At 54.0% G+C, this 70,000-nt stretch overlaps 1 protein-coding gene across 1 annotated transcript; it reads left to right on the top strand.

Annotated features, from left to right (window-relative positions):
* Window positions 1-23,315: 23,315 nt before the first annotated feature.
* On the top strand, window positions 23,316-58,283 carry LOC134342248 (solute carrier family 2, facilitated glucose transporter member 3-like). The gene is made up of 10 exons (XM_063040211.1): window positions 23,316-23,847; window positions 25,772-25,873; window positions 37,301-37,461; window positions 40,429-40,669; window positions 44,111-44,273; window positions 50,492-50,679; window positions 50,852-50,956; window positions 52,871-52,972; window positions 54,975-55,178; window positions 55,484-58,283. Exons 1-10 carry the CDS (start codon window positions 23,833-23,835, stop codon window positions 55,727-55,729), a joined length of 1,527 nt encoding a protein of 508 aa, XP_062896281.1. The 5' UTR covers window positions 23,316-23,832; the 3' UTR covers window positions 55,730-58,283.
* The last annotated feature ends 11,717 nt before the right edge of the window (window positions 58,284-70,000 follow it).

The raw sequence follows: 70,000 nt of genomic DNA, 5'->3' as shown, positions 1-70,000 counted from the left end.
GTGGATATGTGGAATGCTCTGCCCCAGAAGGCAGTGGAGGCCAAGTCTCTGGATGCTTTCAAGAAAGAGATGGATAGAGCTCTTAAAGATAGCGGAATCAGAGGTTATGGGGATAAGGCAGGAACTGGATACTGATTGTGGGTGATCAGTCGTGATCACAGTGAATGGCGATGCTGGCTCGAAGGGCCGAATGGTCTACTCCTGCACCTCTTGTCTATTGTCTATAATTCTGGCAGACATCTTGGGCCAAAGGGTCTGCTCCTGTTTTCTGTTGGCAACAATTTCGCGACCGTTTCTCCCCACCTCAGCTTTGCTCTGTCTTTGCTGTATCCTGTTTGACTTCTCAAAATATTCTCGTTGCAACTCAGGGTAACTTTCAATCTCGTGCCGCAGAACAACAGATTCCGCAAAGGCCAGTGAGGCAGAGATAAGGGATCTCCTCCCGATTCGAACGGATCCGCACAGTGATCCATTCTGGAGACTGGCCCTCCTCCCGTCCCTGCGGGGTTTGGGCCAGGGTGGGGTCTTTCACCTGCTTCTCATTATTACCTGTTCTGCTGCCGCGTCTGTCTCACGGTCCGCCATCCCTTTCTTTTCAAATCTTTCTATTGTTATACTAGTCAAACAAAATGACACGAGGACACCGAAGGGACAAACAAACAAACAGGGTGGACATGGTGGAGGATTACAAATACCTGGGGATACGAATTGACAATAAACTGGACTGGTCTAAGAACACTGAGGCTGTCTACAAGAAGGGTCAGATCCGTCTCTATTTCCTGAGGAGACTGAGGTCCTTTAACATCTGCCAGACGATGCTGAGGATGTTCTACGAGTCTGTGGTGCCCAGTGCGATCATGTTTGCTGTTGTGTGCTGGGGCAGCAGGCTGAGGGTAGCAGACACCAACAGAATCAACAAACTCATTCGTAAGGCCAGTGATGTTGTGGGGATGGAACTGGACTCTCTCACGGTGGTATCTGAAAAGAGGATGCTGTCCAAGTTGCATGCCATCTTGGTCAATGTCTCCCATCCACTACATAATGTACTGGGTGGGCACAGGAGTACATTCAGCCAGAGACTCATTCCACCGAGATACAACACAGAGCGTCATAGGAAGTCATTCCTGCCTGTGGCCATCAAACTTTACAACTCCTCCCTTGGAGGGTCAGACACCCTGAGCCAATAGGCTGGTCTTGGACTTATTTCCTGACATAATTTACATATTACTATTTAACTATTTAAGGTTTTATTACTATTTAATTATTTATGGTGCAACTGTAACGAAAACCAATCTCCCCCGGGATCAATAAAGTGTGATTATGACTCTGAGCATGACTATACAATGTCTCAAAGAAAAGAAACATCTTAAAGATTGAAAAAATTTTGTGATAACAAAAAAAACCCCACTAAGCAGAAAAATTGTGGGGGGGGGGAAGCCCCGTTAGTTCACAACCCCGGAGCCGTGCATCACCCAAAAAGCTTCACGCGTGCGGCCTCTCCGGTGAAATGATATCGTAATGTGTTAAGTAGGGGGCCGTGCACAATCCTGATTTGATGGAGATGGACGTGAGAGCACGGAGGAACGCTGGAGAAACTTCTGAAATGCCCGGTTCGCTGCTGCTGCTACTGTGCGGTCGAGAATCTCCGGAGGGGAAGACCCCGAGTCCTCGGCTTTGCCTGTTGCTGGCGGCCGGGGCTGGGTCGAAGGCGCTCGGTGCTCGGTGTCGGAGGCTCAAAGTTTTCGGACGGACTGCGGTCGGGTGCTTCCGGGGTGCTGCATCGGGAAGTTTGCGGTGCTGGAAGCTCACGGCAGGGAGAGTTTTTCTCCCTTCTACCGTCTGCGTGAGATGATGGGACTTTCGGGAGACTTTGAGACTTTTTTTTTAACCGTGCCCATGGTCTGCTCTTCATCAAATTACGGTATTGCTTTGCGCTGTCGTAACTATATAATTATGTGGTTTTTGTCATTTTTTTTTCAGACTTGGCTTGTCTTGTGTTTCTGTGACATCATTCTGGAGGGACAAATTGTTTAATTTCTTAATGTAGGCATTACTAAATGACAGTAAAAGAGGACTGCGTGTTCTCATAATCTAATCTAAAAAAAAACAGACTGTCAGCAAGAAAAAAACCCCAAAAAATTTACAATTAGATCGTGGAGAAAACCTATCAATTAGCTCAAACGATAATAACGAGGGCTTTACTCTTTGGAGAGAAGGAGGATGAGAGGAGACATGATAGAGGTGTACAAGATAATAAGAGGAATAGATAGAGTGGACAGCCAGCGCCTCTTCCCCAGGGCACCACTGCTCAATACAAGAGGACATGGCTTTAAGGTAAGGGGTGGGAAGTTGAAGGGGGATATTAGAGGAGGGTTTTTTACTCAGAGAGTGGTTGGTGCGTGGAATGCACTGCCTGAGTCAGTGGTGGAGGCAGATACACTAGTGAAGTTTAAGAGACTACCAGACAGGTATATGGAGGAATTTAAGGTGGGGGGTTATATAGGAGGCAGGGTTTGAGGGTCGGCACAACATTGTGGGCCGAAGGGCCTGTACTGAGCTGTACTATTCTATGATCTGTTGTGCTCTACCTATCACCTGCCCCTCTGTTCATTGCTCAGTCCTGTGTTTTCACCTGTTGGCTGCCAGATTGTGCCAGTGAATTTTCCGGAACCTTTCCAGCATCCGTATCTGTACTCCCTCCGTCCGAATGTCCACTCTGCCTGCTTCCCGACTCTGGTCTTTGAAATCCTCTGGATGTTTCGATCTCTGCCTGGACTTTGACGCCGATTTTGTGTGGACCTCGGGACTGGTTACTCAAATATACGTTATACTTTATACTCGCCAGACAATTGATACCTGAACGTACAATCATCACAGCGATATTTGATTCTGCGCTTCCCGCTCCCTGGAGTACAAATCGATAGTAAATATTAAAAATTTTAATTATAAATCATAAGTAGAAAATGGGAAGTCAGGTAGTGCAAAAAAACCGAGAGGCAGGTCCGGATATTTGGAGGGTACGGCCCAGATCCGGGTCAGGATCCGTTCAGCAGTCTTATCACAGTTGGAGAGAAGCTGTTCCCAAATCTGGCCGTACGAGTCTTCAAGCTCCTGAGCCTTCTCCCGGAGGGAAGAGGGACGGAAAGAGTGTTGGCTGGGTGGGTCGTGTCCTCGATTATCCTGGCAGCACTGCTCCGACAGCGTGCGGTGTAAAGTGAGTCCACGGACGGAAGATTGGTTTGTGTGATGCGCTGGGCCGTGTTCACGATCTTCTGCAGCTTCTTCCGGTCTTGGACAATTAATATCGCTGTGCGCACGGTACTGGGCCTGCGATTGGATTCCTGCTCCAGCGCCCTGACAGAGGGCTTTTTTACCCCCCCCCGCCCCACGCGCCGTGGGACGGATGGTAAGATCTTAAAAAATGAATGACTAAATACATTCCTCGGAACACAGAAGATTGAGAGGAGATTTGACAAGAGGTGTGAAAACTTAGGCGGGGTTCAGTCCGGGTGAATGCAAGCAGGCTTTTGCCACTGAGGTTGGGTGGGACGACAGCTAAACTTCAAGGGTGAAAGGTGAGAGGTTTAAGGAGAGCATTGGGGGAGGGGGGGAGGGGCCGGTCACGGTGAGGGTGAGCCCGCACGACTTCAGCGTCCGAGGGAAGTTTGGACCGGTACGGTGGTTGGGTGGGCTATGGTCCCGGGGGCAGGGGAAGACCCACGCGCTCTCCGGTCTGCCTCGAACCGCGCCCAGGGAGAGGGCATTGGCGGCTTCCATTTCCCCCCGCCGCCCCCCGGACCGAACCCAACCATCAGCCCCTCCTGCTACCTCCTCGGGAGGCGACGTTCACAGCTCAGAGCAAAGTTCATCGTCGGAGGACGTGAGCGTCGCCACGCACAATCCTGCGGTTCTTTTCTTTTCCCCGTGGACAGGTTCAGCGAATCTACCGAACAGTGACTCTGAACAGCGTCAGTGAAAGATCACCCAGAGGACAACACACTGTGCCTATAAATAGCAGCAAATAACGAGAACGGGAGATAATGAGATAAAAGAGTTCTTCAAAGTGAGATCACTGGTTGTGGGAGTGTCTCAGTGACGGGGCAAGTGAAGTTGAGTGTTGTTACCCAGTTTTGTTCAGGATTCTGATGGTGGAGGGGGTGATAACTGTCCCTGAACCCGGTGGTGTGGGTCCTGAGGCTCCTGTACCTCCTTCCTGATGGTTGAGGGGTGATAACTGTCCCTGAACCTGGTGGTGTGAGTCCTGAGGCTCCCGTACCTCCTTCCTGATGGTTGAGGGGTGATAACTGTCCCTGAACCTGGTGGTGTGGGTCCTGAGGCTCCTGTACCTCCTTCCTGATGGTTGAGGGGTGATAACTGTCCCTGAACCTGGTGGTGTGGGTCCTGAGGCTCCTGTACTTCCTTCCTGATGGTTGAGGGGTGATAACTGTTCCTGAACCTGGTGGTGTGGGTCCTGAGGCTCCTGTACCTTCTTCCTGACGGCAGCAGGGGGAAAAGAGTGGTGGAGATTTTTTACAACAGCGTTTCATGTAGATGTGCTCAATGGCGGGGAGGGTTTACCCGTGGTGGACTGGGCCGTATCCACTACCCTCTGTAGGATTTTCCATTCGAGGGCGTTGGTGTTTCCGTACCAGGCTGTGATGCAGCCAGTCGATATTCTCTCCACCACAGATCTGTAGAAGTTCGTCAAAGTTTTAGAAGTCACACCAAATCTCCACAGACTGCTCAGGAAGTAGAGGCTCTGCGTGCTTTCTTTGTAATTGCACTTACGTCCTGAGACCATAACAGTTCCTCCGAGATAGGGAGACCCAGGACTCTTTCCATCGCTGATCCTGCGACGAGAACTGGCTCGCGGGCCTCTGGTTTCCCTCTCCTGAAGTCTCAACAATCATCTCCTTGGTCTTGCTGACATTCAGTTCACTTCAGTTCAGTTCAGTCCTCGTTTACTGTCATTTAGAAATGCATGCATTAAGAAATGATACAACGTTCCTCCAGAATGATATCACAAGAAAAACACATGACAAACCAAGACTAAAACTGACAAAACCACGTAATTATAACATGTAGTTACAACGGTGCAAAGCAATACCGTAATTTGATAAAGAGCAGACCATGGGCACGGTTAAAAAAAGTCTCGAAGTCCCGATAGACTCATCATCTCACGGAGACGGTAGAAGGGAGGAACTCTCCCTGCCATGAACCTCCAGCCCTGCCAACTTGCCGATGCGTTGGAAGCTCCCGACTGCAGCCGACTCTGAATCCGTCCGAAAACTGTGAGCCTCCGACCAGCCTCTCCGAGTGCCATCCTCTGCCGAGCGCCTTCGACCCCGCCCCGGCCACCGAGCAACAAACAAAGCCAAGGACTCACGTCCGTCTCCATCAAATCAGGATTGTGCGCGGCACCCTACTTGACAGATAACAGATATCGTTCACCGGAGTGGCCGCCGCGAGCTGCGTCGGGTCGCCATCTTCTTCTCCCTCATTGAGTGAGAGGTTGTCGTCATGACACCACTCGGTACGACTGTCAGTCTCCCTCCCGTGTGGCGATTCCGCGCCCCCCCCGCCTTGGATTCGGCCCCCGACAGCGTCGTCGTTCACCGACTCAGAATCCGGCATCGGGAGCCGTGCTCGGCCACACAGTCGCCGGCGTAAAGCGAGCCGAGCAGGCGGGGGAGGCTATACACGCGGCCCGGAGCCGATGGAGATCGTGGAGGAGGTGGTGATGCCCAATCCGAACCGGCTGGGGTCTGCAAGTGAGGAAAATCCAGGATCCAATTGCACAGGGGGGTATTGGGGCCAAGGTCTTGGAGTTTATTGGTTGGACTGCAGAAGCGAGGGGTTGAAGGGAGGGAGGGGAAGATGGCCGCGCGACACAGCTCACAGTGGCCACTCCAGTGAATAATATCTGTTATCTGTCAAGTCGGGGGCAGTGCACAACCCTGATTTGATGGAGACGGACGTGAGAGCACGGAGGAACATCTGGAGAAACTTCTGAAATGCCTGTTTCGCTGCCTCTGCTACTGTGCGATCCGGAATCTCCGGAGGGGAAGGCCCCGAGTCCTCGGCTTTGCTTGTTGCTGGCGGCCGGGGCCGGGGTTGAAGAGCTCGGCAGAGATGGTGCTCGGAGAGGCTGTGTCGGAGGGGCCGGTCGGAGGCTCGAAGTTTTCGGACAGACTCAGAGTCGGCTGCGGTCGGGTGCTTCCAGGATGCTGCATCGGCAGTTGTCGGCGCTTGAAGGTTCATGGCAGGGAGAGTTTCTTCCTTCTACCGTCTCCGTGAGATGATGAGTCTATCGGGACTTTGAGACTTTTTTTTTTACCGTGCCCATGGTCTGCTCTTTATCAAATTACGATATTGCTTTGCACTGTTGTAACTAAGTGTTATAGTTATGTGGTTTTCTCAGTTTTAGTCTTGGTTTGTCATGTGTTTCTGTGATATCACTCTGGAGGAATGTTGTATCATTTTTTAATGCTTGCATTACTAAATGACAATAAACGAGGTCTGAGTGTCCTCGTAATCTAATCTAATCTAATCCTGAAATCCGGAGGAAAACACACAGAGGATGCAGAGGGGGATCACAAAGTCGAGGAAAGAGGACCGGGTCGAGACAACAGAGGCTTTTGGAGAAGAGGATAATACCATTCCAACTGACCGGAAGTGCACTGAGAGCGGTAAGTGTAAAGGAGTTGGGTGCTTACTGTTCTGGCTAACAACGGAGGGTGCAATCCGGGGCATATTACGATCGAGGAACGTGTTTGCAGACTGGATATTGAAATTTTACTGTTGGACTTCAGCCACATTCCACCGAGATACAACACTGGGCGGCACGGGAGGTCGTTCCTGCCTGTGGCCATCGAACGTGCAGCTCCTCTCGTGGAGGGTCAGACACCCTGAGCCAATAGACTGGTACTGGACTTATCTTCCATCTGGCATAGTTTGCATTTTGGTGTTTGATTATTGGGGTTTTTTGTATTGCTATATTTACGCTCTATCCTTGGTTGGTGCGGCTGTAACGAAACCAGATTTCCCTCAGGATTAATAAAGTATATCTATCTATCTATCTAACAGTCTTTGGAACCCCTTCACTCCCGTCTCTCCTTCTGGTAAATGAACAGCCTCTGAAAAATAAAAACTGAAGACCACACAGCACGTTGCTGTCCTGGAGGGACATCAGGAACTGCTATGTGCTTTGCATCATGGAGATGTGGTTCACTCCCCTGCAGGTTGACGGTTTGATCATTCTCCACGAGGACAGGATAGCTCGGTGTTCTAAAGGCAGAGGAGGTGGAGTTTGCCTTACCGTCAAATTGTTGTGAGCGTGCAGACCTCGCCATCAAATGGCGTCCTTTTTGTCAGTCAAGGTATTTTTTAATCCATTATCCTGGGGATCTTGTGGGTAGTGTGGAGGGTTGTCAGACGTTACAGTGGGACATCGGTAGGATGCAGAACTGGGCTGAGAAGTGGCAGATGGAGTTCAAGCCAGATAAGTGTGAGGTGGTTCATTTTGGTAGGTCAAATCTGATGGCAGAATATAGTATTAATGGTAAGACTCTTGGCAGTGTGGAGGATCAGAGGGATCTTGGGGTCCGAGTCCATAGGACACTCAAAGCAGCTGCGCAGGTTGACTCTGTGGTTAAGAAGGCATACGGTGTATTGGCCCTCATCAACCGTGGGATTGAATTTAGGAGCCGGGAAGTAATGTTGCAGCTATATAGGACCCTGGTCAGACCCCACTTGGAGTACTGTGCTCAGTTCTGGTCGCCTCACTACAGGAAGGATGTGGAAACTATAGAAAGGGTGCAGAGGAGATTTACAAGGATGTTGCCTGGACTGGGGAGCATGCATTATGAGAATAGGTTGAGTGAACTCGGCCTTTTCTCCCTGGAGCGACGGAGGATGAGAGGTGACCTGATAGAGGTGTATAAGATGATGAGAGGCATTGATCGTGTGGATAGTCAGAGGCTTTTTCCCCAGGGCTGGAATGGCTAACACGAGGGGGCATAATTTTAAGGTGCTTGGAAATGGCCAACGGCATGTCAGGGGTAAGTTTTTCACACAGAGAGTGGTGGGTGCGTGGAATGGGCTGCCAACGAAAGTGGGAGAGGTGGATACAACATCCCAGTCCCACAATTTGGAAAGTCCAATCACCTGTCTGTCCTAGGCAGAGAACGGGGACCACCGCACCAGTGGTGAGGGCCAAGAAAGCAAGGTCAAGGGAAGGCAGGGTCACCCTCGCCCATACCTAAATACCAGGCATGACCTCCGGAAGACTGCTTCAAGAGCGAGAAAACGATTCCCATGGAGGTTGGAGATGGAATCGGACGTCCGCCAGGCCCGGCTGGGTGCGCGGGCCATTACCTCCCGCAAAGCGTGACCAGGCCTCACGAGCGGCTGCGACCCTCCCCCCTCCCAGGTGAGCTCGGCACCTCCGATGCACGGCTTGAAAGGGAGAATATAACTGCAGCTATGCAAATTCCTGCTGCAGCTGGCGGCTCTGTGGTCTCTGACTCGGAGGCCGACTTCAGACTGTCTCTCAATGGTTCACTGATTCAATTTAATATCAGAGAATGTGTACGGTTTAGAAACCAGAAATTCGTACTCCCCACAGACACCCACAGAACTATACACCCTGATATTCGTACTCTTCACAGACACCCACAGAACTATACACCCTGATATTCGTACTCTTCACAGACACCCACAGAACTATACACCCTGATATTCGTACTCTTCACAGACACCCACAGAACTATAAACCCTGATATTCGTACTCTCCACAGACACCCACAGAACTATACACCCTGATATTCGTACTCTCCACAGACACCCACAGAACTATACACCCTGATATTCGTACTCTTCACAGACACCCACAGAACAATACACCCTGATATTCGTACTCTCCACAGACACCCACAGAAATATACACCCTGATATTCGTACTCTCCACAGACACCCACAGAACTATATACCCTGATATTCGTACTCTTCATACACCCTGATATTCGTACTCTCCACAGACACCCACAGAACTATACACCCTGATATTCGTACTCTCCACAGACACCCACAGAACTATACACCCTGATATTCGTACTCTCCACAGACACCCACAGAACTATACACCCTGATATTCGTACTCTCCACAGACACCCACAGAACAATACACCGTGATATTTGTACTCTCCACAGACACCCACAGAACTATACACCCTGAAATTTGTACTCTCCACAGACACCCACAAAACAATACACCCTGAAATTTGTACTCTTCACAGACACCCACAGAACTATACACCCTGATATTTGTACTCTCCACAGACACCCACAGAACAATACACCCTGATATTCGTACTCTCCACAGACACCCACAGAACTATACACCCTGATATTCGTACTCTCCACAGACACCCACAGAACTATACACCCTGATATTCTAGTGTAAGGGGTTTCTTCTTTTATGTTACTGCGTAGGCTAATTAAAATGGCTTCTCAGTTATGTTATAATTAAAATGGCTTCTTTGTTATGTTAACTGCTGAGAAAGTCCTCCCGCTAGCAGTTTGTTTGGATTATGTTATTGATAAGAGGGCCAACCAACCAATTGGGATAGATGTTATTCTTTCTAGTGTGTCTGTAAGTTATTGTGATGCGCGGGTTTTGGGGCAGAAGGCGCAAGAGAGAGAGAGAGAGAGAGGATGGACAAGGTGCTGTGAGTCGGCTAACGGGGTCGAATCCTGAGCAGGAGTCTGAGGTCCAGGGCGTTCGGCGAGGAGAGGAGTCGGAGACAGACTCGTGCGGAGCGTCTGGTCGACCACTGTTGTTGGTCCCAGGTGGCAGGTCGAGGTGGTCCGAGGGGATCGCAGGGTGAAGAAGGAAGGTCCTGTGCTCCCACTGTTTGTGCACGAAGAGATTGAACTTTGATAAATGTGGCGCCTTTTATTTTCCTTTTATATTTCATTCTCTATTAATTATATAGTTCCAGTAATAGTTATAAACTGAAATTCATTTACAAACGTTTGTAATTGTCTCTGGCGTATTTGTTATTTCATAGTTATAGTCAGAGCCTGGGGGAAATTGGTTTTCGTCACAGTTGCCCCATAAATAATAAACAGTAATAGAACCATAAATAGTTAAAAAGTAATATGTAAATTATGCCAGTAAATTATGAAATAAGTCCAGGACCAGCATATTGGCTCAGGGTGTCGTGGGGTATATCACACAGCATCCACACTAACTATTACCCAGTTTGGCGGGGCCGAGGGCTGTTTCCCTAGACAACAGCGAGTTGAACGACCCTGAGGCTGGCCGGGGGGGCTACATTTACTCTTCACAGACGCCCACAGAACAATACGCCCTGAAATTCGTACTCTTCACAGACGCCCACAAAACAATGCAATCTGAAATCCTTACTCTCCACAAAACAGAAGCAAAACCCCAAAGAATTAATGAATGCTAGAACCCCAATGTCCCCCCATGCAAAAGCATCAACCCTCCCTCCTCTCCCCTCTCCCCCCCCCCAGTCATTCCAGCACCACCCAGCAAGCAAGAGCAGAGCCCCCGGAGGGAGACCACAACGTGCCGTCTGACAGAAACCATCATTCACCCAACGAGTCGACATCCTACAGGCTCACCATCAAGGGACGGCGAGGAGCCCCCCCCCCCCCACGGCGAGAGGGGAGACCAACTCACTGTTTCGACGTCACGTTCCACAGCTTCATTTTTCATTCAGAATCTCTCGGACTCGAATTATCAGAAAACTTCCCCACCGCCCCCCCCAACACCATTGAGAGAGAGAGAGATTGGGGGGAGAGGGTGAGGGGAGAGAGTGGGAGGAGAGAGAGGGGGGAGAGAGAGAGGAAGGGGAGAGGGTGAGGGGAAGAGAGAGAAGGGGAGAGAATGGGGAGGGTGAAGAAGACTTTGAGACTTTTATCGTGCCCATGGTCCGTTCTTCATCAAATTACGGTATTGCTTTGCACTGTTGTAACTATATGTTATAATTATGTGGTTTTTTTGTCAGTTTATCATTCCCTCCCCCTCCCTACCTCTATCCCTATTTCACTCTGCCCCCTCCCCCAGCTCCCCCACGGTTCCACCTCCTTCTTCTACCACCCGTTGTTTTCAGGGCTATGACGGCAATGCTTCCCCTCCCCCCACCCCTTTGTCTTTCAAGTTATGGGTCTTTCAACTGACGCTACAAGCATTCTTCAAATCCTTCCCCGTCTTTCACTCTTCCGACCTGACGAGGGGTTCCGGCCCGAAACGTCGACTCATCGTTTCTGACTGATGCTGCCCGTCCTGATGAGTTCATCCAGCGTGCTGAAAGTGTTGCTCTGGTCTATAACTTCCTTTCTGTGGCCTCCCTCCTTTCTTAAAGGGTGGAGTGATATTTGCAATCTTCCAGTCCTCTGGCACCACGCCAGAGTCCAATGATTTTCTTGAAAGATCATTTCTAATGTCACCACAATCTCCAACGTTACCTCTTTCAGAACCCTAGGGTGCAGCTCATCCTGTCCGGGTGACTATTGTACCTTCAGGTCTTTCAGCTTTTTGGGCACCTTCTCCCTTGTAACAGTAACTGCACCCACTTCTCTTCCCTCACACACTACAACATCAGGCTGGTGTCTTCCACAGTGAAGACTGACGCAAAATACTCATTTAGTTCATCTGCCATCTCCTTGTCCCCCGTTATTATTTCTCCGGCCTCATTTTCTACTGGTCCTATGTCCACTCTCATCTCTCGTTTATTTTTAACGGACTTGGAAAAAACTTCTACTCTGCACTTTGATATTATTTGCTAGCTTGCCTTCATATTTCATCAGGAGGGAAAAGAAGATTCTTTTAGTTGCTCTCCGTAGTCGTTTAAAAGTTTCCCAATCCTCTGTCTTCCCCGTTAATTTTTGCCTTGTTGTACGCCCTCTCTTTTGCTTTTACAATGGATTTGACTTCCCTTGTCAGCCACGGTTGTACTGTTTCACCGTCTGGGTATTTCTTCATTTTTGGAATACATCTGTCCTTCACCTTCCTCATTTTCCCCAGAAACGCACGCCATTGCTGCTCTGCTGACATCCCTGCCAACAACTCCTTCCGATTTACTTTGGCCAACTCCTCTCTCTCATACCGCTGTAATTTCCCTTACTCCACTGAAATACTGCTACGTCAGACTTTACTTTCTCCCTGTCAAATTTCAAGTGGAACTCAATTATGTGTGATCACTGACTCCTAAGGGTCCCGACACTCCCTCATTGCCTCCAGCTCATTACGTCACACCCAATCCAGTACAGCCAATTCCCCAGTAGGCCCAGTGACAAACTAACTCTTAGAAAGCTCACAACACGCTGGAGGAACTCAGCAGGTCGGGCAGCATCCGTGGAAAAGATCGGTCGACGTTTCGGGCCGGAACCCTTCGTCAGGACTGTAGAGGGAAGGGGGCAGAGGCCCTATAAAGAAGGTGGGGGGAGGGTGGGAAGGAGAAGGCTGGTAGGTTCAGTTGAAAAACCAGTAAGGGGGAAGATAAAGGGGTGGGGGAGAGGAAGATGGGAGGGGATAGGCAGGAAAGGTGAAGAAGGAATAGGGGAAAACACATTGGGTAGTAGGAGGAGGTGGGACCATGGGGGAGGTGATAGGCAGCTGGGGGAGGGGGCAGAGTGAAATAGGGATAGAGGAAGGGAGGGGGAGGGAATTACCGGAAGTTGGAGAATTCTATGTTCATACCAAGGGGCTGGAGACTACCTAGACGGTATATGAGGTGTTGCTCCTCCAACCTGAGTTTAGCCTCATCATGGCAGTAGAGGAGGCCATGTATGGACATATCTGAATGGGAATGGGAAGCAGAGTTGAAGTGGGTGGCTACTGGGAGATCCTGTCTGTTGTGGTGGACGGAGCGGAGGTGTTCGACGAAGTGGTCCCCCATTCTGCGTCGGGTCTCACCGATGTACAGGAGGCCGCACCGGGAGCACCGGATGCAATAGATGACCCCAACAGACTCTCAAGTGAAGTGTTGCCTCACCTGGAAGGACTGTTTGGGGCCCTGAATGGTGGCAAGAGATGAGGTGTAGGGACAGGTGTAGCACTTACGCTTACAGGGATAAGTGCCGGGTGGGAGATCCGTGGGGAGGGACGTGTGGACCAGGGAGTCGCGGAGGGACCAATCCCTGCGGAAAGCGGAGAGGGGTGGAGAGGGAAAGATGTGCTTAGTGGTGGGGTCCTGTTGAAGGTGGCGGAAGTTGCGGAGGATAATGTTCTGGATCCTGAGGCTGGTGGGGTGGTAGGTAAGGACAAGGGGAACTCTGTCCCTGCTGTGGTGACGGGAGGATGGGGTGAGGGCCAAAGTGCGGGAAATGGAGGAGATACGAGTGAAGGCATCACTGATGACGGCAGAAGGGAAACCACGATCCTTAAAGAAAGGATATTTGAGATGTCCTGGAACGGAAAGACTCATCCTGGGAGCAGATGCGGCAGAGACGGAGGAACTGGGAATAGGGAATGGCATTTTTGCATGTGGCGGGGTGGGAAGAGGTATAGTCGAGGTAGTTATGAGAGTCAGTGGGTTCATAGAAGATGTCAGTGGACAGTCTGTCTCCAGAGATGGAGACCGAGAGATCGAGAAAGGGGAGAGAAGGGTCCGAGATAGACCAAGTGAATTTGAGGGCTGGGTGGAAGTTAGAAGCAAAGTCGATGAAATTGACGAGCTCAGCGTGGGTGTAGGAAGCAGCACCAATGTAGTCATCAATATACCGAAGGAAAAGTTGGGGAGCAGTACCAGAATAGATTTGGAGCACTGGACCTGCTGAGTTCATCCAGCGTACTGAAAGTGTTGCTTTGATCTTTTACAGCATTTGCAGGTTATTTTGTGTTTACAAATTATAGACCAGTTAGCCTGACCTCAGTGGTTGGGAAGATGTTAGAGTCAAATGTTAAGGATGAGGTGATTGAGTACTGGGTGACACAGGACAAGATAGTCCCCTAATCTGAGGAAAGACATCCTTGCCATAGAGGGAGTACAAAGAAGGTTCACCAGATTGATTCCTGGGATGGCAGGACTTTCATATGATGAAAGACTGGATGAACTAGGCTTATACTTGTTGGAATTTAGAAGATTGAGGGGGGATCTGATTGAAACGTATAAGATCCTAAAGGGATTGGACAGGCTAGATGCAGGAAGATTGTTCCCGATGTTGGGGAAGTCCAGAACGAGGGGTCACAGTTTGAGGATAAAGGGGAAGCCTTTTAGGACCGAGATGAGGAAAAACTTCTTCACACAGAGAGTGGTGAATCTGTGGAATTCTCTGCCACAGGAAACAGTCGAGGCCAGTTCCTTGGCTATGTTTAAGAGGGAGTTAGATATGGCCCTTGTGGCTAAAGGGATCAGGGGGTATGGAGGGAAGGCTGGTACAGGGTTCTGAGTTGGATGATCAGCCATGATCATACTGAATGGCGGTGCAGGCTCGAAGGGCCGAATGGCCTACTCCTGCACCTATTTTCTGTTTCTTGTTTCTATAGTACAAAGTCAGCATGGTTTCCTTCAGGGAAAATCCTGCCTGACGAACCTGTTGAAATTCTTTGAGGAGATTACAAGTAGGAGAGATAAAGGAGATGCAGTGGATGTTGTATATTTGGACTTTCAGAAGGCCTTTGATAAGATGCCACACATGAGGCTGCTTACCAAGTTAGGAGGCCATGGTATGACAGGAAAGTTACGTACGTAGTTAGAGCATTGGCTGATTGGTAGGAGGGAGCGAGTGGGAATAAAAGGATCCTTTTCTGGTTGGCTGCCAGTGACTAGTGGTGTTCCACAGGGATCGGTGTTGGGACCACTTCTTTTTATGCTGTATATAAATGATTTAGATGATGGAATAGATGGTTATTGTCAAGTTTGCAGATGATATGAGGATTGGTGGAGGGGCAGGTAGTGTTGAGGAAATGGGTAGGATGCAGAAAGTCTTAGACAGATTAGGAGAATGGGCAAGAGAGTGACAAAGGAAATACAGTGTTGGAAAAGGGATGGTCGTGCACTTTGGTAGTAGAAATAAATGTGAGGACTAGTTTCTAAATGGGGAGAAAATGCAAAAATCTGAGATTGAAAGGGACTTGGGAGTCCTTGTGCAGAACACCCTGAAGATTAACTTGCAGCTCGAGTCGGTGGTGAGGAAGGCAAATTCAATGTTAGCATTCATTTCAAGAGGTCTAGAATACAAGAGCAGGGATGTGATGCTGAGGCTTTATAAGGCACTGGTGAGGCCTCACCTTGACTGTTGCGAACAGTTTTGGGCCCCTCATCTTAGAAAAGATGTGCTGGCATTGGAGAGGGTCCAGAGGAGGTTCACAAGGATGATTCCAGGAATGAAAGGGTTATCATACGAGGAACGTTTGATTCCTCTGGGTCTGTACTCGCTGGAATTCAGAAGGATGAGGGGGGGATCTCATTGAATGTTGAAAGGCCTAGACAGAGTCGACGTGGAAAGGATGTTTCTCGTGGTGGGGGAGTCTAGGACAAGAGGGCACAGCCTCAGGATGGAGGGGCGTCCGTTTAAAACAGAGACATGGAGAAATTTCTTTAGCCAAAAGATGGCGAATCTGTGGAACTTGTGGCCAGATGCAGGTGTGGAGGCCAGGTCGTTGGATGCACTTAAGGCAGAGATTGATAGGTGCTTAATTGGACATGGGATCAAAGGTTTCGGGGAGAAGGCCGGGGAGTGAGGCTGGGGAGGGGAGAAAGGATCAGCCACGATTGAATGGCGGGGCAGACTCGATGGGCCAAATGGCCTAATGCTGCTCCTATGTCCGATGGTCAGCGATTCATGAACAGTTTCTTCCCCTCGGCCATCAGATATTGAAATGGACATTGAACCCATGAACACTACATGGCTACTCTGTCCCTCTCTTTGTGTACTGATTATTTAATTTAATTTTTATATCGGACCCTGGTCAGACCCCACTTGGAGTACTGTGCTCAGTTCTGGTCGCCTCACTACAGGAAGGACGTGGAAACCATCGAAAGGGTGCAGAGGAGATTTACAAGGATGTTGCCTGGACTGGGGAGCATGCCTTACGAGAATAGGTTGAGTGAACTCGGCCTTTTCTTCTTGGAGCGACGGAGGATGAGAGGTGAACTGCTAGAGGTGTATAAGATGATGAGAGGCATTGATCGTGTGGATAGTCAGAGGCTTTTCCCCAGGGCTGAAATGGTTGTCACAAGAGGACACAGGTTTAAGGTGCTTGGAATTAGGTACAGAGATGTCAGGGGTAAGTTTTTCACTCAGAGAGTGGTCAGTGCGTGGAATGGGCTGCCGGCGATGGTGATGGAGGTGGATACGACGGGGTCTTTTAAGAGACTTTTGGACTGGTACATGGAGCTTATAAAAATAGAGGGCTATGGGTAACCCTAGGTAATTTCTAAGGTAAGGACGTGTTTGGCACAGCATTGTGGGCCGAAGGGCCTGTATTGTGCTGTAGGGTTTCTACGTTTCTATGTATACTTCCCATAATTTAGAGATTTTTACTGTGAAGTATTCCAACGTATTGCTGCCGCCAAACAATAAATTTCACGACGTTCGCCGGTGATATTAAGCCCTGGTTTCCGACTCTGACGCGTTGAGTCCCGGGGTCCAGAGTTTCCAGGTGGGTTGGCACACTACGAAAGGCAGCTCTGTCCCTGTGGGGGTGGGTGGGGGGGGAGGGAGAGAGAATGCCTGGGGTAGGGTGTCTTTGCTTTACAATTCTTAATTTGGCTGAAGGGTTAGTAAAGAAAATAACAAAAATAAATAAAAGGGGCCAGTTTAATGAAACAGTCAAACGTGCACAAGATGGAGCTCGCGGTTTCCCCTTCGCCGATCCTCAATCGATCTCAGCCCGGGCTTCGTCGAATCCTGGTCCCGCTCCGGCTCGAGTCCTGCGACCTCTTCTCTCCTGCGTTTTCGCTCTTCATCTCCCCTCCAACCAACCAGAGCCCCCAAGCCCAACTTCAGTGTCCCTCACTAGGGAACCCTCCCCTTCAATCCAACCATCCGAATTGGATGCCAGGCATGTCTCCTCAATTCTTATAGAGACATAGAAACCCTACAGCACAATACAGGCCCTTCGGCCCACAATGCTGTGCCGAACATGTCCCTACCAGAGAAATTACCTAGGGTTACCCATAGCCCTCTATTTTTATAAGCTCCATGTACCTGTCCAGGAGTCTCTTAAACGACCCTGTCGTATCCACCTCCACCACCGTCGCCGACAGCCCATTCCACGCACTCACCACTCTCTGAGTAAAAAACTTACCCCTGACGTCTCCTCTGTACCTACTCCCCAGCACCTTAAAACTGTGCCCTCTCGTGCTAGCCATTTCAGCCCTGGGAAAAAGCCTCTGACTATCCACACGATCAATGCCTCTCATCATCTTATACACCTCTATCAGGTCACCTCTCATCCTCCGTCGCTCCGAGGAGAAAAGGCCGAGTTCACTCAACCTATTCTCATAAGACATGCCCCCCAATCCAGGCAACATCCTTGTAAATGTCCTCTGCACCCTTTCTATGGTTTCCATGTCCTTCCTGTAGTGAGGCGACCAGAACTGAGCACAGTACTCCAAGTGGGGTCTGACTATAGTCCTATAAAACTGTAACATTACCTCTCAGCCCTTGAACTCAATCCCACGGTTGATGAGGGCCAATACACCGTACGCCATTAACCACAGGGTCAACCTGCACAGCAGCTTTGAGTGTCCTGTGGACTCGGACCCCAAGATCCCTCTGATCCTCCACACTGCCAAGAGTCTCACCATTAATACTATATTCTGCCATCATATTTGACCTACCAAAATGAACCACCTCACACTTATCTGGGTTGAACTCCATCTGCCACTTCTCAGCCCAGTTTTGCATCCTATCAATGTCCCGCTGTAACCTCTGACAGCCCTCCACACTATCCACAACACCCCAACCTTTGTGTCATCAGCAAATTTACTAACCCATCCCTCCACTTCCTCATCCAGGTCAGATTGTCTTCAGCAGTAACCCAGTCATAGGCGGCAAACACAGAATGAGATACTTACAGCATGGCAGTGAAACAGACACGAGCCAGGGCATTACATAAGGTTAGAGGTGGGAGATTTGGAAGGGACATTTTTATTTATTTAATCTTCAATTTTTTTTTAAATAGTTTATCGAGATTCAGCGTGCTTCCGGCCCTTTGAGCCAGGCTGCCCAGACACCCCCAATTTAACCCCGGCCCACGACAACCAGAGGCCGAGGGTTAAAGGTGAAAGGTGAGAAGTTGAAGGGGAACATGGAGGGGAAATCCTTCAATCAGAGGGCGGTGAGGGTGTGGAACGAGTGGTGCACACGAGCTCGATTTCGACGCTCAGCCGAAGCTTGAATCGATACAAGAGCATAAGAACATGGGAAACAGGAGCAGGAGTCGGCCGTCTGGCCCATCGAGCCTGCCCCGCCATTTAATAAGATCATGGCTGATCTGCCCGTAAACTCAGCTCCTTTTCCCCACAACCCTTAATTCCCCTACTCGGTAAAAATCTGTCCAACTGTACCTTAAAAATATTTAGTGAAGAAGTCTCAGCCGCTTCATGGGGCAGAAAATTCCACGGATTCACCACTGTCTGGGAGAAACTTCCAAAGGTTTCTCCTCATCTCCGTCCTAAATCTTCTCCCCCGAATCTTGAGGCTGTGTCCCCTAGTTTTCTTTTGTGATATCACTCTGGAGGAACATTGTATAATTTCTTAATGCATGCAGGTATTTCTAAATGACAATAAACGAGGACTGAGTGTCCTCATAATCTAATCTAGTTCTAGTGTCACCCAACAGTGGAAACAACTTTCCTGCCTCTATCTTATCCATCCCTTTCATAATTTTATATGTGTCAGCGCCTCTTTCACCTCAGACGGTTGAGGAAGTTCATTATGGACCTCACCTGTTCGTGATTTTTTATTAACGACCTGGATGTGGGGGTAGAAGGGTGGGTTAGCGAGTTTGCAGATGACACAAAGGTTGGTGGTGTTGTAGATAGTGTAGAGGATTGTCGAAGATTGCAGAGAGATATTGATAGGATGCAGAAGTGGGCTGAGAACTGGCAGATGGATTTCAACCCGGAGAAGTGTGAGGTGGTACACTTTGGAAGGACAAACTCCAAGGCAGAGTAAATGGCAGGATACATCAAAGTTGCTGGTGAACGCAGCAGGCCAAGCAGCATCGATAGGAAGAGGTGCAGTCGACGTTTCAGGCCGAGACCCTTCGTCAGGACTAACTGAAGGAAGAGTGAGTAAGGGATTTGAAAGCTGGAGAGGGAGGGGGAGATGCAAAATGATAGGAGAAGACAGGAGGGGGAGCGATAGAGCCGAGAGCTGGACAGGTGATAGGCAGAAGGGGGATACGAGAGGATCATGGGACAGGAGGTCCGGGAAGAAAGACGGGGGGGGGGTGACCCAGAGGATGGGCAAGAGGTATATTCAGAGGGACAGAGGGAGAAAAAGGAGAGTGAGAGAAAGAATGTGTGCATATAAATAAGTAACAGCTGGGGTACGAGGGGGAGGTGGGGCCTAGCGGAAGTTAGAGAAGTCAATGTTCATGCCATCAGGTTGGAGGCTACCCAGACGGAATATAAGGTGTTGTTCCTCCAACCTGAGTGTGGCTTCATCTTTACAGTAGAGGAGGCCGTGGATAGACATGTCAGAATGGGAATGGGATGTGGAATTAAAATGTGTGGCCACTGGGAGATCCTGCTTTCTCTGGCGGACAGAGCGTAGATGTTCAGTAAAGCGGTCTCCCAGTCTGCGTCGGGTCTCACCAATATATAAAAGGCCACATCGGGAGCACCGGACGCAGTATATCACCCCAGTCGACTCACAGGTGAAGTGATGCCTCACCTGGAAGTTTGCGTTTAACCTCACCTGGAAGGACTGTTTGGGGCCCTGAATGGTGGTAAGGGAGGAAGTGTAAGGGCATGTGTAGCACTTGTTCCGCTTACACGGATAAGTGCCAGGAGGGAGATCAGTGGGGAGGGATGGGGGGGACGAATGGACAGGGGAGTTGTGTAGGGAGCAATCCCTGCGGAATGCAGAGAGAGGGGGGGAGGGAAAGATGTGCTTAGTGGTGGGATCCCGTTGGAGGTGGCGGAAGTTACGGAGAATAATATGTTGGACCCGGAGGCTGGTGGGGTGGTAGGTGAGGACTAGGGGAACCCTATTCCTAGTGGGGTGGTGGGAGGATGGAGTGAGAGCAGATGTACGTGAAATGGGGGAGATGCGTTTAAGAGCAGAGTTGATAGTGGGGGAAGGGAAGCCCCTTTCTTTAAAAAATGAAGACATCTCCCTCGTCCTAGAATGAAAAGCCTCATCCTGAGAGCAGATGCGGCGGAGACGGAGGAATTGCGAGAAGGGGATGGCGTTTTTGCAAGAGACAGGGTGAGAAGAGGAATAGTCCAGATAGCTGTGAGAGTCAGTAGGTTTATAGTAGACATCAGTGGATAAGCTGTCTCCAGAGACAGAGACAGAAAGATCTAGAAAGGGGAGGGAGGTGTCGGAAATGGACCAGGTAAACTTGAGGGCAGGGTGAAAGTTGGAGGCAAAGTTAATAAAGTCAACGAGTTCTGCATGCGTGCAGGAAGCAGCGCCAATGCAGTCGTCGATATAGCGAAGGAAAAGTGGGGGACAGATACCAGAATAGGCACGGAACATAGATTGTTCCACAAAGCCAACAAAAAGGCAGGCATAGCTAGGACCCATACGGGTGCCCATAGCTACACCTTTAGTTTGGAGGAAGTGGGAGGAGCCAAAGGAGAAATTATTAAGAGTAAGGACTAATTCTGCTAGACGGAGCAGAGTGGTGGTAGAGGGGAACTGATTAGGTCTGGAATCCAAAAAGAAGCGGAGAGCTTTGAGACCTTCCTGATGGGGGATGGAAGTATATAAGGACTGGACATCCATGGTGAAAATAAAGCGGTGGGGGCCAGGGAACTTAAAATCATCGAAAAGTTTAAGAGCGTGAGAAGTGTCACGAACATAGGTCGGAAGGGATTGAACAAGGGGTGATAAAACAGTGTCGAGGTTCGAGGTAAATGGCAGGATACTTGGTAGTGTGGAGGAGCAGAGGGATCTGGGGGAACATGTCCACAGATCTCTGAAAGTTGCCTCACAGGTGGATAGGGTAGTTAAGAAAGCTTATGGGGTGTTAGCTTTCATAAGTCGAGGGATAGAGTTTAAGAGTCGCGATGTAATGATGCAGCTCTATAAAACTCTGGTTAGGCCACACTTGGAGTACTGTGTCCAGTTCTGGTCACCTCATTATAGGAAGGATGTGGAAGCACTGGAAAGGGTACAGAGGAGATTTACCAGGATTTGCCTGGTTTAGAGAGTATGCATTATGATCAGAGATTAAGGGAGCTAGGGCTTTACTCTTTGGAGAGAAGGAGGATGAGAGGAGACATGATAGAGGTGTACAAGATGATAAGAGGAATAGATAGAGTGGATAGCCAGCGCCTCTTCCCCAGGGCACCACTGCTCAATACAAGAGGACATGGCTTTAAGGTAAGGGGTGGGAAGTTGAAGGGGGATATTAGAGGAAGGTGTTTTACTCAGAGAGTGGTCGGTGCGTGGAATGCACTGCCTGAGTCAGTGGTGGAGGCAGATACACTAGTGAAGTTTAAGAGACTACTAGACAGGTATATGGAGGAATTTAAGGTGGGGGGTTATATGGGAGGCAGGGTTTGAGGGTCGGCACAACATTGTGGGCCGAAGGGCCTGTACTGTGCTGTACTATTCTACGTCTAATGTTTACCATTGCAGAGGGAGGTACAGAGGCCCAGGGTTTGGAGTTTACCGATGAGATCGTGTTGAACATTGAGGTGGGACTCCTTGTTCCCCCTCACGCAGAGGGTAAATTGGTAAACCGGATCATCGTCGTCATGCGTGCTGAGGTCCGGTCGAAAACTAAGAGGCACAGAGACAAGCCCCATGTACACAAAATGCTCGGGAGACTGCCCAGGTCAGGCAGTACCTGCGGACAGGGATAAGTATTAACTGGAAAGGAGAAGCAGGGAGGCCACAATAACGAGGTGGGAGGGGGAGGGTCAAGTGGGAATCTCGGAGGTGATGGGTGAGACCGGGTGAGGGGGAAGGTGGATGGGTGGGGGAGAGGGGGGATTAAGTGAGACACTGGGGGGTGATGGGTGAGGGGGAAGGTGGGTGGGTGGGGGAGAGGGGGGATGAAGTGAGACACTGGGGGTGATGGGTGAGGGGGAAGGTGGGTGGGTGGGGGAGAGGGGGGATGAAGTGAGACACTGGGGGGTGATGGGTGAGGGGGAAGGTGGGTGGGTGGGGGAGAGGGGATATGAAGTGAGACACTGGGGGGTGATGGGTGAGGGGGAAGGTGGGTGGGTGGGGGAGAGGGGGGATGAAGTGAGACACTGGGGGGTGATGGGTGAGGGGGAAGGTGGGTGGGTGGGGGAGAGGGGGGATGAAGTGAGACACTGGGGGGTGATGGGTGAGGGGGAAGGTGGGTGGGTGGGGGAGAAGGGGGATGAAGTGAGACACTGGGGGTGATGGGTGAGGGGAAGGTGGGTGGGTGGGGAGAGTGGGGATGAAGTGAGACACTGGGGGGTGACGGGTGAGGGGGAAGGTGCGTGGGTGGGGGAGAGGGGGGATGAAGTGAGACACTGGGGGGTGATGGGTGAGGGGGAAGGTGGGTGGGTGGGGGAGAGGGGGGATGAAGTGAGACACTGGGGGGGTGACGGGTGAGGGGGAAGGTGCGTGGGTGGGGGAGAGGGGGGATGAAGTGAGACACTGGGGGTGATGGGTGAGGGGGAAGGTGGGTGGGTGGGGGAGAAGGGGGATGAAGTGAGACACTGGGGGTGATGGGTGAGGGGGAAGGTGGGTGGGTGGGGGAGAGGGGGTATGAAGTGAGACACTGGGGGGTGATGGGTGAGGGGGAAGGTGGGTGGGTGGGGGAGAGGGGGGATGAAATGAGACATTGGGGGGGTGACGGGTGAGGGGGAAGGTGGGTGGGTGGGGGAGAGGGGGATGAAGTGAGACACTGGGGGTGATGGGTGAGGGGGAAGGTGGGTGGGTGGGGGAGAGGGGGGATGAAGTGAGACACTGGGGGGGGTGACGGGCGAGACCGGGTGAGGGGATTTGTTGTCCGGAGCTGATGGGAGGGGTGTGGGGACGGAGGGGGAGTAGGAGGGGAGGAGGAGGGGAGGTAGGACGGACGGAAGGAAGGGAGGGAGGGAGGGAGGAGCGGATTCCGTCAGCCCCGAGTCTCCTCCCCGCGACGGGGGCCGGTCTCAGCTACGTGTGAGTCTGCATGACTCGCCGCGGATTATATTGAAGCCTCGGCTGCAGGAAGCGACAGAGCCGGCGCCGAGGAGTCACCGGAGTGCGGTCCGTGAGAGAGAGATAGAGTGAGAGAGAGACACAGAGAGAGAGAGACAGACAGAGAGAGAGAGAGAGAGAGAGAGAGAGAGAGAGAGAGTGAGAGAGAGACACAGAGACACAGAGAGAGAGACAGAGAGAGAGAGAGATAGAGAGAGAGAGAGAGAGAGAGTGAGAGAGAGACACAGAGAGAGAGAGAGACAGACAGAGAGAGAGAGAGAGAGAGAGAGGGAGAGGGAGAGAGTGAGAGAGAGACACAGAGACACAGAGAGAGAGACAGAGAGAGAGAGAGATAGAGAGAGACACAGAGACACAGAGAGAGAGACAGAGAGAGAGAGGGAGAGGGAGGGAGGAATCGCGCACCCTCGCCCGGCATCCCGATTCCGGCGGGACCTCTGTCTCCAGCGAGCCGTCGATCCGGGCTGCCGGCCCGGTTACTGAACGCGGAATATGGACGATAAAAAGGTACCGGCGCAGAGCTGGGGAGAGAGAGAGGGTGGATGGAGGGAGGGGGGATGGAGGGAGACAGGGATGGAGAGAGTGGGGGATGGAGGGGTGGACTGATGGAGCGAGGGATGGAAAGAGGGAGAGAGGGACTGAGGGATGGAAAGAGTGATGGAGGGATGGGGTAAGAGGGATGGGAAGGGAGAGGAATGGAGGGGTGGGAAGGGAGAGGGGATGGAGGGATGGGAAAAGAGGGACAGGGATGGAGGGATGGGGACAGAGAGGAATGGAGGGATGGGAAGGGAGAGGGATGGAAGGATGGAAAGGGAGAGGGATGGAGGGATAGGAAGGGAGGGGAATGGAGGGATGGGGAAAGAGGGACAGTGGGATGGAGGGATGGGGTAAGAGGGATGGGGAGAGAGGAATGGAGGGATGGGAAGGGAGAGGGATGGAAGGATGGGAAGGGAGAGGGATGGAGGGATAGGAAGGGAGGGGGATGGAGGGATGGGGAAAGAGGGACAGAGGGATGGAGGGATAGGGTAAGAGGGATGGGGAGAGAGAGGAATGGAGGGATGGGAAGGGAGAGGGATGGAAGGATGGGAAGGGAGAGGGATGGAGGGATAGGAAGGGAGGGGGATGGAGGGATGGGGTAAGATGGATGGAGAGTGGGACGGGGACAGAGGGGAGAGGGATGGAGGGATAAAGAAAGGGGGTGAAGATCAGAGGGATGGATGGGTGAGGAGATGGAGGGAGAGAACGGGATGGAGACAGTGCAGACGGGGAGGGATGAGGAGATGAAAAGGGAATGAGGGATAGACAGCGAGGGGATGGAGAGGGAGGCGAGATGGTGGGATGGGAGGGAGACGAAAGGCAGGGATTGGCGAGGGAACGGGGAGTGGAGGGGTAGTGTGAGTGAAACACGGCAGGAGGAGGTAAAGAGGAGGGGGGAGAGAGGCTAAAATGTACAGGAAGAGGCCAGATCAGGCCCAGACGTGGGAAAACACTGGGCCCAGTGAGAGCGGAGCATCTCGGAACTCAGGCAGAATCTGTTCGTTAGAGGTCACTGAAAGGAGATAGAAAACAGCAGGAAGGACAGAGGGAGACGGAGAGAGAGAGGGAATGAGAGAGGGGCAGAGAGGGAGGGAGAAGGGAGAGAGAGGAAGGGGTGTAGGGGAGGGAGGGGTGACGGAGACAGGGAGGGAGGGGTTGATGGAGATGGGGAGGGGTATAGGGGAGGGAGGGGGTGACGGAGATGGGGAGGGGTGTAGGGGATGGAGGGGGTGACGGAGACGGGGAGGGGTGTAGGGGAGGGAAGGGGTGATGGAGACGGGGAGGGGTGTAGGAGAGAGAGGGGGCGAGGGAGACGGGGAGGGGCGTAGGGGAGGGAGGGGGTGACGGAGACAGGGAGGGGTGTAGGGGAGGGAGGGGGTGAGGGAGACGGGGAGGGGTGTAGGGGAGGGAGGGGGTGACGGAGACGGGGAGGGGTGTAGGGGAGGGAGGGGGTGACGGAGACGGGGAGGGGTGTAGGGGAGGGAAGGGGTGATGGAGACGGGGAGGGGTGTAGGAGAGAGAGGGGGTGAGGGAGACGGGGAGGGGCGTAGGGGAGGGAGGGGGTGACGGAGACAGGGAGGGGTGTAGGGGAGGGAGGGGGTGAGGGAGACGGGGAGGGGTGTAGGGGAGGGAGGGGGTGACGGAGACGGGGAGGGATGTAGGGGAGGGAGGGGGTGACGGAGACGGGGAGGGGTGTAGGGGAGGGAGGGAGGGGGTGAGGGAGACGGGGAGGGGTGTAGAGGAGGGAGGGGGTGACGGAGACGGGGAGGGGTGTAGGGGAAGGAGGGGGTGATGGAGACGGGGAGGGAGGGGTGACGGAGACGGGCAGTGGGGCAGAGGGACAGGTACCCCGACCCAGAGGTGAATGAACCTTTTGCTCTGTGCTGCCCCACAGCAGTCCCGTTTGACGATACGTTTGATCTACGCTGTTCTTGTGGCTGTCATTGGCTCCCTGCAGTTTGGCTACAACATCGGGGTTATCAATGCCCCCGAGACGGTAAGTCCCAATGAGCGCTGGGTGAGGGAGGGGGTGAACCTGGACCCATCCCGGTCCCACCGAGGGTTTTGGCTCGGCTCGGCTTACAGGCTGCGGGAGGGTCGTGTCGGCAGTCAGACGGCACCTGTGAAGGGAAAGGTGGTCCGATGTTGCGGGACAAGACCCTCCACTCCCGTTCCCCCCACCCCCAGCAGACAGTGTGTCTCGTCTGCCTCTGGGCTCGTCCGTGTGTGTGTGTGTGGGTCTTTAGTTCAACTGCCCGTCAGTCTCTCTGTCTGTCACGCCCTTCGTCCCCTCTCTCTCCTTTCCCTCTCACTCTTTCTCCCCCCTCTATCTTTCTCCCTCTCTCTGTCTCTCCCTCCCTCCCTCTCCCCTCTCCCCTTCTCTCTCTCCCAACCTCTTCTCTCTCTCGTACATCTCACGGCTGCCAACTTTCATCCCTGTTTCAATGACACTCTCTCGATCTCATTTCCCCTTTTCAGTTGTTACACAATTCTCTCAGTCTCTCTCTCTCTCTCTCTGTCCCACTCACCTTCCCCTTCTCTCCCCCCAATCTCTCCCTCTCTTTGTCTCTCCCTCGTCCTCTATCTCTCTCCGTATCAACGCTGTATCTGAGTCTCCCTCACCCTCCTCCACCTGTCCATCTCCCCTCTCTCCATATAACCATATAACCATATAACAATTACAGCACGGAAACAGGCCATCTTGGCCCTTCTAGTCCGTGCCGAACTCTTACCCTCACTAATACTCTCATATTGTTGTGTGTCTTTACCAAACCTCTCCTCATTCTCCTGAACTACAGGGAATAAAGTGTTAATGCATTCAATCTTTCACTATAATTCAGGCCCTCAAGTTCTGAAAACATGCCTGTAAATTTTCTCTGTACTCTTTCAATATTCTTGATATCTTCTCTGTAGGTACGTGAACAGAACTTCATACAATACTCCAAATTTAGTCTCAGCAATGTCTTATAAACTTCAACATAACATCCCAAGCCCTGTACTCAATATTTTGATTTGTGAAGGCCAATAGGCCGAAAGCTTTCTTTACAACCCTATCTATCTGTGATGTCAGTTTCAAGGAATTATGTCTGTGTGGTCTCTGATCCCTCTGTTCTACTGCACTCCTCAGTGCCTTATTGTGTAAATCCTACTCTAGTTTGTCCTCCCAAAGTGCAACATCTCACACTTGTCTGCATTAAATTCCCTCCCTCCCTCCCTCCCTCTCTCCCTCCCTCTCTCCCTCTCTCCCTCCCTCTCTCCCTCTCTCCCTCTCTCCCTCCCTCTCTCCCTCCCTCTCTCCCTCTCTCCCTCCCTCTCTCCCTTCCTCTCTCCCTTCCTCTCTCCCTCCCTCTCTCCCTCCCTCTCTCCCTCTCTCCCTCTCTCTCTCCCTCCCTCTCTCCCTCCCTCCCTCTCTCCCTCCCTCTCTTGCTCCCTCTCCCCCTCTCTCCCTCCCTCTCTCCCTCCCTCCCTCCCTCCCTCCCTCTCTCCCCCCGCTTTTTCTCTTTCCCTCCCTCCCTATCAATCTCTGTGAAGATGGGGATACTGTGTCTGTGTCTGTGAGAGTGTGTGTGTGTGTGTGTGTGTGATACAGTTTGTGTGTGACTGTCCCAAGCCTTGCGTTGGTGTGAATCAGCAGATGGAGATCAATGTCTCACATTGACGACCCGCGCGGGTTGACAGGGTGGTTACGAAGGTGTGTCGGCCCTCATTAGTCAGAGATTGAGTTCGAGAGTCGCAGGGGAATGTGGCAGCTCTGTAAAAACCCTGGCTAGACCTACACCTGCGGTATTGTGTTCAGTTCTGGTCGCCTCATTGCAGTAAGGATGTGGGAGATTTCAAGAGTGTGCAGAGGAGATTCACCAGGATGCTGCCTGGATTAGAGAGGGTGCAGAGGAGATTCACCAGGATGCTGCCTGGATTAGAGAGGGTGCAGAGGAGATTCACCAGGATGCTGCCTGAATTAGAGAGGGTGCAGAGGAGATTGACCAGGACGCTGCCTGGGTTAGAGAGGGTGCAGAGGAGATTCACCAGGATGCTGCCTGAATTAGAGAGGGTGCAGAGGAGATTGACCAGGACGCTGCCTGGGTTAGAGAGGGTGCAGAGGAGATTCACCAGGACGCTGCCTGGATTAGAGAGGGTGCAGAGGAGATTCACCAGGACGCTGCCTGGATTAGAGAGGGTGCAGAGGAGATTGACCAGGATGCTGCCTGGATTAGAGAGGGTGCAGAGGAGATTCACCAGGACGCTGCCCGGATTAGAGAGGGTGCAGAGGAGATTCACCAGGATGCTGCCCGGATTAGAGAGGGTGCAGAGGAGATTCACCAGGATGCTGCCTGGATTAGAGAGGGTGCAGAGGAGATTGACCAGGATGCTGCCTGGATTAGAGAGGGTGCAGAGGAGATTCACCAGGACGCTGCCCGGATTAGAGAGGGTGCAGAGGAGATTCACCAGGATGCTGCCCGGATTAGAGAGGGTGCAGAGGAGATTCACCAGGATGCTGCCTGGATTAGAGAGGGTGCAGAGGAGATTGACCAGGATGCTGCCTGGATTAGAGAGGGTGCAGAGGAGATTCACCAGGATGCTGCCTGGGTTAGAGAGGGTGCAGAGGAGATTCACCAGGATGCTGCCTGGATTAGAGAGGGTGCAGAGGAGATTGACCAGGATGCTGCCTGGATTAGAGAGGGTGCAGAGGAGATTCACCAGGACGCTGCCTGGGTTAGAGAGGGTGCAGAGGAGATTCACCAGGATGCTGCCTGAATTAAAGAGGGTGCAGAGGAGATTGACCAGGACGCTGCCTGGGTTAGAGAGGGTGCAGAGGAGATTCACCAGGACGCTGCCTGGATTAGAGAGGGTGCAGAGGAGATTCACCAGGACGCTGCCTGGATTAGAGAGGGTGCAGAGGAGATTGACCAGGATGCTGCCTGGATTAGAGAGGGTGCAGAGGAGATTCACCAGGACGCTGCCCGGATTAGAGAGGGTGCAGAGGAGATTCACCAGGATGCTGTCTGGATTAGAGAGGGTGCAGAGGAGATTCACCAGGATGCTGCCTGGATTAGAGAGGGTGCAGAGGAGATTGACCAGGATGCTGCCTGGATTAGAGAGGGTGCAGAGGAGATTCACCAGGACGCTGCCCGGATTAGAGAGGGTGCAGAGGAGATTCACCAGGATGCTGCCCGGATTAGAGAGGGTGCAGAGGAGATTCACCAGGATGCTGCCTGGATTAGAGAGGGTGCAGAGGAGATTGACCAGGATGCTGCCTGGATTAGAGAGGGTGCAGAGGAGATTCACCAGGACGCTGCCTGGATTAGAGAGGGTGCAGAGGAGATTCACCAGGATGCTGTCTGGATTAGAGAGGGTGCAGAGGAGATTCACCAGGATGCTGCCTGGATTAGAGAGTATGTTTTCTGAGGAGAGGTTGAGTGAGCTCGGTCTTTTCTCTTTGGAGCGAAGGAGGAAGAGAGGTGACTTGATAGAGGTGTACGAGATGATAAGAGGCATAGATTGAGTGGACAGTCGAGACTTTTTCTGGAGGGAGGGTGGAAATCGCTAACACGAGGGGGCATAATTTCTTGGTGATTGGTGGAAACTACGGGGGGCGATGTCAGAGGTGGGGTTTTTGACACAGGGAGTGGTGGGTGTGTGTGTGGGACGCCCTGTCAGGGGTGCTGGTAGAGGCAGGTACATTCGGGACATTTCAGACCCGCTGAGATAGACACATGGGTGATAGGAAAATGGAGTGTCAGAGGGGAGAGATTTAATGGGGACCCGAGGGGCAACTTTTTCACCCAGAGGGTGGTACGTCTGTGGAAGGAGCTGCTGGAGGAAGCGTGGTCGAGGCAGGTACATTAACGACCCTCGGACAGGGACACGGATAGGGAAGGTTTAGAGGGATACGGTGGTCCGTCTGTGGAAGAAGCTGCCGGAGGGAGTGGTCGAGGCAGGTATGACACTCGGACAGGGACACGGATAGGGAAGGTTTAGAGGGATACGGTGGTCCGTCTGTGGAAGAAGCTGCCGGAGGGAGTGGTCGAGGCAGGTATGACACTCGGACAGGGACACGGATAGGGAAGGTTTAGAGGGATACGGTGGTCCGTCTGTGGAAGAAGCTGCCGGAGGGAGTGGTCGAGGCAGGTATGACACTCGGACAGGGACACGGATAGGGAAGGTTTAGAGGGATACGGTGGTCCGTCTGTGGAAGAAGCTGCCGGAGGGAGTGGTCGAGGCAGGTAGGACACTCGGACAGGGACACGGATAGGGAAGGTTTAGAGGGATACGGTGGTCCGTCTGTGGAAGAAGCTGCCGGAGGGAGTGGTCGAGGCAGGTATGACACTCGGACAGGGACACGGATAGGGAAGGTTTAGAGGGATACGGTGGTCCGTCTGTGGAAGAAGCTGCCGGAGGGAGTGGTCGAGGCAGGTATGACACTCGGACAGGGACACGGATAGGAGAGGTTTAGAGGGATACGGTGGTCCGTCTGTGGAAGGAGCTGCCGGAGGGAGTGTGGTCGAGGCAGGTATGACACTCGGACAGGGACACGGATAGGGAAGGTTTAGAGGGATACGGTGGTCCGGTCTGTGGAAGGAGCTGCCTGGGGAAGTGGTCGAGGCAGGTACATTAATGACACTCGGACAGGGACACGGATGGGGAAGGTTTAGAGGGATATGGTGGTCCGTCTGTGGAAGGAGCTGCCAGAGGGAGTGGTCGAGGCAGGTATGACACTCGGACAGGGACACGGATAGGGAAGGTTTAGAGGGATACGGTGGTCTGGTCTGTGGAAGGAGCTGCCGGAGGGAGTGTGGTCGAGGCAGGTACGACACTCGGATGGGATCCAGGGGCAAACGCAGGCAGAGGGCCCTGTCTCGGATGGGGATATAGACTGGCTTGGATTAATTCAGTTGAAGGCCTGCTTCCTGCCGCTGTGACTGTGTGAATCCTGAAAGGACCTGCACCAGGCGTCCTGTGAAGTGATGCATAACGAGAGCTTCACACCTCCCCCTCTGATGGCATGGTGACGAATGTCTCTCTCTCTCTCGATTTCACAAATCCATTCCCCTGTGGGCTGGAAGTTACATCAGACGGTGACTCAGCCTCCCTCACACCCCCAGTTGCAGCCAGTGGCAGCCCGTGCTGTACTCATGCGCACGGAGACGAACACGCATCCAGGTGACACACACTGACACAGAGACACACACAGACATACACAGAGACACACACACACACACACACACACTGACACAGAGACACACACAGACATACACAGAGACACACACACACACACACACACACACACTGACACAGAGACACACACACACAGACACACACACACACACACAGACACAGAGACACACAAACACACACACACACACACACTGACACAGAGACACACACGCATCCAGGTGTACAAACGCAGACACACAGACATACAGACACACACACACAGACACACACACACACACACACACACACACACACACACTGACACAGAGACACACACGCATCCAGGTGTACAAACGCAGACACACAGACATACAGACACAGAGACACACAAACACACACACACACACACACACAGACACAGAGACACACAAACACACACACACACACACACACATACAGACACAGAGACACACAAACACACACACACACACACACACAGACACAGAGACACACAAACACACACACACACACACACTGACACAGAGACACACACACACAGACATACAGACACAGAGACACACACACACACAGATATACAGACAGAGAGAGAGACACACACACACACACAGAGACACAGAGACACACAAACACACACACACACACACTGACACAGAGACACACACGCATCCAGGTGTACAAACGCAGACACACAGAGATACAGACACACACACACAGACACACACAGACACACAGACACACACACACACAGACACAGAGACACACAAACACACACACACACACACACACACTGACACAGAGACACACACACACAGACATACAGACACAGAGACACACACACACACAGATATACAGACAGAGAGAGAGACACACACACACACACAGAGACACAGAGACACACAAACACACACACACACACACTGACACAGAGACACACACGCATCCAGGTGTACAAACGCAGACACACAGAGATACAGACACAGAGACACACAAACACACACACACACACACACACACACACACACACAGACACAGAGACACACAAACACACACACACACACACACACTGACACAGACACACACACACAGACATACAGACACAGAGACACACACACACACAGATATACAGACAGAGAGAGAGACACACACACACACACACAGATACAGAGACACAGGCACATATAGACACACACACACACGCATGCAGACACAGAGACACACAAACACACACACACACAGATACAGATAGACAGACAGACAAACACAAACACAGACGGAGACACGCACACACAGACACAGACACACACGCACACACAGACACAGACACATAGACACAGACAGACACAGCCTCACACACAGATGAACACACACACAGACACACATACACACACAGACATACACAAACAGAGAAACGCACAGCCCCCCAAACACACAGTAAGACCCGGGAGGGCCGTTCCAGGGGAGCGACGGAGGACGCGAGGTGTCTGGACAGAGGCGTTCATGATGATGAGAGGCGTAGATCGGGTGGACATTCCGAGACTTTTTCCCGAGGGAAGGTGGAAATGGCTGATACGAGGGGGCATGATTTCTCGGTGATCGGAGGAAAGTATAGGGGGTGATTTTTTTTTACACAGGGAGGGGTGGGTGTGTGGAACGCCCTGTCAGGGGTGGTGGCGGAGACAGACGCATTAGGGACATTTCAGAGACACGGGGATGTTAGAAGCAGTGTGTACTGAGACAAGGAGAGGCTGATGACAGGGCGAAATTGCAGTCAACAGGATGTGTTGCAACGTAAAAGACAGATAAACTCGAAACGGCCTAAAGCCGGTCTCTGAGAATGCCTGCGGTACTCGGAATAAGGCGGACGAACCTGCGGTCCAGCCTGGGACGTATGACGATCCGGGCAGCACTGGATCGCGGCTGAAAGAAGATTACAGCTGGGAGCTTAACGTCCAAGGATACACATTGTACTGAGAGGACAGGCAGGGAGGAAGAAGAGGGGCTGGCGTCGTTCTCTCGGTCGAAACTTAAATCAGATCATTAGAAAGAGGCGACATAGGGCTGGAAAGTGTCGGACTCGGACCCCGAGGTCCTTCTGATCCTCCACACTGCCAAGAGTCTTGCCATCAATGCTATATTCTGCCATCGTGTTAGACCAACCGAAGAGAACCCCCTCACGCTTCTCTGGGTCGAACTCCATCTGCCACTCCTCAGCCCAGTCTTGCATCCCATCGACATCCCGCTGTAACTTCTGACAGCCTCCCATACTATCCACAACACTCACCCCCCCACCGGACCTCTGTGTCATCAGCTGATTTACTAACCCAGCTTGGTAATAAAACAGCCATGATAGAATGGCAAGAGCAGACTACCCCATACTCGTGGATTACAGAGGGTGCAGAGGAGATTCACCAGGATGCTGCCTGGATTAGAGAGGGTGTAGAGGAGATTCACCAGGATGGTACCAGGATTAAAGAGGGTGTAGAGGAGAAGATTCACCAGGATGGTACCAGAATTAGAGAGGGTGCAGAGGAGATTCACCAGGATGCTGTCTGGATTAGAGAGGGTGCAGAGGAGATTCACCAGGACGCTGCCTGGATTAGAGAGGGTGCAGAGGAGATTCGCCAGGATACTGCCTGGATTAGAGAGGGTGCAGAGGAGATTCACCAGGACGCTGCCTGGATTAGAGAGGGTGCAGAGGAGATTGACCAGGATGCTGCCTGGATTAGAGAGGGTGCAGAGGAGATTCACCAGGACGCTGCCTGGATTAGAGAGGGTGCAGAGGAGATTCACCAGGACGCTGCCTGGATTAGAGAGGGTGCAGAGGAGATTCACCAGGACGCTGCCTGGATTAGAGAGGGTGCAGAGGAGATTCACCAGGATGCTGCCTGGATTAGAGAGGGTGCAGAGGAGATTCACCAGGATGCTGCCTGGATTAGAGAGGGTGCAGAGGAGATTCACCAGGATGCTGCCTGGATTAGAGAGGGTGCAGAGGAGATTCACCAGGATGCTGCCTGGATTAGAGAGGGTGCAGAGGAGATTCACCAGGATGCTGCCTGGATTAGAGAGGGTGCAGAGGAGATTCACCAGGATGCTGCCTGGATTAGAGAGGGTGCAGAGGAGATTCACCAGGATGCTGCCTGGGTTAGAGAGGGTGCAGAGGAGATTCACCAGGATGCTGCCTGGGTTAGAGAGGGTGCAGAGGAGATTCACCAGGATGCTGCCTGGATTAGAGAGGGTGCAGAGGAGATTCACCAGGATGCTGCCTGGATTAGAGAGGGTGCAGAGGAGATTCACCAGGATGCTGCCTGGATTAGAGAGGGTGCAGAGGAGATTCACCAGGATGCTGCCTGGATTAGAGAGGGTGCAGAGGAGATTCACCAGGATGCTGCCTGGATTAGAGAGGGTGCAGAGGAGATTCACCAGGATGCTGCCTGGATTAGAGAGGGTGCAGAGGAGATTCACCAGGATGCTGCCTGGATTAGAGAGGGTGCAGAGGAGATTCACCAGGATGCTGCCTGGATTAGAGAGGGTGCAGAGGAGATTCACCAGGATGCTGCCTGGGTTAGAGAGGGTGCAGAGGAGATTCACCAGGATGCTGCCTGGGTTAGAGAGGGTGCAGAGGAGATTCACCAGGATGCTGCCTGGATTAGAGAGGGTGCAGAGGAGATTCACCAGGATGCTGCCTGGATTAGAGAGGGTGCAGAGGAGATTCACCAGGATGCTGCCTGGATTAGAGAGGGTGCAGAGGAGATTCACCAGGATGCTGCCTGGATTAGAGAGGGTGCAGAGGAGATTCACCAGGATGCTGCCTGGATTATAGAGGGTGCAGAGGAGATTCACCAGAATGCTGGCTGGATTAGAGAGGGTGCAGAGGAGATTCACCAGGATGGTACCAGGATTAGAGAGGGTGCAGAGGAGATTCACCAGGGTGCTGCCTGGATTAGAGAGGGTGCAGAGGAGATTCACCAGGATGCTGCCTGGATTAGAGAGGGTACAGAGGAGATTCGCCAGAATGCTGCCTGGATTAGAGAGGGTGCAGAGGAGATTCGCCAGGATGCTGCCTGGATTAGAGAGGGTGCAGAGGAGATTCACCAGGATGCTGCCTGGATTAGAGAGGGTGCAGAGGAGATTGGCCAGGATGCTGCCTGGATTAGAGAGGGTGCAGAGGAGATTCGCCAGGACGCTGCCTGGATTAGAGAGGGTGCAGAGGAGGTTCACCAGGACGCTGCCTGGATTAGAGAGGGTGCAGAGGAGGTTCACCAGGACGCTGCCTGGATTAGAGAGGGTGCAGAGGAGATTCACCAGGACGCTGCCTGGATTAGAGAGGGTGCAGAGGAGATTCACCAGGACGCTGCCTGGATTAGAGAGGGTGCAGAGGAGATTCACCAGGACGCTGCCTGGATTAGAGAGGGTGCAGAGGAGATTCACCAGGACGCTGCCTGGATTAGAGAGGGTGCAGAGGAGATTCACCAGGACGCTGCCTGGATTAGAGAGGGTGCAGAGGAGATTCACCAGGACGCTGCCTGGATTAGAGAGGGTGCAGAGGAGATTCACCAGGATGCTGCCTGGATTAGACAGCGTGTTTTCTGAGGAGAGGTTGAGTGAGCTCGGGCTTTTCTCTTTAGAGCGGAGGAGGAAGAGAGGTGACTTGATAGAGGTGTACAAGATGATAAGAGGGGTAGACAGAGTGTATGATCAGGGACTTCTCCCCGAGTGGGGTGGAAATGGCTAAAACGAGGGGGCATAATTTCTCGGTGATTGGAGGACAGTATGGAACGGAGGTTGGGGGAATGTCTGGTGTAGCTGGGAGAAGTGGAGAGGGGTGGTCTCTGATTATTTCGTCTGATTTTCCGAGGCAGTGGAGGGATGTGTAGACAGAGTCCGTGGAGGGGAGGGTGACATGCAACACGCAATTCATTAAGTGTGTTATCTTCACACCACCTGCAACTTGGTGTGTGGTACGCCAGGAACACGCTAGAATTGGTGTCGTTGTTAACGGTGAAGATGGCGCTCATGATTTACAGCTCATGATCTCAATCGGCCGGGGAAGTGGGCCAAGAAGTGGCAAATGCAGTTTAATTGGGACAAAAGGGAGGTGTTCCATTTTGGGAAGGCAAACTAGGGTAGGGCTTTTAGAGTGAACGGGATGGACCCTGGGGAGTGTTGTTGAACAGAGGGACCCAGGGGTACGGGGACACGGTTCCCTGACAGTGGAGTCACAGGTAGACAGGGACCCCGGGGAGTGTTGTGGAACAGAGGGACCCAGGGGTACGGGGACACGGTTCCCTGAAAGTGGAGTCACGGGTAGACGGGGACCCCGGGGAGTGTTGTGGAACAGAGGAGCCCAGGGGTACGGGGACACGGTTCCCCGAAAGTGGAGTCACGGGTAGACAGGACGGTGAAGAAGGCGTTCGACACGCTGGCCTTCATCAGTCAGGACACTGAGTACAGGAGTCGGGAGGTCACGTCCCAGTCGTACGAGACGTCGGTGAGGCCGCGCTGGGAGTACGGTGTTCGGTTTTGGTCGCCCCCGCTGTGGGAAAGATGTCGCTGAGCTGGAAAGAGTGCGGAGGGAGATTTACGAGGACGTCGCCGGGACTCGAGGGACTGAGTTACGGAGAGAGGTCGGGCAGGTTGGGACTTTATTCCTTGGAGCGTAGGGGTGACCTTACAGAGGTGTGTAAAACCACGAGGGGCACAGATAGGGTGAGTATTCACAGTCTTTTCCCCAGGGTCGGGGAATCGAGAACCAGAGGGCACAGGTTTGAGGTGAGAGGGGGAGAGAGATTTAATAGGGACCCGAGGGGCGACTTTTTCACCCAGAGGGTGGTCCGTCTGTGGAAGGGGCTGCCGGAGGGAGTGGTTGGGGCAGGGACATTGACGACACTCGGACAGGGACACAGATAGGGAAGGTTTAGAGGGATACGGTGGTCCGTCAATGGAAGGGGCTGCCGGAGGGAGTGGTCGGGGCAGGTACATGAACGACAGTCGGACAGGGACACGGATAGGAAAGGTTTAGAGGGGTTTGAGCCCAGCACGGGCAGAGGCTACCACCTCAGACGGGGGTGTGGGGTCAGCAGGGGATGGATGGCCAGAAGGGCCTGCTTTTGGGCTGTGGCTGGACGGATTTGCCAGGCGGGCTTGATCGGTGGTGTGGAGACCCTGGGTGGGGTAACTGGCCCCGAGTTTGAGGCGCTGGCCCTCGACCGCCCCCCTCACCTGCTGCATCTCCCTCTCTGACCGGCAGATTATCAAGGAGTTCTACAACCAGACCTACCACAGCCGGACGGGCTCCTGGCTGTCGTACACCACGATGACCCAGCTGTGGTCGGCCTCCGTCTCCATCTTCTCCGTGGGCGGAATGATCGGCTCCTTCTCGGTCGGGGTCTTTGTCAATCGCTTCGGGAGGTGAGACCCCCGCTCAGTCAATTCCCCTCCTCACCCCCTCACTCCCTCCGGTGGCCGGGCTGGTGTGGTGTGTCTTCTTCCCCCTCACTCCCTCATTCTGTCCTTCGCTCAGTCCCTTCCCCTCCTCACCCCCTCACTCCCTCCGGTGGCCGGGCTAGTGTGGTGTGTCTTCTTCCCCCTCACTCCCTCATTCCGTCCTTCGCTCAGTCCCTTCCCCTCCTCACCCCCTCACTCCCTCCAGTGGCCGGGCTGGTGTGGTGTGTCTTCTTCCCCCTCACTCCCTCATTCTGTCCTTCGCTCAGTCCCTTCCCCTCCTCAAACCCCTCACTCCCTCCGGTGGCCGGGCTGGTGTGGTGTGTCTTCTTCCCCCTCACTCCCTCATTCCGTCCTTCGCTCAGTCCCTTCCCCTCCTCAAACCCCTCACTCCCTCCGGTGGCCGGGCTGGTGTGGTGTGTCTTCTTCCCCCTCACTCCCTCATTCCGTCCTTCGCTCAGTCCCTTCCCCTCCTCACCCCCTCACTCCCTCCGGTGGCCGGGCTAGTGTGGTGTGTCCTCTTCCGCCTCGCTCCCTCATTCCGTCCCTCGCTCCCTCCCCCTCACCCTCTCCGGTGGCTGGGCTGGTGTGGTGTGCCCTCTCCTCCCTTGCTCCCTCATTCTGTCCCGCACTCCCTCCGTCCCCCTCACCCTCTCCAGTGGCCGGGCTGGTGTGGTGTGTCCTCTCCTCCGTCGCTCCCTCATTCCCTCCCTCGCTCCCTCCCCCTCCCTCTATCCGGTGGCTGAGCTGGTGTGGTGTGTCCTCTTCCGCCTCGCTCCCTCATTCTGTCCCTCGCTCCCTCCCCCTCCCTCTATCCGGTGGCCGGGCTGGTGTGGTGTGTCCTCTCCTCCCTCGCTCCCTCATTCCGTCCCTCGCTCCCTCCCTCTCTCTGGTGGCCGGGCTGGTGTGGTGTGTCCTCTTCCACCTCGTTCCTCATTCCGTCCCTCGCTCGCTTCCTCCCCTTCACTCTCTCCGGTGGCCGGGCTGGTGTGGTGTGCCCTCTCCTCCCTCGCTCCCTCATTCCTTCCCTCGCTCCCTCCCCCTCACCCTCTCCGGTGGCTGGGCTGGTGTGGTGTGCCCTCTTCCGCCTCGCTCCCTCATTCCCTCCCTCCCCCTCACTCTCTCCGGTGGCCGGGCTGGTGTGGTGTGCCCTCTCCTCCCTCGCTCCCTCATTCCCTCCCTCGCTCGCCCCCTTCCCCTCACTCTCTCCGGTGGCCGAGCTGGTTTGGTGTGCCCTCTTCCCCCTCGCTCCCTCATCCCCCTCCCCTCGCTCCCTCATCCCCCTCCCCTCGCTCCCCCTCACAGTCTGACAATGAGACCACAAGACCCCAAGCTACAGGGGAGGGGAATCTGGCCGCTCGGCCCCTCGGACTGCTTGCCCATTCCATCATGGTCGGCCCGGTTTCCCTTCTCAGCCCCAGTCTTCCTGCCTTCACGTCCCGAACAAACCAAGAGCTGATCAACGTCTGCATTAAATACACCCAATGACTGAAGAACACAAGAAACGGGAGCGGGAGTCGGCCATCCGTCCCGTCGAGCCTGTTCCACCATTCAATAAGATCACGGCTGATCTGACCATTCCACATCCACTCTATCTGTGTCCTCTGGTCCAAGACACCCCACCACAGGAAACATCCTCTCCACATCCACTCTATCTGTGTCCTCTGGTCCCAGACTCCCCCAGTATAGGAAACATCCTCTCCACATCCACTCTATCTGTGTCCTCTGGTCCTAGACACCCCCAGTTTAGGAAACATCCTCTCCACATCCACTCTATCTGTGTCCTCTGGTCCCAGACTCCCCCAGTTTAGGAAACATCCTCTCCACATCCACTCTATCTGTGTCCTCTGGTCCGAGACACCCCACCACAGGAAACATCCTCTCCACATCCACTCTATCTGTGTCCTCTGGTCCGAGACTCTCCCAGTATAGGAAACATCCTCTCCCCATCCACTCTATCTGTGTCCTCTGGTCCGAGACTCTCCCAGTATAGGAAACATCCTCTCCCCATCCACTCTATCTGTGTCCTCTGGTCCCAGACTCCTCCAGTATAGGAAACATCCTCTCCACATCCACTCTATCTGTGTCCTCTGGTCCTCGACTCCCCCACTATAGGAAACATCCTCTCCACATCCACTCTATCTGTGTCCTCTGGTCCGAGACCCCCCCACTACAGGAAACATCCTCTCCACATCCACTCTATCTGTGCCCTCTGGTCCTAGACCCCCCCACTATAGGAAACATCCTCTCCACATCCACTCTATCTGTGCCCTCTGGTCCTAGACTCCCCCACTGTAGGAAACATCCTCTCCACATCCACTCTATCTGTGTCCTCTGGTCCGAGACTCCCCCACTACAGGAAACATCCTCTCCACATCCACTCTATCTGTGTCCTCTGGTCCGAGACCCCCCCACTATAGGAAACATCCTCTCCACATCCACTGTATTGAGGCTTTCAACTTTTGATGGGTTTCAATGAGATCCCCCCCTCATTCTTCTGAATTGCAGCGAGTACAGGCCCAGATCCATCAAACGCTCCTCATTTGACAAGCCGTTCGATCCCAGAATCATTTCGTGAACCTCCTTTGAACCCCCTCCAGTTTCTGCACGTCCTTTCGCAGATAAGGGGCCCAAAACTGCTCACAATACTCCAAGTGTGGCCTCACCGGTGCTCTATAAAGCTCCAACACTAGATCCCTGCTCTTATATTCTAGTCGTCGCGAAATGAATGATAACGTCACATTCAACCTGCAAATTAATCTTCAGCGAATCCTGCACCAGTCCCTTTTCACCTCAGATGTTTGAATTTTCCTCCCCTCAAAGGAGGAGCTGATTGCCAAATGTCAATGTGACCGCGATGGTCCTCTTCTATCTCTCTCTCTGTCAGTCTGACCTCCTCTCTATCTCTCTCTTCGTTCTGCCCTCCCTCCAAAGGAGGAACTCGATGCTGATGGTCAACGTAGTTGCGGTCCTGGGCGCCCTCTTAATGGGCCTGTCGAAGGCGGCCGGCTCCTTCGAGATGATCATCCTGGGCCGCCTCATCATCGGCGTCTACTGCGGCCTGGCCACCGGCTTCGTGCCCATGTACGTTGGCGAGATCTCCCCCACCAACCTGAGGGGGGCCTTTGGTACCATGCACCAGCTGGGTGTGGTGATCGGGATCCTCATCGCGCAGGTAGGGGGAGAGAGGGGAGAGGGAGAGGGGAGAGAGAGGGAGAGGGAGAGGGGAGAGGGGGCAGAGGGAGGGAGAGGGGGGAGAAGGGGAGAGGGAGAGGGGGGAGAGAGAGGGAGGGGGAGGGGGGGCAGAGGGAGGGAGAGGGGGAGGGGGGCGGAGAGGGGGAGAGGGCAGTTAGAGGTGAGGCAGAGGGGGAGAGGGGGCAGAGGGAGGGAGAGGGGGAGCGGGGGGAGAGAGGGAGAGGGGGAGAGGGGGCAGAGGGAGGGAGAGGGGGAGAGGGAGAGAGAGGAGGGGGGCAGAGGGAGGGAGAGGGGGAGAGGGCAGTTAGAGGTGAGACAGAGGGAGGGAGAGGGGGAGAGGGGGCAGAGGGAGGGAGAGGGGGAGAGGGGGCAGAGGGAGGGAGAGGGGGAGCGGGGGAGAGAGGGAGAGGGGAGAGGGTCAGAGGGGGCGGAGAGGGGGAGGGGGCAGTTAGAGGTGAGACAGAGGGAGGGAGATGGGGAGAGGGGGCAGAGGGAGGGAGAGGGGGAGCGGGGGGAGAGAGGGAGAGGGGGAGAGGGGGGAGGGGGGCGGAGAGGGGGAGAGGGCAGTTAGAGGTGAGACAGAGGGAGGGAGAGGGGGAGCGGAAGGAGAGAGAGGGAGAAGGGGGAGGGGGCAGAGGGAGGGAGAGGGGGAGAGAGGGAAAGAGGGCAGTTAGAGAGGTGGGAGAGAAAGAGGGAGGGGAGAGAGGAGAGGGAGAGGGCGGTTAGAGAAGTGGGAGAGAGGGAGGGGGGAGAGGGGGTGAGACAGAGAGAGGGACAGCGAGAGGGAGAGGGGGAGAGGGCAGTTAGAGAGGTAGTAGAGAGGAAGAGAGTGGGGGAGAGGGAGGTTAGAGAGGTAGGAGAGAGAGAGAGGAGAGGAGAGTGGGGGGTTAGAGAGGGGAGACAGAGAGAGGGGAGGGGGAGAGGGGAAGAGAGTGGGGGAGAGAGGGGTTAGAGAGGTGGGAGAGAGAGGTCGGAGAGGGGGAGAGAGAGGGGAGAGGGGGTTAGGGAGGTGGGGGAGAGAGGAAGGAGAGGGAGAGAGAGGGGAGAGGGTTAGAGATGAGAGATAGAGGGGGCAAGAGGGGTTAGGGAGGTGGGAGAGAGAGGTAGGAGAGGGGGAGAGGGGGTTAGAGATGAGAGAGGGGTTTGCGGGGGGTTAGATGGTGAGACGTGACAGATGGGAAGAGAGCGAGGGGGGAGAAAGGGGGTTAGAGATGGAAAGAGAGGTGAGAGAGAGAGGGTGAAGGGGGGAGTATGGGGGGAGAGAGATGGGGAGAAACAGAGAGGAGAGGTGGGGGAGAGAGGAGGGTTAGAGAGGGGGAGAGTGGGAGATAGGTAGCGAGAAAATGAGGAGAGGGAAGGGGTGGGAGAGAGGGGGTTAGAGACGGAGCGGAGAGATGGGGAGGGGGAGAGAGGGGTTAGAGACGGAGGAGAGAGATGGAGGGGGGAGAGAGGGGGTTAGAGACGGAGGGGAGAGATGGGGAGTGGGGAGGAGAGAGATGGAGGGGGGAGAGAGGGGTTTAGAGACGGAGCGGAGAGGTGGGGAGGGGGGAGAGAGGGGGTTAGAGATGGAGGGGAGAGGTGGGGAGGGGGGAGAGAGGGGGTTAGAGATGGAGGGGAGAGGTGGGGAGGGGGGAGAGAGGGGGTTAGAGACGGAGGGGAGAGATGGGGAGGGGGAGAGAGGGGGTTAGAGACGGAGGGGAGAGGTGGGGAGGGGGAGAGAGAGGGGGTTGGAGATAGAGGGGAGAGATGGGGAGGGGGAGATGGAGGGGGAGAGAGGGGGTTAGAGACGGAGGAGAGAGAGGGAGGGGGAGAGAGGGGGTTAGAGACGGAGGGGAGAGATGGGGAGGGGGAGGAGAGAGATGGAGGGGGGAGAGAGGGGGTTAGAGATGGAGCGGAGAGGTGGGGAGGGGGGAGGAGAGAGATGGAGGGGGGAGAGAGGGGGTTGGAGACGGAGGGGAGAGATGGGGAGGGGGAGAGAGGGGGTTAGAGACGGAGGGGAGAGGTGGGGAGGGGGAGAGAGAGGGGGTTGGAGACGGAGGGGAGAGATGGGGGGGAGAGAGAGAGAGGGAGGGGGAGAGAGGGGGTTAGAGATGGAGGGGAGAGGTGGGGAGGGGGAGGAGAGAGATGGAGGGGGGAGAGAGGGGTTTGGAGACGGAGGGGAGAGATGGGGAGGGGGAGAGAGGGGGTTAGAGACGGAGGGGAGAGGTGGGGAGGGGGGAGAGAGGGGGTTAGAGACGGAGCGGAGAGATGGGGAGGGGGAGAGAGGGGGTTAGAGACGGAGGGGAGAGGCGGGGAGGGGGAGAGAGGGGGTTAGAGACGGAGGAGAGAGAGGGAGGGGGGAGAGAGGGGTTAGAGATGGAGGGGAGAGGTGGGGAGGGGGAGGAGAGAGATGGAGGGGGGAGAGAGGGGGTTAGAGGCGGAGTGGAGAGATGGGGAGGGGGAGAGAGGGGGTTAGAGACGGAGGAGAGAGAGGGAGGGGGGAGAGAGGGGTTAGAGATGGAGGGGAGAGGTGGGGAGGGGGAGGAGAGAGATGGAGGGGGGAGAGAGGGGGTTAGAGACGGAGGAGAGAGAGGGAGGGGGGAGAGAGGGGTTAGAGGCGGAGTGGAGAGATGGGGAGGGGGAGAGAGGGGGTTAGAGACGGAGGAGAGAGAGGGAGGGGGGAGAGAGGGGTTAGAGATGGAGGGGAGAGGTGGGGAGGGGGAGGAGAGAGATGGAGGGGGGAGAGAGGGGGTTAGAGACGGAGGAGAGAGAGGGAGGGGGGAGAGAGGGGTTAGAGACGGAGGGGAGAGATGGGGAGGGGGAGAGAGGGGGTTAGAGACGGAGGAGAGAGAGGGAGGGGGGAGAGAGGGGTTAGAGACGGAGGGGAGAGATGGGGAGGGGGAGAGAGAGAGAGGGAGGGGGGAGAGAGGGGTTTGGAGACGGAGGGGAGAGATGGGGAGGGGGAGAGAGGGGGTTAGAGACGGAGGGGAGAGGTGGGGAGGGGGGAGAGAGAGGGGGTTGGAGACGGAGGGGAGAGGTGGGGAGGGGGAGGAGAGAGATGGAGGGGGGAGAGAGGGGGTTAGAGACGGAGGAGAGAGAGGGAGGGGGAGAGAGGGGTTAGAGACGGAGGGGAGAGATGGGGAGGGGGGGAGAGAGAGAGGGAGGGGGAGAGAGGGGTTTGGAGACGGAGGGGAGAGATGGGGAGGGGGAGAGAGGGGGTTAGAGTCGGAGGGGAGAGGTGGGGAGGGGGAGAGAGAGGGGGTTGGAGACGGAGGGGAGAGGTGGGGAGGGGGAGGAGAGAGATGGAGGGGGGAGAGAGGGGGTTAGAGACGGAGCGGAGAGGGAGGGAGGGGGGAGGGAGGTGGGAGACCATCACAGAAAGATAGTGGGGGCTCAGGGGCGACACTCACCCTCCGGACTGCCTCTGCCTCTCTCCTCACAGATCTTCGGGCTGGAGGTTCTGCTGGGAAGCGTTCGCCTCTGGCCCCTGCTGCTGGGCTTCACGGCGCTACCCTCGCTCGTCCAGTGCGTCCTCCTGGTGTTCTGCCCCAAAAGCCCCCGCTTCCTGCTCATTAACCGCAACGAGGAGGAGGAGGCGCGGCAGGGTAAGGAGCGAGGGGGGGGGGGGGGGGCGGCGAGTCTCTACCTCCATCTCTCCCTCTTCCTCCCTCTCACTCCCCCTTCCTCTTCTTCTCCCCTTTCCTCCCTCTCCTCCCCTTTCCTCCCTCTCACTCCCCTTTCCTCCCTCTCCTCCCCTTTCCTCCCTCTCACTCCCCCTTCCTCTTCCTCTCCCCTTTCCTCCCTCTCCTCCCCTTTCCTCCCTCTCACTCCCCCTTCCTCTTCCTCTCCCCTTTCCTCCCTCTCCTCCCCTTTCCTCCCTCTCCCTCCTCTCCCTCCTCTCCCTCCTCTCCCTCCTCTCCCTCCACCCTCCTCCCTCCTCCCTCCACCCTCCTCCCTCCTCCCTCCTCCCTCCACCCTCCTCCCTCCTCCCTCCTCCCTCTCCCTCCACCCTCCTCCCTCCCCCTCCTCCCTCTCCCTCTCCCTCTCCCTCTCCCTCCTCCCTCTCACTCCCCCTCTCCCTCCTCCCTCTCCCTCTCTCCCTCCCTCTCCTCCCCTCCTCCCTCTCTCCCTTCCCCCTCTCTCCCTTCCTCTCCCCTTCCATCCTCCCTCTCCCTCCCCTCCTCCCTCCTCCCTCTCCCTCCTCCCTCTCCTCCTCCCTCCTCTCCTCCCTCCTCCCTCCACCCTCCTCCCTCCTCCCTCTCCCTCCTCCCTCTCCTCCTCCCTCCTCCCTCTCTCCCTCTCCCTCTTTCCTCCTCCCTCCTCCCTCTCCCTCCACCCTCCTCCCTCCACCCTCCTCCCTCTCCCTCTCCCTCTCCCTCTCCCTCCTCCCTCTCACTCCTCCCTCTCCCTCCTCCCTCTCCCTCTCTCCCTCCCTCTCTCTCCCTCCCTCTCTCTCCCTTCCCCTCTCTCCCTCCTCCCTCTATCCATCCTCCCTCTCCCTCCTCCCTCCTCCCTCCTCCCTCTCCCTCCTCCCTCTTCCTCCTCCCTCTCACTCCTCCCTCCTCCCTCCACTCTCCTCCCTCCTCCCTCTCCCTCCTCCCTCTCCCTCCTCCCTCCTCCCTCTCTCCCTCTCCCTCTTTCCTCCTCCCTCTCCCTCTCCCTCCCCCTCCCTCCCCCACTCTCTCCCTCTTCTTCTCCCCTCCCTCTCTCCCTCTCTCTCCGTTGCAAAGTTTGCAGCTATGGGAAGATAGGTGGAGGGGCAGGTAGTTTTGAGGAAGTAGGGAGGCTGGATAAGGACTTGGACGGACGAGGAAATGGGCAGAGGAGTGTCAGATGGAATACAGTGTTGGGAAGTGTGTGGTCGTGTACTTTGAGAGAAGAAATGAAAGGGTTGGCTTTTTTCTAACCGGAGAGAAATTACCAGAAATCTGAGGTGCAGAGAGACTTGGGGGTCCTGGTGCAGGATTCCCTGAAGATTAATTTGCAGGTCGAGTCGGTGGTGAGGAAGGCAGACGTAATGTTAGCATTCATTTCCAAACAACTAGAATATAAAAGCAAGTGTTGAGCCTTTCTAAGGCACTGGTGAGGCCCCACTTTGAGTATTGTAAGCAGTTTTGGGGCCTCTCATCTGAGAAAGGACGTTCTGAAACTGGGGAGAGTTCCCAGAAATAATTTCAGGATGGAAAGCTGTGTCATATGAGGAGTGTTTGATGACTCTGGGCCTGTAGTCACTGGAATTCAGAAGAATGAGGGGGGACCTCATTGAAAACCCTCAAACGGTGAAAGGCCTTGATAGAGTGGATGTGGAGAGGATGTTTCCTGTAGTGGGGGAGTCTCGGACCAGAGGACACAGATAGAGTGGATGTGGAGAGGATGTTTCCTATAGTGCGGGGAGTCTAGGACCAGAGGATACAGATAGAGTGGATGTGGAGAGGATGTTTCCTATAGTGGGGGAGTCTAGGACCAGAGGACACAGATAGAGTGGATGTGGAGAGGATGTTTCCTGTAGTGGGGGAGTCTCGGACCAGAGGACACAGATAGAGTGGATGTGGAGAGGATGTTTCCTATAGTGGGGGAGTCTCGGACCAGAGGACACAGATAGAGTGGATGTGGAGAGGATGTTTCCTGTAGTGGGGGAGTCTCGGACCAGAGGACACAGATAGAGTGGATGTGGAGAGGATGTTTCCTGTAGTGGGGGAGTCTAGGACCAGAGGACACAGATAGAGTGGATGTGGAGAGGATGTTTCCTATAGTGGGGGAGTCTCGGACCAGAGGACACAGATAGAGTGGATGTGGAGAGGATGTTCCCTACAGTGGGGGAGTCTCGGACCAGAGGACACAGATAGAGTGGATGTGGAGAGGATGTTCCCTACACTGGGGGAGTCTAGGACCAGAGGACACCGATAGAGTGGATGTGGAGAGGATGTTTCCTATAGTGGGGGAGTCTCGGACCAGAGGACACAGATAGAGTGGATGTGGAGAGGATGTTTCCTGTAGTGGGGGAGTCTCGGACGAGAGGACACAGATAGAGTGGATGTGGAGAGGATGTTTCCTGTAGTGGGGGAGTCTCGGACCAGAGGACACAGATAGAGTGGATGTGGAGAGGATGTTTCCTGTAGTGGGGGAGTCTAGGACCAGAGGACACAGATAGAGTGGATGTGGAGAGGATGTTTCCTATAGTGGGGGAGTCTGGGACCAGAGGACACAGATAGAGTGGATGTGGAGAGGATGTTTCCTATAGTGCGGGGAGTCTAGGACCAGAGGATACAGATAGAGTGGATGTGGAGAGGATGTTTCCTATAGTGGGGGAGTCTGGGACCAGAGGACACAGATAGAGTGGATGTGGAGAGGATGTTTCCTATAGTGGGGGAGTCTGGGACCAGAGGACACAGATAGAGTGGATGTGGAGAGGATGTTCCCTACACTGGGGGAGTCTAGGACCAGAGGACACAGATAGAGTGGATGTGGAGAGGATGTTCCCTACACTGGGGGAGTCTGGGACCAGAGGACACAGATAGAGTGGATGTGGAGAGGATGTTTCCTGTAGTGGGGGAGTCTCGGACGAGAGGACACAGATAGAGTGGATGTGGAGAGGATGTTTCCTGTAGTGGGGGAGTCTCGGACCAGAGGACACAGATAGAGTGGATGTGGAGAGGATGTTTCCTGTAGTGGGGGAGTCTAGGACCAGAGGACACAGATAGAGTGGATGTGGAGAGGATGTTTCCTATAGTGGGGGAGTCTGGGACCAGAGGACACAGATAGAGTGGATGTGGAGAGGATGTTTCCTATAGTGCGGGGAGTCTAGGACCAGAGGATACAGATAGAGTGGATGTGGAGAGGATGTTTCCTATAGTGGGGGAGTCTGGGACCAGAGGACACAGATAGAGTGGATGTGGAGAGGATGTTTCCTATAGTCGGGGAGTCTGGGACCAGAGGACACAGATAGAGTGGATGTGGAGAGGATGTTTCCTGTAGTGGGGGAGTCTCGGACCAGAGGACACAGATAGAGTGGATGTGGAGAGGATGTTCCCTACACTGGGGGAGTCTAGGACCAGAGGACACAGATAGAGTGGATGTGGAGAGGATGTTCCCTACACTGGGGGAGTCTGGGACCAGAGGACACAGATAGAGTGGATGTGGAGAGGATGTTTCCTGTAGTGGGGGAGTCTCGGACGAGAGGACACAGATAGAGTGGATGTGGAGAGGATGTTTCCTGTAGTGGGGGAGTCTCGGACGAGAGGACACAGATAGAGTGGATGTGGAGAGGATGTTTCCTGTAGTGGGGGAGTCTGGGACCAGAGGACACAGATAGAGTGGATGTGGAGAGGATGTTTCCTATAGTGGGGGAGTCTGGGACCAGAGGACACAGATAGAGTGGATGTGGAGAGGATGTTTCCTATAGTGCGGGGAGTCTAGGACCAGAGGATACAGATAGAGTGGATGTGGAGAGGATGTTTCCTATAGTGGGGGAGTCTGGGACCAGAGGACACAGATAGAGTGGATGTGGAGAGGATGTTTCCTATAGTGGGGGAGTCTGGGACCACAGGACACAGATAGAGTGGATGTGGAGAGGATGTTTCCTGTAGTGGGGGAGTCTCGGACCAGAGGACACAGATAGAGTGGATGTGGAGAGGATGTTCCCTACACTGGGGGAGTCTAGGACCAGAGGACACAGATAGAGTGGATGTGGAGAGGATGTTCCCTACACTGGGGGAGTCTGGGACCAGAGGACACAGATAGAGTGGATGTGGAGAGGATGTTTCCTGTAGTGGGGGAGTCTCGGACGAGAGGACACAGATAGAGTGGATGTGGAGAGGATGTTTCCTGTAGTGGGGGAGTCTCGGACCAGAGGACACAGATAGAGTGGATGTGGAGAGGATGTTTCCTGTAGTGGGGGAGTCTAGGACCAGAGGACACAGATAGAGTGGATGTGGAGAGGATGTTTCCTATAGTGGGGGAGTCTGGGACCAGAGGATACAGATAGAGTGGATGTGGAGAGGATGTTTCCTATAGTGGGGGAGTCTGGGACCAGAGGACACAGATAGAGTGGATGTGGAGAGGATGTTTCCTATAGTGGGGGAGTCTGGGACCAGAGGACACAGATAGAGTGGATGTGGAGAGGATGTTTCCTATAGTGGGGGAGTCTGGGACCACAGGACACAGATAGAGTGGATGTGGAGAGGATGTTTCCTGTAGTGGGGGAGTCTCGGACCAGAGGACACAGATAGAGTGGATGTGGAGAGGATGTTCCCTACACTGGGGGAGTCTAGGACCAGAGGACACAGATAGAGTGGATGTGGAGAGGATGTTCCCTACACTGGGGGAGTCTGGGACCAGAGGACACAGATAGAGTGGATGTGGAGAGGATGTTTCCTGTAGTGGGGGAGTCTCGGACGAGAGGACACAGATAGAGTGGATGTGGAGAGGATGTTTCCTGTAGTGGGGGAGTCTCGGACCAGAGGACACAGATAGAGTGGATGTGGAGGGGATGTTTCCTGTAGTGGGGGAGTCTAGGACCAGAGGACACAGATAGAGTGGATGTGGAGAGGATGTTTCCTATAGTGGGGGAGTCTGGGACCAGAGGACACAGATAGAGTGGATGTGGAGAGGATGTTTCCTATAGTGCGGGGAGTCTAGGACCAGAGGATACAGATAGAGTGGATGTGGAGAGGATGTTTCCTATAGTGGGGGAGTCTGGGACCAGAGGACACAGATAGAGTGGATGTGGAGAGGATGTTTCCTATAGTGGGGGAGTCTGGGACCACAGGACACAGATAGAGTGGATGTGGAGAGGATGTTTCCTGTAGTGGGGGAGTCTCGGACCAGAGGACACAGATAGAGTGGATGTGGAGAGGATGTTCCCTACACTGGGGGAGTCTAGGACCAGAGGACACAGATAGAGTGGATGTGGAGAGGATGTTCCCTACACTGGGGGAGTCTGGGACCAGAGGACACAGATAGAGTGGATGTGGAGAGGATGTTTCCTGTAGTGGGGGAGTCTCGGACGAGAGGACACAGATAGAGTGGATGTGGAGAGGATGTTTCCTGTAGTGGGGGAGTCTCGGACCAGAGGACACAGATAGAGTGGATGTGGAGAGGATGTTTCCTGTAGTGGGGGAGTCTAGGACCAGAGGACACAGATAGAGTGGATGTGGAGAGGATGTTTCCTATAGTGGGGGAGTCTGGGACCAGAGGACACAGATAGAGTGGATGTGGAGAGGATGTTTCCTATAGTGCGGGGAGTCTAGGACCAGAGGATACAGATAGAGTGGATGTGGAGAGGATGTTTCCTATAGTGGGGGAGTCTGGGACCAGAGGACACAGATAGAGTGGATGTGGAGAGGATGTTTCCTGTAGTGGGGGAGTCTCGGACCAGAGGACACAGATAGAGTGGATGTGGAGAGGATGTTCCCTATAGTGGGGGAGTCTGGGACCAGAGGACACAGATAGAGTGGATGTGGAGAGGATGTTCCCTATAGTGGGGGAGTCTGGGACCAGAGGACACAGATAGAGTGGATGTGGAGAGGATGTTTCCTGTAGTGGGGGAGTCTAGGACCAGAGGACAGAGCCTCAGAACGGAGGGGCGTCCCTTTAGAACGGAGATGGGGAGGAATTTCTGTCTGTGGTGAATCTGTGGAATTCGTTGCCCGAGGCAGCTGTGGAGGGCGAGTCGTTGGGTTGAGGTGGATAGATTCCTGGTTAGTCGGGGCGTGAAAGGGATATGAGGAGAAGGCAGGCGACCGGATGAAATGACCGGGGCAGAGTCGACGGGCCTGAACCTTCGCGTCTGACCGTCTCCCTCTCCCCCCTCCCTCCACTCCAGTGCTGCAGCGTCTGTGGGGTGTCGGGGACGTGGACGAGGACATTGCCGAGATGAAGGAGGAGAGCCGCAAGATGTCTCTGGAGAAGCGGGTGACCCTGCGGGAGCTGCTGCGCTCCCCCCTCTACCGGCAGCCCCTCATCGTGGCCGTGGTGATCCACCTCTCCCAGCAGTTCTCCGGCATTAACGCCGTGAGTGCACAGGGCGATCCCGCGGGTCGGGAGGGTGGGGGCGCGGGGACACCCCGCGGGAACCGGGCGGTTCTACGGCCGGGGGGGGGAGTGGGCGTGCGGTGGGGGAGGTTCACGTTAATCCCGGACGCTGTCTAACCCAGCTTCGCCCTCTCCCCCCACCCAAACCCAGGTCTTCTATTACTCGACCAGTATCTTCACCAAAGCCGGGGTGAAACAGCCCATCTACGCCACCATCGGTACTGGACTGGTGAACACGGCCTTCACTGTCGTCTCTGTGAGTGTAGCACCGTCCTCCCTCCCTCCTCACCCCTCCTCCCTCCCTCCTCCCCTCCCTCAGCCCCCTCCTCACCCCTCCTCCCTCCCTCCTCACCCCTCCTCCCTCCACCCTCCCCTCCCTCAGCCCCCTCCTCACCCCTCCTCCCTCCCTCCTCACCCCTCCTCCCTCCCTCCTCCCCTCCCTCAGCCCCCTCCTCACCCCTCCTCCCTCCCTCCTCACCCCTCCTCCCTCCACCCTCCCCTCCCTCAGCCCCCTCCTCACCCCTCCTCCCTCCCTCCTCCCCTCCCTCAGCCCCCTCCTCACCCCTCCTCCCTCCCTCCTCACCCCTCCTCCCTCCACCCTCCCCTCCCTCAGCCCCCTCCTCACCCCTCCTCCCTCCCTCCTCACCCCTCCTCCCTCCCTCCTCACCCCTCCCTCAGCCCCCTCCTCACCCCTCCTCCCTCCCTCCTCACCCCTCCTCCCCTCCCTCCTCCCCTCCCTACCTCACCATCTGCACCAGACTGGTGACAAAATAGCCTTCACTGTTGTCCCTCTGAGTTCAACATCCTCTCCATCTCTATCCCCCTCTCCCCCTCCCCCCTCTCCTCATCTCGCCCCTCCCCCCGCTATCTCTCCTCTATCTCCCCTCTATCTCCCCTCTATCTCCCCCTCTCCCTCCCCCTCTCCTCTCTCTCTCCCCCTCTCCCCTCTCTCTCCCCTCTATCTCCCCTCTATCTCCCCCCTCTCCCCCTCTCTCTCCCCCTCTCTCTCCCCCTCTCTCTCCCCTTTCCCCCTCTCTCTCCCCTCTATCTCCCCTCTATCTCCCCCCTCTCCCCCTCTCTCTCCCCCTCTCTCTCCCCCTCTCTCTCCCCCTCTCCCCTCTCTCTCCCCCTCTCCCCTCTATCTCCCCTCTCTCCCCTCTCTCCCCTCTCTCCCCTCTCTCCCCCTCTCTCTCCCCTCTCTCTCCCCTCTCTCTCCCCTCTCCCCTCTCTCTCCCCCCTCTCTCTCCCCCTCTCTCTCCCCCTCTCCCCCTCTCTCCCCCTCTCCCCCCTCTCCCCTCTCTCCCCCTCTCTCTCCCCTTCTCCTCATCTCGCCCCTCCCCCCGCTATCTCTCCTCTATCTCCCCTCTATCTCCCCTCTATCTCCCCTCTCTCTCCCCCTCTCCTCATCTCGCCCCTCCCCCCGCTATCTCTCCTCTATCTCTCCTCTATCTCCCCTCTCTCTCCCCCCTCTCCCCCTCTCTCTCCCCCTCTCCTCTCTCTCTCCCCCTCCCCCCGCTATCTCCCCTCTATCTCCCCTCTATCTCCCCCCTCTCCCCCTCTCTCTCCCCTCTCTCTCCCCCTCTCCCCTCTCTCTCCCCTCTCTCTCCCTCTCTCTCCCCCCTCTCCCCCTCTCTCTCCCCTCTCTCTCCCCTCTCTCCCCTCTCTCCCCTCTCTCTCCCCTCTCTCTCCCCCTCTCCCCTCTCTCTCCCCTCTCTCTCCCCTCTATCTCCCCTCTATCTCCCCCCTCTCCCCCTCTCTCTCCCCCTCTCCCCCTCTCTCTCCCCCTCCCCTCTCTCTCCCCCTCTCCCCTCCCTCTCCCCTCTCTCTCCCCTCTATCTCCCCTCTATCTCCCCCCTCTCCCCCTCTCTCTCCCCCTCTCCCCTCTCTCTCCCCTCTATCTCCCCTCTCCCCCCTCTCCCCCTCTCTCTCCCCTCTCCCCCCTCTCCCCCTCTCCCTCCCCCTCTCCCCCTCTCTCTCCCCCTCTCCCCTCTCTCTCCCCTCTATCTCCCCTCTCCCCCTCCTCCTCTCTCTCCCCTTCTCCCCCCTCTCCCCCCCATCTCTCGCCCCTCCCCCTCCCCTCCCCCTCACCCTCCCCCCTCTATCTCCCCTCTCCCCTCTCTCTGCTTGTGAGGCCACTCTGCCCTGACTGCCGCTGCTATCTCACCCACAGCTGTTCCTGGTGGAGAGGGTGGGCCGCCGGACACTCCACCTCATCGGTCTGGGGGGAATGGCCGTCAGTACCGTGGTCATCACCATCGCTCAGGTCCTGCAGGTACGTGGGGGCCCCAGAGATGAGGGAGGGGAGAGAGGAGAGGAGGGGAAGGGAATCGAGGGGAGGAGAGGGGAGAGAGGAGGAGAGGAGAGAGAGGAGGGGAGGGGAGAGGAGGGGAGGGGAGAGGGGAGGAGAGAGAGGAGGGGAGGAGAGGGGAGAGAGGAGGGGAGGGGAGGGGAGGAGAGGGTGAGGGGAGGGGAAGGGAGGGGAGGGGAGAGGAGGGGAGGAGAGAGAGGAGGGGAGGGGAGATGAGAGAGGAGGGGAGAGGAGAGAGGAGGGGAGGAGAGGGGAGATAGGAGGGGAGGGCAAAGCAGAGGAGGGGAGGAGAGGGGCAAGGGGAGGGGAGAAGAGGGGAGGGGAGAGGAAGGGAGGAGGGGGTGAGGGGAGGGGAGGGAGAGAGGAGGGGAGGAGAGGGGAGATAGCAGGGGAGGGCAAAGCAGAGGAGGGGAGGAGAGGGGCAAGGGGAGGGGAGAAAAGGGGAGGGGAGAGGAAGGGAGGAGAGGGGTGGGGGAGGGGAAGGGAGGGGAGGGGGAAGAGGAGGGGAGGAGAGGGTGAGGGGAGGGGAAGGGAGGGGACGGGGAGAGGAGGGGAGGAGAGAGAGGAGGGGAGAGGAGAGAGGAGGGGAGGGGAGAGAGGAGGGGAGGAGAGGGGAGATAGGAGGGGAGGGCAAAGCAGAGGAGGGGAGGAGAGGGACAAGGGGAGGGGAGAAGAGGAGAGGGGAGAGGAAGGGAGGAGGGGGTGAGGGGAGGGGAGGGAGAGAGGAGGGGAGGAGAGGGGAGATAGCAGGGGAGGGCAAAGCAGAGGAGGGGAGGAGAGGGGCAAGGGGAGGGGAGAAGAGGGGAGGGGAGAGGAAGGGAGGAGAAGGGTGGGGGAGGGGAAGGGTGAGGAGGGGAGGAGAGGGTGAGGGGAGGGGAAGGGAGGGGACAGGGAGAGGAGGGGAGGAGAGAGAGGAGGGGAGGGGAGAGAGGAGGGGAGGAGAGGGGAGATAGGAGGGGAGGGCAAAGCAGAGGAGGGGAGGAGAGGGGCAAGGGGAGGGGAGAAGAGGGAGGGGAGAGGAAGGGAGGAGGGGGTGAGGGGAGGGGAGGGGGAGAGGAGGGGAGGGGAGAGAGGAGGGGAGGAGAGGGGAGATAGCAGGGGAGGGCAAAGCAGAGGAGGGGAGGAGAGGGGCAAGGGGAGGGGAGAAGAGGGGAGGGGAGAGGAAGGGAGGAGAGGGGTGGGGAGGAGAGAGGAGGGGAGGAGAGGGGCAAGGGGAGAGGAAGGGAGGAGAGGGGTGAGGGGTGGAGAAGGCAGGGGAGGGGGAGAGGAGGGGAGGGGAGGAGAGGGGCAGGGAGAGGGGTGAGGGGAGGAGAGGGGGAGAGGAGGGGAGGAGAGAGAGGAGGAGAAAGAGGAGGGGAGGGGAGAGAGGAGGGGAAAGAGGAGGGGAGGGGGAGAGGAGGGGAGGAGAGAGGAGGGGAAAGAGGAGGGGGGGAGAGGAGGGGAGGAGAGAGAGGAGGGGAGAGAGGAGGGGAGGGGAGAGAGGAGGGGAGGAGAGGGGAGATAGCAGGGGAGGGAAAAGCAGAGGAGGGGAGGAGAGGGGCAAGGGGAGGGGAGAAGAGGGGAGGGGAGAGGAAGGGAGGAGAGGGGTGAGGGGAGGAGAAGGCAGGGGAGGGGGAGGGGAGGAGAGGGGCAAGGAGAGGGGTGAGGGGAGGAGAGGAGGGGAAGGGAGAGGAGGGGAGGAGAGGGGAGGGGAGAGGAAGGGAGGAGAGGAGTGAGGGGAGGGGAGGGGGAGAGGAGGGGAAGAGAGAGAGGTGGGGAAAGAGGAGGGGAGGGGAGAGAGGAGGGGAGGAGAGGGGAGGGGAGAGGAAGGGAGGAGAGGGGGAGGGGAGGAGAGGGGTGAGGGGAGGAGAGGAGGGAAGGGAGGGTGAGAGGAGGGGGATGAGGGGAGGGGAGGGGGTTGGGATTGATGGTTGGACTGTGTGGGCCTCTCACTGACCGGCTCCCCTTTGCCCCCTGACCCCCCCAGGAACGGGTGCCTGACCTCAGTTACCTCAGCGTGGTGTCTGTCTTCTGCTTCGTGGCCCTCTTCGAGGTGGGGCCCGGCCCCATCCCCTGGTTCATCGTGGCCGAGCTGTTCAGCCAAGGGGCCCGGCCGGCCGCGGTGGCCATCGCCGGCTGCACCAACTGGACCTCGAACTTCATGGTAGCCATGTTCTTCCCCTTCGTCGAGGTGAGTGTTCCCCCTCCCGCAAAGATCCTCTGCTCTCTCCCTCCCCAAACTCCACCCGTCTCCTCCCCTCCCCACTCGTACACCCTCTCCCACCACATCTACCCCCCCACTGCTCTCCCCCGACACTCCTATCCCCTCCCCACCTCTCTTCACTCCTCTTCCCTGTCTCTACCCCCCTCTCTCTCCCCCTCTCTCCCTCCTCTCTCTCCCACTCCCTCCTTCCTCCTCTCCCCCTCCCCCCTGTCTCCCCTCTCCCCCTCCTCGCCGTTACTAAAACCTCTGCCTCTCCCGGCTACCCCCTGCAGAACGTCTGTGGCCCCTACGTCTTCATCATCTTCCTGGTGGCGCTTGTCATCTTCTTCGTCTTCACCTACTTCAAGCTGCCCGAGACCAAGGGCCGCACCTTCGACGAGATCAGCTCCTCGTTCCGCGCCGGCATCGAGCTCCCGCCCGTCGAGAAGTCGCCCATGGTCGAGCTGGGGGGTCTCAGCGTCACACCCGGCTCCCCGAACCCTGCCACGCAGGTCCCGTCCGGGGTCTCCGCCACGTAGGGACGGGAGACTTCGCTACTCGCCCCTTCCTGCTGTCATCCTCACTTCCACACTCAGGTTCCTTGGGTATAACCTCCAGGGGTTGCTGTTCCCCACCCTCATCCCATCCCCTGCCCTCCCCTCCCCTCGAAGCTCGCTCTCCGGGAATGCAACGCCCAATGCACGTTCTCTGTACAATGTGTCTGTCTTAGCAAAGTGTAGGGCCGATTCGCCAAGTATCTGTCACGTTTTGTCTGTGTCCGACCCCGAGAGTGTGTGATGGGACGGTGTGGAGGGAGATTCACTCTGTGTCTGACCCCGGGGGTGTGTGATGGGACGGTGTGGAGGGAGATTCACTCTGTGTCTGACCCCGGGAGTGTGTGATGGGACGGTGTGGAGGGAGATTCACTCTGTGTCTGACCCCGGGAGTGTGTGATGGGACGGTGTGGAGGGAGATTCACTCTGTGTCTGACCCCGGGAGTGTGTGATGGGACGGTGTGGAGGGAGATTCACTCTGTGTCTGACCCCGGGAGTGTGTGATGGGACGGTGCGGAAGGAGATTCACTCTGTGTCTGACCACGGGAGTGTGTAATGGGACGGTGAGGAGGGAGATTCACTCTGTGTCTGACCCCGGGAGTGTGTGATGGGACGGTGCGGAAGGAGATTCACTCTGTGTCTGACCACGGGAGTGTGTAATGGGACGGTGAGGAGGGAGATTCACGCTGTGTCTGACCCCGGGAGTGTGTGATGGGACGGTGTGGAGGGAGGTTCACTCTGTGTCTGATCCGGGGGGTGTGTGATAGGACGGTGCGGAGGGAGATTCACTCTGTGACTGACCCCGGGAGTGTGTGATGAGACGGTGCGGAGGGAGATTCACTCTGTGTGTCTGACTCCGGGAGTGTGTGACGGGACGGTGCGGAGGGAGATTCACTCTGTGTCTGACCCCGGCAGTGTGTGATGGGACGGTGTGGACGGAGATTCACTCTGTGTCTGACCCCGGGAGTGTGTGATGGGACGGTGTGGAGGGACATTCACTCTGTGTCTGACCCCGGGAGTGTGTGATGGGATGGTGCGGAGGGAGATTCACCCCCTGTCCGACCCCGGGAGTGTGTGATGGGACGGTGCGGAGGGAGATTCACTCTGTGTCTGACCCAGGGAGTGTGTGATGGGACGGTGCGGAAGGAGATTCACTCTGTGTCTGACCCAGGGAGTGTGTGATGGGACGGTGCGGAGGGAGATTCACTCTGTGTCTGACCCCGGGAGTGTGTGATGGGACGGTGCGGAGGGAGATTCACTCTGTGTCCGACCCCGGGAGTGTGTGATGGGATGGTGTGGAGGGAGATTCACTCTGTGTGTCTGACCCCGGGAGTGTGTGACGGGACGGTGCGGAGGGAGATTCACTCTGTGTCTGACCCCGGGAGTGTGTGATGGGACGGTGTGGAGGGAGATTCACTCTGTGTCCGACCCCGGGAGTGTGTGATGGGACGGTGTGGAGGGAGATTCACTCTGTGTCTGACCCCGGGAGTGTGTGATGGGACGGTGTGGAGGGAGATTCACTCCGTGTCTGACCCCGGCAGTGTGTGATGGGACGGTGTGGAGGGAGATTCACTCTGCGTCTGACCCCGGGAGTGTGTGATGGGACGGTGCGGAGGGAGATTCAGTCCGTGTCTGACCCCGGGAGTGTGTGATGGGACGGTGTGGAGGGAGATTCACTCTGTGTCCGACCCCGGGAGTGTGTGATGGGACGGTGCGGAGGGAGATTCACTCTGTGTCTGACCCCGGGGGTGTGTGATGGGACGGTGTGGAGGGAGATTCACTCTGTGTCTGACCCCGGGGGTGTGTGATGGGACGGTGCGGAGGGAGATTCACTCTGTGTCTGACCCCGGGAGTGTGTGATGGGACGGTGCGGAGGGAGATTCACTCTGTGTCTGACCCCGGGAGTGTGTGATGGGACGGTGCGGAGGGAGATTCACTCTGTGTCTGACCCCGGGAGTGTGTGATGGGACGGTGCGGAGGGAGATTCACTCTGTGTCCGACCCCGGGAGTGTGTGATGGGACGGTGCGGAGGGAGATTCACTCTGTGTCTGACCCCGGGAGTGTGTGATGGGACGGTGTGGAGGGAGATTCACTCTGTGTCTGACCCCGGGAGTGTGTGATGGGACGGTGAGGAGGGAGATTCACTCTGTGCCTGACCCCGGGAGTGTGTGATGGGACAGTTTGCACTGTGTCCAACCCCCTCTGTCCACTTCCCAAATGCCTGCTCAAAATGTCAAAGTCGATGTCTCGTCTGTGCGTTGGTTAGGGTGAATTCTGTGTCTGAGAACAGTTACATGTGTGGCCCGTGTTCCCTCACGAGGTCTGTCTGTCGTTGCTTTTTTTAAAAAAAATTTTACAGATTAATTTATTGCCTGAGTAGAGAGTTTTTTTTAAAAATATTACGTATTTAATATGAGGAAGTGATCACTGTGGAGTTGAACCCTGTGCGAGAGTTGGATGTGATTTGTTTGAGAACTGTTGTGCCATTTTGTCTGAAATCTGTGTAAATACCTCAGCTACGTTGAAATAAAAAAAAAAATGGAGACTCTCTCTGGCCTTCCCGGGCTCGGTCCTTCTGCGTCTGTTCGATCAAAGTCAGCCTGTGGCCACTTGGAAAGGGCACGACAGGGTGGGTGTACAGCAGATGGTTCCTGTGCTGGGGGAGTCCAGCACCAGAGGGGGCACGGCCTCAGGACAGAGGGGCCTCCCTTTAGAACGGAGGTGAGCAGGAATTTCTTTAGCCGAGGGTGGTGGGTGATCCTGTGGAATTTGCTGCCACAGGCAACCTGGAAGGACTGTTTGGGGCCCTGAATGGTGGCAAGAGAGGAGGTGTAGGGACAGGTGTAGCACTTACACTTACAGGGATAACATAGTACATCGAATAGTACAGCACAGTACAGGCCCTTCAGCCCACAATGTTGTGCTGACCCTCAAACCCTGCCTCCCATATAACCCCCCACCTTAAATTCCTCCATATACCTGTCTAGTAGTCTCTTAAACTTCACTAGTGTATCTGCCTCCACCACTGACTCAGGCAGTGCATTCCACACACCAACCACTCTCTGAGTAAAAAACCTTCCTCTAATATCCCCCTTGAACTTCCCACCCCTTACCTTAAAGTCGTGTCCTCTTGTATTGAGCAGTGGTGCCCTGGGGAAGAGGTGCTGGCTATCCACTCTATCTATTCCTCTTATTATCTTGTACACCTCTATCATGTCTCCTCTCATCCTCCTTCTCTCCAAAGAGTAAAGCCCTAGCTCCCTTAATCTCTGATCATAATGCATACTCTCTAAACCAGGCAGCATCCTGGTAAATCTCCTCTGTACCCTTTCCAATGCTTCCTCATCCTTCCTATGGTGAGGCGACCAGAACTGGACACAGTACTCCAAGTGTGGCCTAACCAGAGTTTTATAGAGCTGCATCATCACATCGCGACTCTTAAACTCTATCCCTCGACTTATGAAAGCTAACACCCCATAAGCTTTCTTAACTAGCCTATCCACCTGTGAGGCAACTTTCAGGGATCTGTGGACATGTACCCCCAGATCCCTCTGCTCCTCCACACTACCAAGTATCCTGCCATTTACTTTGTACTGGCATGTGTCGTGCATTTGGAGATGCTCTTCGGCACGCCGCTCTCGTATCGCCTGGTTTACTGTCCTCTCCGCCCCTGTCAGCCCGAACCACTGCCGGCCTCTCTCATCAACGAGGCGGTTTTCACTGCCTGATGCTTTTCGCACCGCTCTCTGTAAACTCCAGAGTCTGCTGTGCGTGAAAGTCCCAGGACATCAGCAGTCTCTGCGATCCTCGAACCACCCCATCTGGCACCAACAGTCATTCCCAGGGTCAAAGTCACTCAGATCACATTCCCCACCCCCCCGCCACCATTCTAATGTTTGGCCTGAGCCTCCTGGCCACATCGGCGTGCTCTTTCTGCCCCGAGTTGCTGTCGTGTGATTAGTTGATCAGACATTTGCAGGTGTGCCCAGTAAAGTGGTGTGAAATTTCAATTCTTTTTCAATATTTTTATTAATTTCTTACATGAAAGAATACAGAGTGCAGTAGGATATATAATATATATCGATCACAATATATTGAAATCACAGATAAAGTGTAATTACCCCATATCCATATAAAATTAAATTTAAACGTAATATTGAAAAGAGATACTTTTCATTTGTAAGGCCAGTGATGTTGTGGGGATGGAACTGGACTGTCTCACGGTGGTATCTGAAAAGAGGATGCTGTCCAAGTTGCATGCCATCTTGGACAATGTCTCCCATCCACTATATAACGTACTGGGTGGGCACAGGAGTACATTCAGCCAGAGACTCATTCCACCGAGATGCAACACAGAGCGTCATAGGAAGTCATTCCTGCCTGTGGCCATCAAACTTTACAACTCCTCCCTTGGAGGGTCAGACACCCTGAGCCAATAGGCTGGTCCTGGACTTATTTCATAATTTACTGGCATAATTTACAAAATATGCAGATCATGTGACTCCAAAATAATATCATTTCCTCCAACAATACCAAATAAGGCAGTCAAAGGATTAAGTTCACTGACTGAGTTCACTGTGAAATTTGAAAAAGAGAAGCCGAAATCTGATGTGTCGGTGTTTCAGTGGAGTAAAGGAAATTACAGTGGCATGAGAGAGGAACTGGCCAAACGTTGACTGGAAAGGGACACTGGCGGGAAAGACAGCAGAGCAGCAGTGGCTGGAGTTTATATGAGAAGTGAGGAAGGTGCAAGGCAGGTATATTCCAAAAAAGAAGAAATTTTCGAATGGAAAAAGGATGCAACCGTGGTTGACAAGAGAAGTCAAAGCCAAAGTTAAAGCAAAGGAGAGGGCATACAAGGAAGCAAAAATTAGTGGGAAGACAGAGGATTGGGAAGTCTTCAAAACCTTACAAAAGGAAACTAAGAAGGTCATTAAGAGGGAAAAGATTAACTATGAAAGGAAGCTAGCAAATAGTATCGAAGAGCATACTAAAAGCTTTTTCAAGTATATAAAGAGTAAAAGACAGGTGAGAGTAGACAGAGGACCGATAGAAAATGATGCTGGAGAAATTGTAATGGGAGATAAGGAGATGGCGGAGGAACTGAACGAGTATTTTGTATCAGTCTTCACTGAGGAAGACAGCAGGATACCGAACACTCAAGGGTGGCAGGGAAGAGAAGTGTGCGCAGTCACAATTACGACAGAGAAAGTACTCAGGAAGCTGAATAGTCTAAAGGTAGATAAATCTCCCGGACCAGATGGAATGCACCCGCGTGTTCTGAAGGAAGTAGCTGTGGAGATTGCGGAGGCATTAGCGATGATCTTTCAAAAGTCGATAGATTCTGGCATGGTTCCGGAAGTCTGGAAGATTGAAAATGTCACTCAGCTATTTAAGAAGGGGGCAAGGAAGTAAAAAGGAAATTATAGACCTGTTAGCTTGACATCGGTGGTTGGGAAGTTGTTGGAGTCGATTGTCAAGGATGAGGTTACAGAGTACCTGGAGGCATATGACAAGATAGGCAGAACTCAGCATGGATTCCTTAAAGGAAAATCCTACCTGACAAACCTATTACAAACCAATTTTTTGAGGAAATTACCAGTAGGCTAGACGAGGGAGATGCAGTGGATGTTGTATATTTGGATTTTCAGAAGGCCTTTGACAAGGTGCCACACATGAGGCTACTTAACAAGATAAGAGCCCATGGAATTACAGGAAAGTTACGTACGTGGATAGAGCGTTGGCTGATTGTCAGGAAACAGAGAGTGGGAATAAAGGGATCCTATTCTGGTTGGCTGCAGGTTACCAGTGGTGTCCCACAGGAGTCCGTGTTGGGTCCGCTTCTTTTTACATTGTACATCAATGATTTGGATTATGGAATAGGTGGCTTTGTGGCTAAGTTTGCTGATGATACGAAGATAGGTGGAGGGGCCGGTAGTGCTGAGGAAACAGAGGGTCTGCAGAGAGACTTGGATAGATTGGAAGAATGGGCAGAGAAGTGGCAAATGAAATACAATGTTGGAAAGTGTATGGTTATGCATTTTGGCAGAAGAAATAAACGGGCAGACTATTATTTAAATGGGGGAGAGAATTCAAAGTTCTGAGATGCAACGGGACTTGGGAGTCCTCGTACAGGATACCCTTAAGGTGAACCTCCAGGTTGAGTCGGTGGTGAAGAAGGCGAATGCAATGTTGGCATTCATTTCGAGAGGAATAGAGTATAGGAGCAGGGATGTGATGTTGAGGCTCTATAAGGCACTGGTGAGACCTCACTTGGAGTACTGTGGGCAGTTTTGGGGTCCTTATTTAAGAAAGGATGTGCTGACGTTGGAGAGAATACAGAGAAGATTCACTAGAATGATTCCGGGAATGAGAGGGTTAACATATGAGGAACATTTGTCTGCTCTTGGACTGTATTCCTTGGAGTTTAGAAGAATGAGGGGAGACCTCATAGAAACATTTCGAATGTTAAAAGGCATGGACAGAGTGGATGTGGCAAAGTTGTTTCCCATGGTGGGGGAGTCTAGTACGAGAGGGCATGACTTAAGGATTGAAGGGCGCCCATTTAAAACAGAAATGTGAAGAAATTTTTTTAGCCAGAGGGTGGTGAATCTATGGAATTTGTTGCCGTGGAGGCCAAGTCATTGGGTGTATTTAAGGCAGAGATTGATACGTATCTGAGTAGCCAGGGCATCAAAGGTTATGGTGAGAAGGCAGGGGAGTGGGACTAAATGGGAGAATGGATCAGCACATGATAAAATGATGGGCCGAATGGCAAACTTCTGCTCCTTTGTCTTATGGTCTTATGATTAGGTTGAAAATTTACTTTAAAAAGCACCAAAAAAAGTTTGAAATGCTTCCTTTCAATATTTTTCAAGACTCGGACAAGTCCAGAAGATATGGATTAGAGAAGCTTCTCTGTTTCTACATCTATCACAAAAGGGAGATAGAAACATAGAAACATAGAAACATAGAAAATAGGTGCAGGAGTAGGCCATTCGGCCCTTCGAGCCTGCACCGCCATTTATTATGATCATGGCTGATCATCCAACTCAGAACCCAGCCTTCCCTCCATACCCCCTGACCCCTGTAGCCACAAGGGCCATATCTAACTTCCTTTTAAACATAGCTAATGAACTGGCCTCAACAGTTTGCTGTGGCAGAGAATTCCACAGATTCACCACTCTCTGTGTGAAGAAGTTTTTCCTAACCTCGGTCCTAAAAGGCTTCCCCTCTATCCTCAAACTGTGACCCCTCGTTCTAGACCTCCCCAACATCGGGAACAATCTTCCTGCATCTAGCCTGTCCAATCCCTTTAGGATCTTATACGTTTCAATCAGATCCCCCCTCAATCTTCTAAATTCCAACGAGTACAAGCCCAGTTCATCCAGTCTTTCTTCATATGAAAGACCTGCCATCCCAGGAATCAATCTGGTGAATCTTCTTTGTACTCCCTCTATGGCAAAGATGTCTTTCCTCAGATTAGGGGACCAAAACTGCACACAATACTCCAGGTGTGGTCTCACCAAGGCCTTGTACAACTGCAGTAGTACCTCCCTGCTCCTGTACTTGAATCCTCTCGCTATAAATGCCAGCATACCGTTCGCCTTTTTCACCGCCTGCTGTACCTGCATGCCCACTTTCAATGACTGGTGTATAATGACACCCAGGTCTCGTTGCACCTCCCCTTTTCCTAATCGGCCACCATTCAGATAATAATCTGTTTTCCTATTTTTGCCACCAAAGTGGATAACTTCACATTTATCCACATTAAATTGCATCTGCCATGAGTTTGCCCACTCACCCAACCTATCCAAGTCACCCTGCATCCTCTTAGCATCCTCCTCACTGCTAACACTGCCACCCAGCTTTGTGTCATCCGCAAACTTGGAGATGCTGCATTTAATTCCCTCATCCAAGTCATTAATATATATTGTAAACAACTGGGGTCCCAGCACTGAGCCTTGCGGTACCCCACTAGTCACTGCCTGCCATTCTGAAAAGGTCCCGTTTATTCCCACTCTTTGCTTCCTGTCTGCTAACCAATTCTCCACCCACACCAATACCTTACCCCCAATACCGTGTGCTTTAAGTTTGCACACTAATCTCCTATGTGGGACCTTGTCAAAAGCCTTTTGAAAATCCAAATATACCACATCCACTGGTTCTCCCCTATCCACTCTACTAGTTACATCCTCAAAAAATTCTATGAGATTCGTCAGACATGATTTTCCTTTCACAAATCCATGCTGACTTTGTCCGATCATTTCACCGCTTTCCAAATGTGCTGTTATCACATCCTTGATAACTGACTCCAGCAGTTTCCCCACCACCGACGTTAGGCTAACCGGCCTATAATTCCCCGGTTTCTCTCTCCCTCCTTTTTTAAAAAGTGGGGTTACATTAGCCACCCTCCAATCCTCAGGAACTAGTCCAGAATCTAACGAGTTTTGAAAAATTATCACTAATGCATCCACTACTTCTTGGGCCACTTCCTTAAGCACTCTGGGATGCAGACCATCTGGCCCTGGGGATTTATCTGCCTTCAATCCCTACAATTTACCTAACACCACTTCCCTACTAACATGTATTTCGCTCAGTTCCTCCATCTCACTGGACCCTCTGTCCCTTACTATTTCTGGAAGATTATTTATGTCCTCCTTAGTGAAGACAGAACCAAAGTAATTATTCAATTGGTCTGCCATGTCCTTGCTCCCCATAATCAATTCACCTGTTTCTGTTTGCAGGGGACCTACATTTGTCTTTATCAGTCTTTTCCTTTTCACATATCTATAAAAGCTTTTACAGTCCGTTTTTATGTTCTCTGCCAGTTTTCTCTCATAATCTTTTTTCCCCTTCCTAATTAAGCCCTTTGTCCTCCTCTGTTGAACTCTGAATTTCTCCCAGTCCTCAGGTGAGCCACTTTCTCTGGCTAATTTGTATGCTACTTCTTTGGAATTGATACTATCCCTAATTTCTCTTGTCAGCCACGGGTGCACTACCTTCCTTGATTTATTCTTTTGCCAAACTGAGATGAACAATTGTTGTAGTTCATCCATGCGATCTTTAAATGCTTGCCATTGCATATCCACCGTCAATCCTTTAAGTGTCATTTGCCAGTCTATCTTAGCTAATTCACGTCTCATACCTTCAAAGTTACCCCTCTTTAAGTTCAGAACCTTTGTTTCTGAATTAACTACGTCACTCTCCATGTTAATGAAGAATTCCACCATATTATGGTCACTCTTACCCAAGGGGCCTCTCACAACAAGATCGCTAATTAACCCTTCCTCATTGCTCAAAACCCAGTCCAGAATAGCCTGCTCTCTGGTCGGTTCCTCGACATGTTGGTTCAAAAAACCATCCCGCATACATTCCAAGAAATCCTCTTCCTCAGCACCTTTACCAATTTGGTTCACCCAGTCTACATGTAGATTGAAGTCACCCATTATAACTGCTGTTCCTTTATTGCACACATTTCTAATTTCCTGTTTAATACCATCTCCGACCTCACTACTACTGTTAGGTGGCCTGTACACAACTCCCACCAGCGTCTTCTGCCCCTTAGTGTTACGCAGCTCTACCCATATCGATTCCACATCTTCCCGGCTTATGTCCTTCCTTTCTATTGCGTTAATCTCTTTTTTAACCAGCAACGCCACCCCACCTCCCCTTCCTTCATGTCTATCCCTCCTGAATATTGAATATCCCTGAACGTTGAGCTCCCATCCCTGGTCACCCTGGAGCCATGTCTCTGTGATCCCAACTATATCATAATCATTAATAACAATCTGCACTTTCAATTCATCCACCTTATTACGAATGCTCCTTGCATTGATACATAAAGCCTTCAGGCGCTCTTTTACAACTCTCTTAGCCCTTCTACAATTATGTTGAAAAGTTGCCCTTTTTAATGCTTGCCCTGGATTTGTCGGCCTGCCACTTTTACTTTTCCCCTTTGTAATTTTTGCTTCTACGCTCACTTTACACCCCTCTGTCTCTCTGCACTGGTTCCCATCCCTCTGTTGTGAACTAACCTCCTCACACCTAGCCGCTTTAATTTGATTCCCACCCCCCAACCATTCTAGTTTAAAGTCACCTCAGTAGCCCCCGCTAATCTCCCTGCCAGGATATTGGTCCCCCTAGGATTTAAGTGTAACCCGTCCTTTTTGTACAGGTCACACCTGCGCCAAAAGAGGTCCCAATGATCCAAAAACTTGAATCCCTGCCCCCTGCTCCAATCCCTCAGCCACGCATTTATCCTCCACCTCATCGCATTCCTACTCTCACTGTCGCGTGGCACAGGCAGTAATCCCGAGATTACTAACTTTGCGGTCCTTTTTCTCAACTCCCTTCCTAACTCCCTATATTCTCCTTTCAGGACCTCATCCCTTTTCCTACCTATGTCATTGGTACCTATATGTACCACGACCTCTGGCTCCTCACCCTCCCACTTCAGGATATCTTGGACACGATCAGAAATATCCCGGACCCTGGCACCAGGGAGGCAAACTACCATCCGAGTCTCTGGACTGCGTCCACAGAATCGCCTATCTGACCCCCTTACTATCGAGTCCCCTATCACAACTGCCCTCCTCTTCCTTGCCCTACCCTTCTGAGCTACAGGGCCAGACTCTGTGCCGGAGGCAGGGCCACTGTCGCTTCCCCCGGGTAAGCTGTCCCCTCCAACAGTACTCAAACAGGAGTACCTGTTGTTAAGGGGCACAGCCACCGGGGTACTCCCCATCACCTGCCTTTTCCCCTTCCCCCTCCTAACCGTGACCCACTTGTCTGCCTCCCGTGGCCCCGGCGTGACCACCTGCCTTCCACTCCTCTCTATCACCTCCTCGCTCTCCCTGACCAGACGAAGGTCATCGAGCTGCAGCTCCAGTTCCGTAACGCGGTCCCTTAGGAGCTGCATCTCGATGCACTTGGCGCAGATGTAGACGTCCGGGAGGCTTGGAGACTCCAGGGCCTCCCACATCCGACACCGAGAACAGCAAACTGCCCTCACAGTCATAATGCCCCTCTCCTCAAATAGCAACAGAAAATGAATGTCAAACCTTCCTCGCCTCGCCCGCTTCCGCCTAAGCCCGGTGAGCCGAAGCCCTTAAGTCTTCACTCTGCTCCCGGCTCACTCCCCCGCCCGCAAACTACGCTGCCCGCTCTATGAGGCTCTGTTCCTTTTAAATCTGCCGCGCTGCACTGCCCGACGTCACACGCCTGCGCAGTCCCGCCTCTCAGAAAGCCGTTGGAGAAAAAAAATAACGAAAATTTCAAAAATCTCTTTCTCGGCACTCCCACTCAGACTCTCAGACTCCTTCTTCGAATCAAAATATATCCGAATAAATTGTAGAAGGGAATGACGGGCGCATAACAATGAGGTATTAACCAGTTTAAAAATTTCATTCCAAGCGTCCTCAGAAATTGAAATCTGTAAATCTTGTTCCCAAAGATTTTTAATTTAATCTCAAGGAATATTTTTCATTCCCAACAACATACCATAAATATTAGATATAGATGCATTGTGGAAGGGTTTCAAATTAAAAATTATATCAAGTAAATTATTATCTGAACTTTTAGGAAATGTACATACTTGAGAATGCAAAAAGTCTCTGTAAATATCGGAAACACGTGAGTTCTTGGTAGCCTGTACTTAGCTGACAGTTGTTCAAGTGAAGGGAGACAATCTCCAACAAACAAATCATGAAAACATTTAATACCCAATCTATTCCATGCTTTAAAAACTACATCAGACGTAGAAAGTTTTTTTAAAAAGTTGGAAAAAATGAGACTGGAAAGTGAAAAATTCAGTAAAATATATGGACAGGAAAGGAATCGGACTAGGTGAGGGTAAGAGTTCGGCACGGTCTAGAAGGGCCGAGATGGCCTGTTTCCGTGCTGTAATTGTTATATGGTTATTTTCTAAATTGTACCCAAATCCTCGAAGTGTGTTTAACTACAAGATTATCAGTTAAGTTATTTAAAGATAAAGGAATTGAGGATCCGAGAAGAGAAATGATAGAGAATTTGTTAATCGGGAGGATTGTCCAGCTGGGTTTCTTTAGAAGCCAACTCTGAAATTTCAATTCAATTCACTTTGCGGTTTGATGGGCGTTACAAACTTACATAAACTCAGCCAGGGTGCAAAATACAGAGCTAGCGGCCGCACACGGCGTGCACAAACACAGTCAGGGCTTTGGCAAAACGCAACCAGGCCGAAATTTTTTGAAAAAGTCTGGATCCCGAGTCCAGGAACGCCGCAGAAATCCGCAGACGACCACAATCTGCCTGTCTTCTGCTGGGCGGACACAGGGGGGCAGCACCTGCACCACACTGCCCACCCCCCCGCCCCACGGCTTGGGGCCCAGTCCTCGCTACGACCGAGGCCAAGCGGATCCCCGCTGCCGTCCGCCAGTAAGCCCGCAGACCGGACTGGCGGCGTCCCGCGTTAACCACGTTGGCCGAGGAGAGCCCTGCGATCGCGAGGGAAGCGGCCAAGGCTGCTCGGTCGCTCGGTCTCAGACCCCCGGTGCGCACGAACTTCGCTCGCTCGGGCGGCGGCGCCAACCGCGCTGCAAGGAGTCCGAAAAGGAGAGTTATCGCCCTCTGTGAGCGAAGGCGGCCCCGGCTTGTCGGGATTTGTAGAAACTGTTTGTTGCCCGATGTGAAATTTATCGTCAGAGAAGAGTACAGTGCAGAAGCAGGCCACTCGGCCCGCAATGCTGTGCTGGCCCAGCTGAAAAGCAAATCTAAAACACCCAAACACTGATCCCTCCTCCCCACACCCTGTCCGTATCCCTCCATCTTCCTCACGTCCCTGTGCCTCTCCAAACGTCTCTCAAAAGCCTCGAATGTATTTGCCACCACCCACCACTCTCTGGGTAAAAAACTCACCCCTCACCTTTAATGCCTGCCCTCTGGTGTGAGACATTTCAACCCCGGGAAACAGATACTCTCTGTCCACTCTCTCTCTCTGCCTCTCACAGTCTCATAAACCTCTCTCAGGTCTCCCCTCGGCCACCGTCGCTCCAGAGAAATCTACCCAAGTTTACCCAGCCTCTGGTGAGAGCGCACACCCTCCAGAACCAGGCAGCGTCCCGGTGAGCCTCTCCTGCCCCCTCTCCAAAGCCCCGACGTCCTCCCTGTAGTGGGGAGACCAGAACACGGTGCAATACTCCAGATGGGGCCTCACCAGAGTTTTACAAAGTTCCAACGTCACCTCCTGACTTTTAAACTCAGTGTCTCCGCTAACAGAAACAAGCATTCCCTAAGCCTTCTTAACCACCCCATCGACCTGCGTAGCCTCTTTCAAGGAGCTGTGAACTCGGACCCCCAAGTTCTGCCCCGTCCGAGCACCTACTCTAAGAAGCAGTGAGATCCAGAGGCAAAATTATTTCACAACCTCGGACTGCAAACGGGTCTTCTGGGGTCATGGTCGAGGCCCGTGACATCCCGGACTGTGCAATCCCTGAAAATCTGCCGGCCGGCCGAGGGGAAGAGGCTGACGCTGAACCAGTGAGTGTGTGTCTTCAGGCGGCCGTACCTCCTCTTAGAAGAATAGGGGGAAGATTCTCATTGTAACTTATTGGATATTGAAAGCCCTGGATAGAACGGGGGTGCAGAAGATATCTCTGATGGCTGGGGGGGGAGGTGGAGTCTAGGACCCTCCTGGGGACACAGCCTCAGAAAAGAGATCTGAAAGGAGATGAGGAGGAAGTTGTTTAGCTAGAGGAGGGTGAATCTGTGGAATTCGTTGCTGCAGGTGGCTGTGGAGGTTGGGTCATTGGGGATATTTAAAGCGGAGGTTGGTAGGTTCGTGCGGAAGCAGGAACCATTCCTGTTTCCGCTCAACATATGATAGCCTTTTCGACCTCACTGGCTGGGAGAGCCGAGGATTCTAATCCACCTACGGACTTGTATTGGCTCTCCTCCATCACGTTTAGAGAAAATAGGAAGTTGGACGTTTGACGCATCCTTTAAATCTGAACGGATATGGCGACCTTTCATCCAATATTTTCATTTCATTCGATTTATTACTCTTTCAGGTTTCTTTTCCCGGAGGTTTCAGATTTGATCAGAAAGTTTTTCTCTGCTTTTTTTTTTGGTTGTATCCTGAAAATGGAATGCCCAGTCCCTCTTTTTTGTTTTGTTTTGTGTGTTCTGGTTTTTTTTTATATAGTGTAAGTGGGGTTTCTCTCTCTCTCTATTTAAAGCCCAATGGTTTTTTTCCCCCTTTCTCCTTTTAACTGGTAA

The sequence above is a fragment of the Mobula hypostoma genome, unplaced genomic scaffold, assembly GCF_963921235.1.
Source record: "Mobula hypostoma unplaced genomic scaffold, sMobHyp1.1 scaffold_70, whole genome shotgun sequence".
NCBI classification, from domain to species: domain Eukaryota; kingdom Metazoa; phylum Chordata; class Chondrichthyes; order Myliobatiformes; family Myliobatidae; genus Mobula; species Mobula hypostoma.
Note: the sequence above shows the minus strand (reverse complement) of the source record. Positions and strands in the feature narration are given on the sequence as shown.

Bases quoted from the DNA above. Each gene is read 5' to 3' on its own strand.
- LOC134342248 (XM_063040211.1), top strand. The intron at 37,462-40,428 runs GTGAGACCCCCG...CTCCCTCCAAAG, and splicing joins TTTGTCAATCGCTTCGGGAG to GAGGAACTCGATGCTGATGG. The intron at 40,670-44,110 runs GTAGGGGGAGAG...CTCTCCTCACAG, and splicing joins TCGGGATCCTCATCGCGCAG to ATCTTCGGGCTGGAGGTTCT.